The sequence below is a fragment of the Camelus ferus genome, chromosome X, assembly GCF_009834535.1.
Source record: "Camelus ferus isolate YT-003-E chromosome X, BCGSAC_Cfer_1.0, whole genome shotgun sequence".
Classification (NCBI taxonomy): domain Eukaryota; kingdom Metazoa; phylum Chordata; class Mammalia; order Artiodactyla; family Camelidae; genus Camelus; species Camelus ferus.
The window spans coordinates 92,333,605-92,405,693 of NC_045732.1; the positions used below are offsets into that span (position 1 = coordinate 92,333,605).

The following is a 72,089-nucleotide window of genomic DNA, read 5'->3' on the forward strand; positions in this document are numbered from 1 at the left end:
TCAAGGACAGAAGCCCCACATGGCTGAAGCCAAGAGAATGGGGGTGGCAGGATGTGGGCGGAGGTTGGAGTCAGTGACACTCAGACCCCTGGGACCTTGTGGGTCCCAGGAAGAATTCCAGAGAGCCACTGAAGGGTTTTAAGCAGGGAGGGTGGTGTGGTCAAATTTACCTTTTGAGAATCACTAATTTTCATTAAAATTTTTGAAATTGTGGTGAAAAATCTGACATAAAATTTACCACTGCTGGTTCTTTTTTTTTTTTTTTGCCCTTTTGAATGGTTGATTTTTAAATGCACGATTCAGTAGTGTGCAATAGGTCCCCAAAATGTTTTCATCTGCAAAACTGAAGCTCTGTCCCCATTAAACAACTTCCCATTCCCCCTCCCCCAGCCCGCCGGCAACCACCATTCTGCTTTCCATGTCTATAATCTGACAACTGTCAGTGTCTCTTATAAATCTAATTATGCAGTATTTGTGTTTTTATGCTTGGCTTACTTCACCTGGAAGAATGTCCTCAAAGTTTGTTCATATTGTACCATGTGTCAGAATTTCCTCATTTTGAAGGCTGAATAATATTCCACTGCATGCATATACTATACTTTGCTTCTCCGTTCATCTGTCAATGGACACTTGGGTTGCTTCTATGTTTTGGCTATTGTGACTGACAGGTGTGCAAATACCTGTTTAAGTCCATTTTCAATTCTTTTGGATCTATACCCAGAAGTGGCATTTTGAAATTTTGGAGGACCTTTGAGAATCACTTTTAGGAAGCAAATTCAGCAAGGCTGGTTTTATTGCCCTACAAAACAATAGAAAATACTACTGGATGGCTGCTAAAAGCTATTATCTTCTTGGACTACATTAATATAATTTACTAAGTACATACACACACACACATGAACTCCTCTAAAGTTAACAGAATTCAATGTGAACAATTAAATGTATATACATTTCATATTTCAGGAACACCTATCATATCCAGACTTATGTATTTAAGTGCTTTGAGGGACAATAGTTGTTAACCAAATATTGTTGAGCATTTGCTCTCTGTGAGGCATTGTGGGGAAACCCAAAATATGCCTAGCTTAGTTTGGGGGAACCCCCCACTCTCATGAAACTTCTGGTCCCAGAGTGGCAACAACACCCTTTGGTGTGCAGTGTGTTAAAATAGTTGTATAAAGGGAAAGTTCTAAGAGTTCATAGGAGGCAGTAGTCCTGGGGAAAGGCTTCCAGGTGGAGGTGACATTGGGTTTGATAGGGTTTGGGCGGGTGGAGTGGTAGGGGCTAGAGGTTCCAGGTGGATGGTACAGACCGAGCCAAAGAGAAGACTATCTGTGAGTTTAGGGGAGGGGAGGGCATGAGAAGGTCAAGAGTGGGAGATCCTGCAGGAGAGACTGAGAGCTTTAATGCCAGACTGAAGCATTGGCACTTTGGTGGTAAGTGGTGGTGAGGGGCCGGAGGGGTTTTGACTTAGGGAATGACATCAAAGCAGTGTGTTGGGAAGATAAGCCTGGGTGTGATGTGTGTAGGATGGACTGAAAGGGAGAGATATTGGCCGCTGACAAATTAGACAGAAAGGGGTTAAGAGGGCTACCCGAAGCTTGAGGTGATGAGGGTTTGAATTCAATGGTGGGGCATGGGAGGTGGGCAGCGGAAAGGCAGGGGGTGGGGGTGTGCTGGATGGAGGGGATTGTGAGTGACTTGACCTTGGCCCCTTTTCTGTGGATATCCCATCACACCTTTTCCCTTTCCCTCACTTCCCCTTCCTGGACGTCCTTCCTTCCCTTTCCTTTCTCCTTCCTTCTTCCTTTTTTTTTTTTGTTAAATATTATATATACATCTTATGATGACCAGTCTTACTCATTTTGGTTTCCTTCTGAACCTTGCATTGTGGCCTACACTTAGCAAGTGTTTGATTAACACATGTTGGCTTGTCGTTGGTGACTGATTAGAAGTGGGGCAGGAGCCAAAGATAACCAAGGGCTCAAGCCTGGGTGCTGGGAGAGAGGGGGATGCCAGGAGAAGCTGGTCAGGGTCAAAGCCAGGTTGAATCTGAGCTACTAGCAGGTTATCCAGCCGATTTGAAACCTTGGGATATAGCTAGAAGAGAGAGGAATCTTAAGGCACATCCTCACCTTCACCCTCAGTCCAGCTGGGGAGATAGTGGCTGTGTTTAAGAGCACAAATTTTGGTCTGGGATCATATTCTGGCCCGCCACTAGCTGAGTACCAAGTTAGGTAGTCTCCCTGAGCCTCAGTTTTTTTCACCTATGAAAGCAGTGTCAATTAGTAGTCTATCAAGTGGTTGTCAAGGCTAAAGGCGAGGTTAAATGTATTTGTACAACTGGGAAAAATGATAGCTACAGGTATTCATTATTATTACTATTATTAAGGGTAGGAGAAGGAGCATGAGTCATGTGACTCCATCCACAGCTTCCTGCTGCAGAGTGAATAAAAGGCAGCCTCCTGCCCCGGGCTCCTACGCGATCAGGTCCCTCCCTGCCTACCTCTCATCCAGCACCAACCTGCACTGTGCTCTGACTGGCTGTCTGCAAACTCAGCTTTGCTGCCTCAGGGCCTTTGCGTTTGCTCTTTCCTTTGCTTTGAATGTTTCTTTGCTAGATCTTGTGTGGCTAGCTTTTCTCGTGTCTGGGGGTTGGTGTATATACTGTGTAATCATCATTCAAATCAAAATCCAGCATCTTGTGGCTTCCTGAGATTTAAGTCTTAGCTCAAACATCACCTCCTCAAAGTGACCATCCCTGACCAAGTCTCCTTGCCGCACCCTCTGGCACGTCGCCCTGCTTTATTCTCTCCAGAGCACTTGTCATGACCTCCAGTTACCTGTGCACCGTTTATTCTTATGTCTACCCCCCCCACCGCCCCGACCTCCTAGTGAAAGCTCCGTGACAGCAGCCACTGGACCGTGTTGACTTAATATCCTCAGCATCTTGAACAGCACCCAGTGCACAGGAGACGCAATAAATTCTTGTTGAATGAATGGCTGATGTTTAAGATGCAAAAGGAGAGGTGATGGCGGTGGGGACAAGTCCGGGGAAGGTAGGAAGAGGGAAAGCTGGAGACATTTTGATATGCAGGGTAGGGCTCTGAGAGGGCTGCTTCGGCTGACCGCTTTGACATTTTCACAAAGTAACGGGTGCAGGCACCTGCTGAAAGCTGATGGCAGCAGAAGAGGGGTCTGGGCCTTGAGGCTGGTGGAGGGTTTTGGAATAATTATGCTAGCTGCCATTTATCTAGCATGGCTCCAAGCCCTTTAAACGTATTAGCTGATGTCATCTCATGACAATCCTATGAGGACAGGCATTCTTATTACTTCCATTTTAAAATGTGGAAACTGAGGTCCAGAGAGGTCAATTAACTTTTTCCCAAGGTCAGACATCTAGGACATGGCAGATCTGGGGTTTGAACCCTGGCAGTCTGTCTGTTGGAAACTGTGGGAAGCACCATTGCAATTTCCTGCCTCCCTGGTCCCTGAGGCATGGGTCTATGAAGGGACAGCACAAGATGAGGAGGAGGATTGTGTAATGAGTGGTACATAACAGGCCCTGCGGCAGTCTGTCAGCCAGCATGCTGTGCCAGGAAGCCCAGGAATGGGAGCAAAGAGAGTGAGTGGGACGGGGAGGGGGATGACTCCAGGTTAGGGAAGACAAAGACAGAGGCTGAGGCATTCTGAAGTGTGTGAGGAAGGGGGTTTCTGGGCAGAGAGAACAGCATATGCAAAGGCCCTGAGGTGGGGAAAAGCATAGCTCGCTGGGAGGAGTGAAAGTTCAGTGTCAGAGTATAGTGGCAGTGGGCGGGGAAGAGGGACTGGTCGGCATTTGAAGAGTCCAAGGCAGAGCCCAGGCGTTGGTATTTTATTAAGTACCCCACGTTATGCAGCCAGGGATAAAACTCACTGATTTAGTGTTTTTCTTTTTTTAATGGAGGCACCGGGGATTGAACCCAGGATTTCATGCATGCTAAGCATGCTCGCTACCACTTAGCTATACCCTCCCCCCAAGAAACAGTGATTATGACTGGTTTTCAGGTAATGCCGGTTTGGGGCCAACACGTTGAGAAACGCGCTCCAGATGATTCTAATCAGTACCAAGGCTGAGAAGCACTCATCTGAACTGAAGATGGGGCACAGGACCACGGCTTTGAAGTGTGAGCAAGGAACAGGCAAGGCCCTCGTCTCCTCCAAGGGAACCGGGCACGGGAGCAGCTTCCACAGCACAGAGGCAAGGCAGAGGCAGCACTGGTTGGGAAAGAATCAATTCAGGTGAGGAGCAGTGAAGGTGGCAACTGGAGGGGGGATTTATCTGTGGAGCAGGCAGAAAAAGGAGGACTAGGGCGTAGGAATGAGCAAAAGGAGGCTGACAGGGTTCTTGAGGCTCAAGGTTCGACTGCAGCCGGGTGTCACCTGCTGGTGTTGGCACCTCATTATTCATCCTTTAATTTACACTTCCCCCGCTACTCCCAAAATGATTTGTGGCCAAACTCTGAAATATAGAAGTATGGAAAGTGGTGCGACGGTGTCTGTGGTTGGGGGAAGGAGGGCGGTGGAGCAGGCTGAGCACGGGGTCTGATTTTACCTGACTGATGAGGTTGCTAACATCAGATGGGAGCCGTAAAGCCTTCGGCAGTGTGGCCAAGACCACGCCATACTGTATGGTGGACAGCAGGGTGTCAGGGGGCAGGGACAGGTTAACATCTACACGATGCGTCAGGTCCCATGCGCCCCACTTCGTTTCTTTCTCATTTAATAATGCAGGACCTGGGGAAGCCTGGATTTTCTTCTTGAATGCACTGGGAAGTCACTGAAGGGTTTTTAAGACGGCAGTGATGAGACTGACGTAGTTGTCATATACGATCAGCGCTATGCCCACTCCACTTTGTAGGCCAGGAGACTAGAGGTTAGCCAGTCCCAGATCACACACAAGGAGGCGGTGGCAGAACCTAGATCTAAAACCAGGCCTCTCTGACATAAGGCAGTTGTGGCAAAATGTTAACAGTTGGTGAGCTCAGGTTAAGGGTATAGGGTGTTTGCTGTATCTTTCTTTCAAAATTTTGTAATAAAAAGTTGGAAAAACAAACTAGGTCTAACGGCAAAGCTTAAGCTCTTTTCTCCACTGTGCCATGCCGTATCACTAACCCGAGTGACATTAAGTCACTCATTGTTCCCTCTGAGCCCAACTCTGTGCATCAGAACAATGGGATTGGATTAGAGCACCACTCCAGTTCTCTCCCTAACACTGTACGATGGTGTCGCTGTGGCGGTGTGTGGCTTCAGATGACTAGCCTACACCAAGAGCCAGGTCTCCAACTTGTCCTGCGGCCACGAAGGCCCTCAGGGTTGTCCTGTTACAGCAGCGGGGGACAGTTTCTAACCTCAAGGAAGGGGGCTGAGGCCGCTCTGTCACGCTGCCTGCTGCTGTGTAAACACGGTTGCCATCGGTCTCGTCCACTGCGGGGAATCAGGCGCAAAAGGAAATACCTTCCTCTGCCAAGGCTTTGGGTGGGGCTAGAAAAACGGCTCACGACAACACTGAATCAGCACATGCATCAGGGTCAAGCTCACAGTCAGAGGGAACTGGAAGAGGGCCCCGGATGGGAAGAACCCTCCAGCCGAGGCCTCATCCATCTCAAAGGGAAAGGGATTAGAACGCCCAAATTCAGACTAGAGGCCGGCAGGGGAGCAGAGGCACCATGCCGAAATGAGGGGTTTCCTCTTAAAGCGTTAGAGTTCAGATGAGAGCCCCCCAAATGTACTAAATTCACGGACTTTGTCACCCCAAGAGGTAATACAAATTCAAAACTGATTTTTCAAAAGTTGCAAAATGAATGACGTGAAAACATTCTTTGGGAGGCAAGGCTAGCATTGAGGCTGTGTTGGCAGGGGCGACTGGGTTCTCCCGAAATGTGTCCAGCAGAGTCTGTCAGATTTCTAGGGCTGCAGCGATCATGGATCTGACCCAGTGTGACATTTATGTGCATTAAGAATCAACATCTTTTCTCCTAACAGTGTTATTTTCTTGTCTGAATCCCCAGGGCTAAAATAAGGATCCTTGGCTGGCCTCCAAAAGCCTTGGGACTTGTTTATTAGCCTTTGAAAACATGTGGCTACTCCTCTCCAAGGGCAAAATACTGAAATTCTTCTGACAGTTCCCTGTGAGGCAGGACAAGACAGCATAGGCGGAGCTGTGGGGACCGCGGCAGTCAAGTGGGTCCCCGTTACACAAGCCCACTCCTAGGTTCTTCCTAGGATCAGTCACACTTTGAGTTTTCACACAACATATATTTATTCAGAAAAAAATCTGCAATAAATTATAATAAAAAAAAGATGACACGAAATACAGAATCCCACTAGCAGCTCTGCTTAGTGACCAAGACATTTTGGGGAAATATAACAAACAATTACAGAAAAAGAATCAGGAAACAGTGAAAGGGAGACTGACGCCACATCACCACATGGGGCTGAACCATTCTTCCCTAAAATGACAGATGCAGAGTCCTTCCCTACCAGTTGGAGCTGAACTCCTGCCTTCAGAGGAGCTATGAAATGGTACATCAGAGGTACTCAGGACTTAGAGGTTGGGGTGCTGGAGGAGGCATAGGAGGGAAGCAGATTTCATATGTCCACTCTATTTCTTGTCTCCCTCCCCTAGAGATTGTCTAAAACCCTCAACCCTCTGTACATCTCAGGACCAGAGCTGGAAAAGAGGTTGAGGCAGCAAACCAACCGAGTGCACCTGCCTTAAGAAGAGCGAGCTAGGGTGCTGCCCACAGCCCCCACTAAGCTCCCAGGTGGCAACAGACTGGAAAATGTGTCCAGGACAGGCATTTCCCTGTGTCTGTGTTACAGACTTGCCCAGCTTCTATCATCGGCCTCTCCTGTGATCCCTTTCCAGCCTAGTGGAGACGACAAAAGTGTTCTTCTCAGTCTGCCATTAACTAAGCTCAGCCTCCTGCCCCCGACGTATTACATCGGCAGCTATTTGGCACCAATAACTTGACTCCTACTTCCATAACTCCCAAACAGGAAAGGATTTGACCAGAATATCACAGGATACATATCTTTTCTTACCCCCAAAGAGCTCAATGCATAAGAGATGGGGGAATTGGAGAACTGGTTACTCAGTGGTGGTGTTTCCCTGGCTCTCTCCCTCGATGCTCTAGAAGAGTCAGGAGTCAATGCCCAAGACTGCATAGAGAGCCTATCCATGGGGCTCCTTGGATTTAATGTTAACATGTAAGAATGAGCCAACTCAGGGCGGTTTTGATGAAAGAAAACCAGGAGGAAGCCAACTGCATCAAGCAGTTTTGCAATCATTGGCTGGTGGCTGGTTTCCCAGCCAACAGAGATGAATTTTTAAAAAGAGGGCTGCCCCACAGGAGCTTGAGTAAATGACAAGCTCAGAGGGTTGTCTAGGGCGGGAGAGAAAGGTGCTTGGCTCGTCCCACTGCAGTCTCCTTTTCACTGCACTGGGTAGGGTGTCTGGGAGCCAAGGGGAGCTGGCTATAGAGCCCAGAGTGGGTCCTGATGAGGGAGGGGGTGACATCTGCCCCCTGGTACTTCCGGAGACCAGAGAGGGGGTTCTCAGGGTGACCCTCGTACCCTTGCTGGGGGAAGGAGCAGCATTTAGAGAGGCACACTTGAGGGACCGACTCCCTGTCTGACTGTGGTACAAGCGCCGCCCCGGAGGTGGAGTTCTAAGCGGGGGGTGGGTTCCCCAGACACCCAGGATTGGTTCTTGTGTAACATTTGAGTAAGAACAGAAAGGGATGGTAGGAAGCAGGACCTGTCAAACATGAATATTCTCACTCCTGCCATACTCATAGTGCTTCCACTCTGACTGTGAGCCTCTCACATCAATGGGATATCATCTCTAATAGTCCCGAATGTTCTGCTACCAAGTGTGGCCTAAGCCAAGAGAATATGGTTCCACCCATCGCAGATCCATAAAAGGCCAATGTTACAGAAATATACAGATGCCACTGTAGTAGCAACACACAAATCCATGTACCGACCACATACAGATGGTTAACTCACTGCTGGGGACACAAGGAGTCACTAGCCTCACCCAGACTCCCTTTGACATGATAGTATTAGCAAAGTAGCGTGCAAAGGGGTGATCGGAGCGGGGTGGGGCCAAAGTGCATCAGACGCAGGACTACAGACAAGTCTGAGCGACAGCAAGTAGTGCTTGTAGGCCTAGAACGGGGACAGCTCAGAATCTAGGCCTAGGGTGCTGAGGGCAGTCAGGACGGCTGGCCAGGAGGGCAACACACTCATCCCCAGATGTGTCAATACAGAGCTCTTCGCCTTAGAAAGAGAGAACACAAAAACACCAAAATATGGTAACTTTGGCTTGGCAATATAAGTCTAAAAGTATCTTGCTGTGTAGGGTACGGTTAAGGGAGGGATTAGGAAACTCTCTTCCTTTCGCACTAGAAACAACTTTTTCATGCCAACAGCCTCGAAATTCTGCAGCAGACCCTTCCTGTGGCATGACTTTTCCAACCACTATGGAATACTTGGTGCCCAAGATCTTCCGCCTCTAGAATCTCGGAGAGTAGTAAGAGACAAAGGCTTATTGTTAGTCTTCATCGCTCCCAAGCAGAAAACACAGCAGGAACTGGGTAGCACGCTGGCGGTCGCTTGGAGTCTGTCTTGCCATAAGGTTGGGTGGAGGCCTCAGGAGGAGACTAGTGAAGAGTGTAGCTAGACGGCCAGAGAAAGAAAAGGGGAAAACCCTTGGTCAGACACAACCTAAGCAAAGCCTGAGGGGTGGGGGTTGGGGGCCAGGGGATGCAGGCAGTGGGAGGGAGGTGACTACCACACACCAGGACATTAAGGAGGGAATACACTGGGTACCCCGTCCACCGCTGTCCTGACTAACACCCCTACGTGGCCATTCTTATGAAGTACCCTTACCAATCATGTTGGCGTTGACGTTGTTGTATTCAGAGAATTTTAAGAGTTCTCGAAGGAATGCCATCAAGTAACGAAAAACATTTCTATGGCACCCTGGAAGCTGGGAAATCACCTGTTTTTTTGAAAAAAGGGGGGTGGGCAGTGAGGAGAAGACGTGGAGGTAGGGAGTAAGAAGAACTCACAGCTGCCTTACAGGTAACTTATAATCCAACCAATCCAACCCTTCCAGGACCCCATTCATCTGTCACAACCCTCCTTTATTTGCTCCAGATCAACACAATATCTGTCAAATGATAACTTCCAAGGTGAGATTGTCATACCGTTTGGCCCCGTTCACTCAATGAGGAGGCCATGTGATTACCACACATTGACACACCCAGCCCACTTCACAAGCAGGTCGGTGTTAACCTGGTCTTTTCCCATCTTCCCAGACAGGTAGCTGTGGTATCTGCCAAGCAGCTGAATGGTTTTCTCTGCAATGTCATTGAGCACGATGGGGGCTCCTCCCGATACTCACTAGTCTGATTTGGAGGTATTCTCAGCTACTGTGCATCAAAGTCATTTCAAGATTAAAAACAAACAGCAAGGAGACAAAATGAAAGGCTCACGAGTGTCACCCACCCTTCCTGGCAACGTCAGCCAGAATTCCACGTACGATCAGCTTCACTGATCTCACCCCAGAGCAGAGGTAGCCACCCTACTCGAGGGGCCAACTGAACAAGGGTGGCAAATACAACAGGAAATAACACAACTAAAATGTAAGGGTCCCAGCTCTTAATGCTGGTGTCCTGCCATGAACAACAGATCCAGACCCACCCTACCACATGGCTGGCTGCCCATTCGGCTCTGTGAAATCAATGATTTTCTCTGTGAGGGAACCTGCCTCAAATCCATTCTCAGAGCAGCAAAACTCACCTGTCGGCAGATCCGGGGATCCTGAGCAGAGTCGAGGCATCGCTGATACAGCTCGTAACAGATGACGGGCTCTGGCAGGGCTTCCAGGAAAATGAGCAGTGCCTCAGCCACGGAGTGATTACTGCCAGCTGGATTGACTTCTGTCAAGGGAAAGAGGCTCCAGGAAAAAGGTCATGCTTAGACCCGATTTGCTCCCTTCCTCAAACTCCTTCAGGGACGGCTTCCTTCCTTTCATTCAGGGTACCCTGATCTGAATTGGGGTTGGCCATCTTTCTGGTCCAGGAATGCTGCAGCTGAGTTGTTATAGACTTGATCAAAACCTCTTGGGAGGTTTGGCCCAACTTGAGAGCCAAGGGACCGTGGCTTGTGGAATGACAGTTCACACTGGAAACTAGTCACCGATGTTTCCCGTCCTCCTCCCTGTCTTTAGGATGGTGCCAGTGCGGTGGGTCCTCTGTTCCATGCCCAGTAAACGTCGTTGTTACCCACCTCTGATTCCTTTCAGTAAGAGCCTGGTACAGAGAGAGGGGTCGAAGCTTCCTGAGGTGAACTGAGACACAACTGTATAGTCAATGACTACTTTATAATAAAAGACAGTTACGAAGAAAATAAAGATGGAAACATGAAAATCAAATGGAAGTGGGAAGAAGTTTGGGCAGGTACACATCCAGCTTCCTAAGCCTTTGTTGGAAAGGATACGGATTGTCTTGGGAATGCTGGTGTCCAGACAATCAATGATCTGCTGCAGCTCCTCCTGCATTCCAGGGGTTTGGAACAGGTCCTCCTACCAAAGAGGTCACAATGAATGGAAGAAGGCAAGATAATCAGCCCTCGGGTTCTGACGAGCACCCAGGGATCAGGAGGGCAGCGGGAAGCAGAGGGAAGGCTGGTATGCATAGTCTTGATGAGGAATGGAGCTGTGAGGGCACCTTTTCCCTTCATCATCTCATCCGTGTGAAACTGTTTCAAACTAGAAAATTATCTTCAAAGGTTTCAGCCTGTACCTGATTCGGCGGGGAACTGAACGGCTAGATCGGGAGACCCACTTCCAGCCTCCTGACAGGTAGCAGGCAGAGTTGTAACAGGAGAAGCACATTCAAACCCTGCTCTGCAGAACACTAGGGTGGGAGCAAATGGCATGTCCGCACCAAACCTCGCTTTCAAATTCTATTACTTCTCAGCAGGTAAGACAACATTATCCTTCAATTTAGCCCCAAGAAACTGTTCTTTTTTGGGGGGACTGGGTTGAGGGTAGCAGGTATTTTAGGTAGGATTTAAAAGTCAGGACTAAATTAAAGGAATGGGCTTGAAGTTTGCTTTGGACTTTGACATCTGCAATGCCCACATGACAGCTAAAGCAGGCAGCACGGGCCCAGGCGCTCAGCGGCGCAGCGAAGGTGTGTGTAGGCAGGAGACAGGTGTGCTCAGTTCGGGCCCCAGCTCCGCCACTATGCTTGTGCTGTGGTCTGAGATAAACCCCCTAGCTTGCACGCTGCAGCTCTCACATCTGTAAACAGGATGCTTCCACCTGCCCTGGCAAAGTGACAGTGAAGTAGCTTGGGAAAGTTAAAAGCACTCTATATACAGATGTAAGGTATTATCATTTCCCGCTGGACTCCCACCTCCCAAAGCTGCAGGGTGGGCAACTCCCACTCACCTGGTGACAAGCGTATCTGAATAAGTGATCGACCAGAAGCCAGATCTCCTTGGGGACCTTAAGAGGTCTCTCACTGGCACCTTCATCCAAGGGAACCATCTGCAGAAGGGATTTCTCCTAAGAGATGACAAGAGGTGAGATCAAAGGGGTCTCAGGAAAAACTTCTGTGTGTAATATAATCTCCAAATTCTGCTTAGGTGGGTACAATCTGATCTTCATCTCTTAGGATTTTTCGTTTTTTTCTCCCTGGGGACACTGTTGGTCAGAAGGCACTCTGACTGATTCCCACGGTTAAACGATCTCCTTTTCTAGATGCTTCACTTAACCGTTAAGCATTCCATTTGCGTTTATTACGTTTATCACGTGGATGCACAGTGTGCTGTAAATCCTTTCAAGGGTGACACAGAACCGGCAATACAGTCACGGTAGAGTCCACACATCGCCGGAGACTCACGGACCATTAAATTACAGTTGTGAGCACAGCACTTTGAGAGGGCAGCACCTAGTTAGGTTTCTGTTGACTTTTAACTTATTTCTCTTTCAGGTCTTACCTCAATCAGAGCTTTCACTGTTGATTTAAATGAGGTTCTCTGGTTCTCAGGAATTAAAGACAATTCTCCACATTAGACCTACACTCATGAATATTTCAGGCTTGGTAAAAAGGTCTAATTTTAAGGCACTAAAACTCACCAGCCTTAAGATCCGGAACTAGTTAAATGAATACAGCACACCAAGAGCCGGAAATACCATGAGAAGTCTCGGCTCTGAGCGCAGAAGTTACTCTTTAGAGTAATAGCTCAGCAGAGATTTCTTGGGGCTTTGACTCCCTTCACCTAACTTTCTGCTCTGTTAGATTCTCCTGAAAGAATCTCAGAGAAAAGCCCAGAAGTGATATAAATTACAGCAGTAACTAAATCTGAACTTGAAAATATCTGGGGAATAACCTCAATTATCTTATGTTTATATAGTCAAATATAAATGATATCAAAAAGATATGTGACGTAGGTTAAAGGACATCTGAAGGCAGCCTTCAGAAAATCCTGGTGACCAGTTTTTGGCATCTTCGTCCTCCTACACCTCCAGCTTAAGGTCATATAATTATGTATGTTCACTTAGGAAATGCTGTAAATTCTGTCCATAACCCTCAGCCATGTTACTTTGAGGGAAAGAAAAGAAGCATTTCACTACTTCCAGAGCCCGTGTTCACTAGAGCAGAGGGCTCTTCTTAACATTTTGTTCTTCAACAAGCATGGGTGACCTTTTAAAGCTGCCTTGCCTTTCTAAGGGAATAAGGAAGAGAAGGCAGCACGATAGTTGGTTACTATTTAAAATCTTCTTCGCATTAATTTTGCTTCCTTTCTCTCTTTCCATGGGATTCTATCACGTAATATTCACAGTCGCTAGAGCGCCCAGAACATCTATCAGTGGTTCATTCACTAACTTCTTTCTGGTTCCAAGTATGAAACCCAGGCATACACACGATACCTGAGCCAAAACACTGTCCACAGTGCACTCTGCTCACCTGCTGGACCAAATGCAACACATGTACAGATTCTTTAGCAGACACCTCCAAACTTACCACATATAAATTATTCAGCACTGATTCATGTACTTAAAAAAAGTCTGACATCCAATTAGCGCTTTTCCTGTACTGAGGCAACACACGGCACCGTTTAGGATGAAAAGACAGAACACGGCCTGCTATTAACAGAGAAGGGCTAGGAAGCAGAGCCGTCTCAATCCTCAGTGGTTTAAAAAGGTTAATAAAATGCCGGTAGGTTATATACACCATCCACTATGCATCTGCAAATTCGTGTGATATGAAATGTCATACTTGCGTCTCTGAAGTCTAGAGAAAGATTATGCACAAGAAATAATATTTTTAAGAAGTCCACAAATGATCCTGAACTCTAATATTCAAAGGGAAACCAGGCACACTTTGTCTTCTTGCAATGGGACACATTCAGTGCCCGATAAGCTCACACTGTAACGTCACTGCTAATAACTAAACACAAAAACAGGACGCCATCCCCTCCATCATAATGCATTAAACTCCACCAAATGGGGAGGTCATGTTAGAGACTGTGTGAAAGTGCTTTAAGAATGTTTTCCAACTGGATGGCTGTGTGTGGAGCCAGGCACCCTCCAGCCTGAAGATGGAGAGGCAGCAAAGCACCACAGGAGGAGGGTTTCATTGGTTCCTTCACTAGGTATCCAGGAGACCCGGGTTCCAGTCCCCTCTGCCCCATTCTCCCGATGTCAGGAGCAGTTTGACTTTAGCGAGTTTTTCAACTGTCCTGGGCCTAGTTGTCTCATCTGTTAGGATGGAGAAAATGAAGACGGGGGCTCTACCACATGACCCCTTATGATCTCATTGGGGTTCTAGTCTACACTCTATTTCTTGACCATATTTCTATATATTCTTTCAGTAATTAATTATTATTATCACTACTCCCAAATCACTCTGGTGTTTTTTTTTTTTTTGTGGTCTCTCTCTTTTTTTATTGAAGTATAGTCAGTTTACAATGTTGCATTTGAAATCACTCTTAATGCAACAGGAATTCACTTCTGGTTTTACTATCATTGGAAATGGAAAACAGCTGAGCCGTACTCGCCTTCATCTTCTGAGCTTTCACATCCATCAAAACAGCTCTTTAATCATTTCTCATTTCAAAAATACAAATCTGGAACCTTGAGTCCTATTGCTTTTACGTACTGGGTCTCAACGACTGGACTGGTGCAGGAGATATCTTTCCTGTACTTCAGACACACTTAAAGACAGCTGGCAGGACTTTGGGGGATTCTCACGGAGTCAGAGGTCTCTGATATGGGAAAGCCTAGGGGGAAATTCCAGGGACCATGGTTAAGTGTGAATCAAGCACAGGGAAACGCATACCTTTTCTAGGAAGCTGTCTTCTTCCTGAGAGCAGAGCAGGAAAAGAAAGTCATTGACAGATAGAAAATGATTAGAATTAATTTACAGAATTAGAAATAGATCAGTATTATTAGAATGCACTAGCTTACTAGATACATACACTTTAAACAGCTTTAAATTCTTCAAATAAGTCATGATTGTTGCAAATGGAACACACATATGCAAAGTTCTCTATTATGCATATTAAATTTTTATGCAGTTTATTGAGACTATCACTCGAGAAACACACATGTGCAGTCCTAAGATGTTTGTGTCATTTGGCAGCTGCCAGCTGACCCAGCCAAATGCCCACTGATGTTTCCTTTCCATGTGCTGCTTAGAGGCAGGCCCTGCGGCTACACAGCATGTGCCTCACTTGAGGGCCACTTCAATGGAAGAACATGGTTGTGAGCCTAACAGTGGCCATTTGGGAGGCAATGGTAGGCTTCTCTCCTGTCCACTGCCTCGCCTCTCACCTTAGCTAGCCTCCTAAGCACTATCCCACACTCCTTTCCATCTCCCTGATCCCACTCCCCTCCTCAAGGGTCCCTAGAGTCCCCAGAAATGGAGGTCTCTCTGAAATGCAAATTCATTTCATTTCAGACCTTTGTGAACCATAAGACTTATCATTATCCCTTACTGTGCTTTCCTATAGGGCGTAAGAGAAAAAAGAGAAGCAGGGCAGAGGGAACAAGGTACCTTTCTAATCGTCTCTGTCTTTTGTGTTATTATTACAGCGCAATGACAACAACAGAACAATAACAATTGCCACCACTTAGAGGGCATCTGCCCTGTAGCATTAACTGTGCAAATGGCTCCTACACAATGTCATTTAGGCTGCACATGTGAGTAAGGTGATATTAGTCCCATTGTACAGATGAGGAAACTGAGGCTCTGGGAGATGAAATTATTTGCCGGCAGTCACACTATTAGGTATTAAGCAGCAGAATCAGGATTAGAACTCTGGTCAGATTGATTCCCCAGTCATTACCACTATGCTCCCTTTTGATAACTCAAAAAGGATAAACTGCTTCCTGGACAGAGAGGCAGGGGAAAGCTGCGAGAATGTATTCTACTCCAGAGCAGGTAAAGACGGTTACAAGGCAGCATGATTAGTGGAAAGAGTACAGACGCTGCTGTCAGACAGTCCTGGGGACAAATCTTCATTCTACCTCTTATTACTTTCGTACGGACCTCAGGCAAGTTACTAAACTTCATAAAGCCTCAGTTTCTTCATCTCTAAAACAGGGATACTAACCTTTGCCCCACAGGGACAGGGAAGCAGCCTAAAACCCAGGGCAGGTGGGGCAGTGGTGGTGCAGGATGCCAGCAGCAGGCCTGAGTCTCTCAAAGCTCCCCACACCTCCCAACTGGCATCTCCCAATCTGCCGTGGGCCACCAAGAGCGTCAATATAAATCCTACGTCTCGGGCTGGTAGTAAAAGGAGAAATCCCGATCTCACCACCAGAGAAGTGCAGGAGGCTGGACGTGGGGAAGGATGTGTTCCCTCACATTCCAAGTAGTAATGCTGAATGCATTTCCCCTAAATAACTGTTACGTATGATGGGTAGGTTTTTTGGTATTATTAGATACATTATGAATTAAACATGCTTTTGTAGGTTCACCTAGACTTTTAAATACCACATATAAAATGAAATAAAAATAATCAGAGTAATGGTGATTCATAAAGTATACAATATTTATAGTACTGTAATCACTTTTTAATATGAAAGTTAATTCTAAGTGCCAAACATCTAATTTAACTCAGTTTTTTAAGATTTAGGACTACTTACTAACATGTCGAGAATCTGCCTGTCTGACCAACTTCTCTATTCCCCCTCCATGAATACTCGCCACATGATATGATGAGTAACACCAGGCAGAGTCCTTATACACTAACCTGTCAGACCAAGCCCTCGAAAAGGTTTCCTTTGAGCAGTGACCATCTACCAGTGCTAGGCACTGGGCCAAATGTCTTTGAGGGGTTGAGGGTGTATGAAAAATGAGGCTACATGGAAGGGAAAGACGTGGTCCTTGACTTGGGTTTCCAACTGAGTTGAGGTAAGGAGGCCCTGAATTTATGGCCTGGTAGTACTCCAATTCACCAATATGAGTTCTTGATAAATGGTTAAAACAAACAAACAAACAAAAACAGGGGCTCAAAGGAAGGAGAGATGGCTTTCAACTGGGGCTGTCAGGGGACTTTTCACAATGGAGACATGACCTAACTAGCCCTTAAAAGAGTCACAGGATTTTAAAGGGTAGAGATGGGGTGGGGATGTTACAAGTGGAAAAGGGCAGAAAGAAACAAAGGTGGAGAGAAGGCAAATCACAAGGTGAGACTAGGGAAAAGCTAGTCATCTGGTTCGTGGGGAGCATGGAGGGATATTGAGAAAAACAGCAGGAAATAAATCTAAAAAGGTACGCTGAAGTCAGACTTTGCGAGACCATGAATGACAGGTAAAGCAATTTGGAATGTCTTCAGCAGGCATGCGGGAGCCACATGTCTACCTTTAAGCAAGGAAGTGATAGGCCCCAAAGCTCTACTACAGAAAGATCAGTCTGAGAGCCCTGAAGAGGAAAAACAGAAGGCTAGGGAAATTGAGGTGAAGGGAACGGTTAAAAGGCTGCCGAGGTAGGTCAAGCAGGAGAGTAAGCACCTTCACTAATAATGGGAAAACAGCATCTTAAAAAAATGAATGGATACAAGAGAAAACTCTGAATGAAGAATTAAAAGGACTTTGACACTGGTGAAGGAAGGGGCAGCAGATTTACACTGAGAGTTACTTCTCTGGCCCCAGGCAGACAGTAGATGTAAATTATATTTATTTCAACACTAGGTTCAACTCTGAAAATAGAAATATCACTTAGCCCCCACTAATAAAGAGCATTCTCGTGAGGTTGCTACTAATCATTTAGTTCCACTGACTTCCCTACTCTCTGCAAAAGGCTACGTGTTCATCACATTACAAAAGGGCAAGAGTTCAGGATTCTCCAGCAGGGCAATCCTGGCACCTATGAATATGCTGCAAATCATTCTTCACATAACAGCCACCCTGCGAGTTCTCCCAGTAGTAAATGAAGCCAAAATAGTGTATAAAAGAATCATTTGGAGGCAGATTCAAATTTAAAAACAAAAAATAGAAAACTGAATAGATACTGAAGTTCTAGACCTTCCTAGAGGTCATTCATGTGAAATGTAAAAAGAAACAGAAACCATACACCTAACAGGGTAAGAAAATTGTGGTCAGATCAGTAAGACAAAGTAAACATCTAATGGAGGGAATGACTGGGGACAAATTACTCACCAAATTATTTCTGTTATTTCAAATTTTTGATATTGACCTCCTAATAAACATGCCCCCAAGCAAATATAGCTTGTTCCCTCATCCACCTGTCAACTTTTTTCATCTCTGTATTTACAAGCCAAACCTTTAACTAGATCTGGTGGGTCCGAGCCTGGTCACCTCTCCACTAGTCCAGTCTACATGCAAACCAGAATGTTCCTCCAACTGTGCCAACTTACAACCTCATACTATTCATCAAAGACTTCCGATGGTTCTAGATGCCCTCTGGCTCCAGGATAAACTCATCTGTTGACTTTAAGACTCTCTATCCCCTGCTCCCATCCTAGTTCTCCAGCTTCACACACCTTATCCTTCTCCTTTACTCTCCCCAGGGGAATCTTACACTTTTTCATATGTGGTCTTTTCACTTTCACCTTCTAACCTTTATTCATGATGTCCCCATGCCTGGAAGAGCCTGCTCACCCAGTATATTAATACATATTTCTTAAAAACTTGGACTTGACTTAAAATACTTCTATGAGAAACTCCAAATCACTTTCCTAGCCCACTTTATTCTTGTGTGCTGAACTTATTTCTAGTCATGTTAATGCTATATGCATCAAACATTCACTAAAGCCAAAACAGGCTGATTCTGAGATTAATTTTCACAGAGATTAGCTGATCAATCAATAAGCTTTTATAGCATATAAGGGCTTGAGTAAACAGCACAGGAAAGGAATCTATAGTTAATATAAATTATAAGCGCCAAAATTCTTATTCTAAATGACTTTCCAGAATATTGAGTTACCAAACACACTGGACATTAGCCAGTAAAGATGGTTAATGTTTAGATTATCTCTAACCAAACTCCTCATTAACCTTGATTTAGAATTTAGCCATATTGTACATACAAGTAAACTTTCATCACCAATAAATCACAAGAACCCACATAAACTCCATAATACTTCGTATACAATGTACAATGAATACATATTGATGATTATATGCTACTTGATATGCCAGTTAATAAACCAGAAAAATCTATCTTAAATTCTGGAAAAGAACAAAGATAATTACAAACAGATTCTCCTCTGTTTGCCACTTGTGCTAATCCCAACGGTTCTAGTCGTGGCAGTCACTGTCATTGAGCAGGGCAGGAAGAATGAAAAGGACTTATGCCAGTTACTTCACTCTGCACTTGGGAGGAAGAGCATGTAGCACAAGAATCTTCCTGAACCAGAACATGGACAGTCAACACAGGCACTGAACTCATTTCTGGTTTCATCCAAATTTTTCAGTAAATAATACAAAAGAGGACAATAGGTACCATTATGAACAGCATTGTCTCACGGGATCTGAAATATCATCTTGGGGCTTGTAATAAGCATGAACAAACAAACCTAAGAAAGCATTTGAGAAGGCCAAAATCAAGCCAAAAGAGAGTGGGAAGGTATTACAACCTGGGTACAGATAATCTTCAATCTCTTGTTTACTGCCCTGCACTAATGTGGATAATTTCCTCATCAATGAGATACAGGAATTTAATAATAACTAAGTGCAACGGGCTGTGAAAAGAATCAGAACTCTAAATCCTACAAAATAGAAGCTTTAACAGAATAAATGGTGACCACACACATACAATTTAAAAACAACTCAGCAATTCTGTAATGAAAAAATGATCAGGGGTCTACTTTTTTAAACTTTGAATCATTTGTATACAAAAAGAAGAAAAAGGGCTTCCTACAGAGCCACTAACTCCACTAAAATTTTTGGCTACTTCCTATTCATGGTCAAATGTGGCTGAATTACCTGATAATATTTTAAATAAAATAAAATAGTTTATGCTGGTTGAGCCTCCTTCCAGTCACTTTAGTTAATATGGGACAATTACAGTAAAGGGTAGTATAATGCTTCTGCCAACTCTTACCAAGAGGTTCCAGTTTATAGTAAACAAGGTGAGAGGAGGAATCACAAAAAGATAGGTTTAAAAAGTACCAAGAGGAAATAATCAGACAAATTTAGGAAATGGTGGATCCTTGACAGGACAATTGTCCTGGACTTTTTAAAACTCAATGTCATTAAAGGAAAAAAATGAGACAACTGTTCTCTAAAAGAGACTGCAGAGACCTCACCAAATGTACTGCATGAATCCAGATTGGATCTTGGCTTTAAAAAAGCTATAAAAGAAATGACTGGGATGACTGGTGAAATCTCAATACCGACGGACTAGTTTTCTTAGGTGTCAATAATGGCACTGTGCTTACATAGAAATGATACTTCTTCTTAAGAGAGGCAGGTCGAAGTGTTCACTGGTGGAGTGACACATCACCACTTAATTTCAAATGGCACAGCAAAAAAAAAAAGTATACGTTTGTATATGTGTGTAAGGCATGTGGGTGTTGACGTACTGTTCTCTCAATTCTTCTGCACATCTGCCATTTTCATAATGAAAGTCGGGAAACGGAAAGTTGGGAAATTATGCTTGGGATGGAGGGAAGGGGAAAACAACTTCATTTAGAAAATATTCTAAAAGGTGAAATAGTAAATTTAAAAGATTGGAATATGGTGGTAGAAGGAAAAATAAGTGTCATGAAAAATAACAGAATGTCAGGATATGAATTTCTGAAGAAATTGGTCCTCTCAACCAGAGGTAATATGCTCAGTCATAATTCCAAGAAAGAATGCTGGGACTGAACTCAAGGGTTTTAATCTGCCATCTGAGTCATCGCTAAAACAATTCCATGGCAACAGAACAGATCACACTCCGACAAGCCAGCAGCCTGCCTGCCGGTCTAGCCCTCCCCGCAAGATGACACCATCACCGCTCGGCTAGGCTGAAAGGACCAACGTCAATGCTAACGGGGATGATAACACAGGGCTGTCACGTCAGCTAAGTTTATTTGGTAAAAGGCCAAGAATATACTTTGATAGCCCAAAGGGGTCTGCACACAAAACCGATAATATTTTCTTTTAGAAGAAAGGTTCTTCATAGGATGAATTTATTACTAAATAAATTTACATTCCTGAAGATACGAAGCATTTCCTCCACAAGAACATTGATATTATAGCTTGGTGCTGGGGAAGGGAAATCCTCTTCCTTTCTTTTCTTAAGGGAGTCACATTAAACTTGTATCAAACTTCAATGCACATTATAATCATCTGGAATGCTGATAAAATGCAGATCCCCAGGTCTCACGACCTGGGATTCTGATTCTGTTGCCAGAGGTGAGTGGTGGAGGGGCCTGTGCTTGTGTAAGGACCCCTGGGGGTCCTGGGACAGGTACTCTGAGGTTCACTTATGGTCTAGGCTCCAAGAAGCAGCCAAGTTTGACTTGGATTAGGCAGGATGATGCTGTGAGGAGCTCTGGACTGGGAGTCAGAAAATCTGGGTGACAGATTCATAACTAACGTATTCCACTTTGGGCAAGTTATTTTCTCTGTGCCTCAGTTTTCTCATACGCTTAATGAGGATAACACCGCCCTGCTCCACTTCCTGGACCTCACCTACATGCTAATTTATACAAAAATGACTTGAAAGTATGAGGAGAGTAACAAGTAAGCATTATCTTTTTGAAAAGGGAGGCTGTAATCTAATTCAGTGAACTTCGTATTATTATATTATATTCCTGACAAGAGCCAATTACAGATTACCCTCTCCTCTTTCTTTTTAGGCTTAATCCAGTGAAAGGCGTGCTAGAGTAAAGTGACATTCTTATTCTTATTTATCACTTGCCATCCATCCCCTCCCCTAGCCCTGACAAAAGAGAAAGCACAGAGACAAGGAGGACGGCACTTAAGTACTGCGAAAATTCTGTCCTAAAGGAGATTCATGTCTTAGCATGCTCTTACCAAGTCTATGAGTTTGGTAACAGGAACTTCTCGGATTGGCCTTTTCATGCGGCACAAAGCCTCTAAGGATGTACCAAAACAACTTGGGAGGTAATTTCCACTGATGGTCAAGAAGTAATCTTTGCCTCGATCCAGGTGAAGGACAAGGATATCTTCAATCTTATCTTCCCCTGAGTTCAGGATGGTCACAGAGTCTTTGCTGACATACACATCAAGGGAGATGTCCACGGTCTCATCTGAAATGTAAGAGATGCCACATGGTACCAGAAACTTCCAGTGGAAAAGCAAAAAGGGGACGAGAACCCACAGAAGACGTGTCCTCTAAAAAAACCATCAAGTGATGAAGGAGAGATGGGATACCCCAAAGAGGGAGCCCCGATATAATAACAGTGAAGGTAAGAGACGTGTGGTTAGAAAACAAGAAGTTAAAGGGAGGGGATGGGAGATGGTACATCGCAAGCAGAGACAATGGTAAAGGGAACACTCACTTGGCTCCAAGTAGCCCTCAAAAGGTTCAGCCCGAAGCCATGGCTTGCAGTACTGGCTGTCATTAAGCTTAGGGATGAAAGAAAAATGGCAGGGAACCTGTCCATTGTTGCTGATCTGGAACTTCTCCTTTTGCAGTTGCCGAAACTTCACATTCTCAAACACAAACTGGGGAATAACAGACAGACACAACCATGCATCACTAGTAGGGGAGGTAAGTCAGTTGGATTATTCCATAGAGAATATGAATAAAGAATAAGGTCATTATCAACCAGGTGTACGCATTCACCAACGAGCCAGCTGTCCACCATCGCCTCTCACGTACTATAGACTCACGACGGCAGAGGAGGAGTTAGGCAGCTTTTGCTACTTCTCTAGGCTACTCTGCTCCTGGGATCCTAAGAGGATAACCCAACCTCGGGTCAGGGCATTCATCCCATGACCAAGTCCTGGTTCCTGAGACAGGAATTAACCAGCAACTCTGAAACATTAAATACGAGTGGCTAACATCTGAGGGCTTACTTTGTGCCAGGTGCTGTCTGAAGAGCTTCACAGGTACTGACTCGGGTAATCCTCCCAACCACCCCTGTATCCAGGAAAAGAAAGTGTGCCTCTGGAGGGTAAAACACCTGCCCGTGGTCACACATCTACTAGACGGCAGTGCTGGGACTGGGACAGAGGCAGTCTGCCTCGGGCTCACACAGCCCTCATCACTTCGCTGTGCCGCCTTCTCCTACTAACATGGTGTCTCCTGTGCTCACCACGATGGCCAGCAGACAGGTGGCCGCGTATTTCTGCTCACCTCCCTCCTGCTGAGTTCCAAGGAAGGAAGGAAGTCATTTTCCATTCTGTCCATGATGCGTACAATGTCTTCAAACACTTTCCGATACCTCCGTTCATCCACAACCTTCACCTGAAAGAAAACGAGCCCTCTTTTCAGTCTTACGTGCTCCAAGCTCATCTTTCTTTGAGATTACCTAACAGTTTAAAACCAGTCATTCTAGAAACGATTTCAAATAAACTGTGGTTCAAACAACATCCTCAAACACTTCCTGAAATCTCGTCCATCTACAAATTTTTACCTGAAAAAACCAAACAGATCCTTATTTTAGTCTTATGTACTCTCAATGTATATATTTCTAAGAGCCTAACCATTTTTAAAAGGTCATTAAAACAGACATAAATTAAACTAAGCATGACAGAATCACACACCTGAAGATAAAGATAAAGTTAACTGGTTAACTTTTTGGAAAAGTTAAATCTCTGTGCTAAGAAGCTTGGCAATAATAAATTTTGGGGAAGAATATTTTCTTGTTCCATTGTTACTTGGTGGTGGAGAAAATGTGACGATTGTGCTAAAAATTATTTCCTGCGCTGCACAAATTGACAGTGTCAAAACCTACCTATGACTGTTTCTAACAATGATCATAAAAGTTCTGAAACAGCAGAAAAAAATGAGTAATAGATTTAACTCTATTAGCTGTTACGTACACTGCCAAGAATCATAATATCAATGTTCAGGTTATATAATGATAAAGGTCTGCTAGTAAATAAACCCTACGGCCATTTTAGAAAACAGCTGATACAAAATGTCCCAGATTAGAGTAAAAGCATGACAACAGACAAACAAGCCAACCTGACTAACAGATCAAAAAAACCTCCCATCTGACACAGCATGCTCAGCTTCCTGATACAGCTATGTTTTTTTAACTATTAAAGCTTTATGCAAATCGATGCCCCAAATGAACATAATTAACATAGCATTTTCACTTATTAACATCCCAGTTTCTTTTGAGAATACAAAACTTCACAAAATCAACTTTAAGAAAAGACTGATGCATGCAGTAGAGGCTGGAAAGCCAGTGCAGAAAATAAGAACAGCAAAGCTGAGGCCAGCGCCTCACGGACTGGGGCGTTTTTCACATGTCTGTACCACAATGCTGCGGGAGCTGAGCGGCAAGCAACCCCGAGCATGTCCGGGTCCCTGCTGCAGTGTTAGCTTGGAAGGAATTTTGTACTTTTTAAAATACTTTCACAACACTTTGCAACTCTTTATTTCAAAAAGAATTTTACATAAGCCATCTTATTTTCACAACAACCTGTGAGAATACCAAAGCAAGGGTTATTCTTCTCATAGTGGAGAATATTGAGATACAAAAAGATTGACTAAGCTGCCCACGGCCACAGTTAAGAGCAGAGGTGATATGTGGACCTCTAGCATTGAAGACCTTTTCCAAAACACCAGGTACGCAACAGGACCAACTTGGGCAGGTCTTAAAAACAAAGAAGCCCCGGCCCACTCATCACAATCTGCAGGGGGTGGGGTCCACGCATCTGCATTTCTTAAAGCTCTTTCGGCAATTTTATGTCCACCAAAGTCTGAGGACCAATACAACAGATCCCACCCACAAGTGCAGTGGTGGGAACCCCATCTCAGCTCAATCTCAGCCAGCCCACAGCAAGTCTGAAGTTAACTGGTCACCAAGCACTTGGTCCCTTTTGTTAACAGTCACTGATGCAAATAGTGGTAAAAATATAACATGGTTCTTAAAGCCTCCAATCATAGCAAGCCCAACAGTCCAAAATTTGGAGTGGTTACCCAATAAAATCAAAGCTTTTCTCAGTGGGTTATCATGATCATAACCCTTAATGCACATTAAAAATAATAAAGGGGATGTCATACTAAGTGAAGTAAGCCAGAGAGAGAAAGGAAAATACCATATGATACCACTCATATAAGGAATCTAAAAAAATGACACAAATGAACTTATTTATAAAACAGAAGCAGACTCACAGACATAGAAAACGAACTTATGATTACCGGGGAGGAAGCAGGGAGTGGAAAGATAAACTGGGAGTTTGGGATTTGAAGATACTAACTACTATACATAAAATAGATAAACAGCAGTGTCCTACTGTATAGCACAGGGAACTACATTCAATCTCTTGTAGCAACCTATAATGAAAAAGAATATGGAAAAGAACATATACATATAATATATATATATTATATATAAAACTGAATCACTATGCTGTATGCCAGAAATTAACATAACATTGTAAACCAACTATAGGTCAATAAAAATATTTCAAGATGGACAAAAGTCATGATTGCCTCAATAAAATTTAGAGTCTATTCTAAGAGCAAGAACTAACTTTGTACATAAAGGAAATGCCCCAAAGTCATTCCCCTTTAAGACAGTAGTAGGATAAGACATAATGGTGATAACCTATCTCAGAAGCCAAGAAAATCAGCATATATACAGAGGAAAGAAATTTACCCTGCTATGCTCTTTGCATGTCTTACCTCATTAATCCTCATAAGTAGGTACCATTGTTATCCCCATTTTATAGAGAAGGAAACTGAGGGACAGGGAGATGTTACATACATTTTTCATGGTTACAGTTTAAAAGTGGTTGAGCTGGGACGCAAATTTAAGCAGTCTAGCTATAAAATCCATTCTGTCAAGCACTGCACTATATAGATTTTGACAGATTACATGACCACAGGTCTGGAAAACTTACAAGAAATAATCTGAATATACTAGCTTTTATAAATTGAATCAACAAGATCCCAAGATAAAACCTGCATACTAATAACACACAGTTAGAAAACACAACGTGAAAACAAAAACTTTACTCACAACAGAGACAAAAATTTAACTAACTGGCCATTAATACAGCCCAGGATGCAATCGAATAAAAGAAAATTTTCAAACCTGTGCTCCTGGAGGGGAAGACTTTACTATCTAGTTAAGTTAGTAGGACTAACAATATGCTCTTAAGGTAATAGATAATGCTGTATTCTGACCAGTCTGAGCCACTGCCGTACCTACCCCTCCACCTGGACCTCTCTTTTGGGGCTTCCCCTCCTTACTATCTATCTGGTAAGAAGCTACATCCTTGAAGATCTAGCCTAGAACTCTTCTTTACATATAATGACTTTAGAAGGCTAAGGTTACTCCCCAGCCGCTATGCAGCATGAGAAACGTCTAGTCAGTAAAAGGCCTAGAGTGTTAAGAGCCATATGGATAGCATTTAGGAGGGCCGAGGGCACTAACTTCTCAATGCTGCAAATGATTATTTGGTTACGGAAACATTTATGGCCCACTGAATTACTGATCTGTTCTGAGCCTAAATAATGCTCTCAGAATAGATACTTAATACACAAACCAATGAATGAATGAACAAACAAGTGTTTACCCCAATATGGAAGAGGGCGCTAACAGGCTTGTGGTCACTGGTTTTCAGTTCCATGTGACTCCGGTAATGAAGCTGATTGACATTAATTCCTCTCCAAAGAATTCGGTCACACCAGGCTGGAACCCGACATTTCCCACTGCAAATTAAAGAAAAGGAATTAGAAGGAGGCTATACCACACAAGAACGTGATGCCTACCACACTGGGTCTGACCAGAGTTAGGCCCTCTTGTTGTATGCTTCTCCTTCTCTAATGGCCCCAACTGTCATCTTCCCCACCACACCACAAGCTCCGTGAAGGGACTGTGCCTGCTTGTTCACCACTGAATTCCCATCCCCTAACACAGTATCTGGTGCAAAGCAGGTGCTCAGTGAATAGTTATCTAATGAATGAATAAATTCATTAAACCTTCTTAAAACACCCTCTGAAGGTCAGGATTATATTCAGAACACTTCTTCTTCATTTGCTTGATCAAATGCAATGACAGATAGACAATTAATAAAATCTAAAAACCCAATCTTTCATTCCTAAACTGGGCTTAATCACTGGAGATGGGTAATGGTAGAGATTTCTTTAAACCTGGACTTCTATGGACAAGTCTAGCTTCTTCTAATCGAGCTGAACTAACATCTAAGCATGCAAGTCTGAATATTTAACAGTCCATAAGAATACCAAGTGGAAGGGAGAAGCCTATTTATCACTCTATTAAAAAAGCAACACCTGTACACCTGATCCAGATGGTGACACTAAGTTCTTATCAGTAGCTGAATTCAGTTGACTCTCAAGTCAGGTGAGTGGAAGAAACAAGGCGAAGTGTACAAGATCTGTCAGAGTCACTTTTCACTTGCTGAGCATCTCCCTCAGAGGACAGGGATACAGACTCCTCCCCACCCCACCCTAGTTCTCTCTGAGGCTAAAGAAGCTTAATATGTCCAGGGATTCTCTTTTTCTCTCAGACTTCTGGGCTCAGTCAGCTAGGAAACCATAGGAAACAAAGAAATAGTAGGGAGAAGACCAGGAGTGTACTGTCAGGGGCACTTTACTAGGGGTGATCAGGAAGTCTCAGGGCCCCTTAGACAGTGGTTCTCAGCTTTCTTCAGCAGCCATGGAGGTCGAGCCCAGGCACCGCTGTTTTTAAAAGTTCCCCAAGAGATTCTAATGTGTACTCAGGACTGAGAACCGCTGTGCTGGAAGAATCCTTAATGGCGCTTTGTTTTCACCTCTGGTACCCTGAGATAGAGTTGAAAAACAGTTTGGGCAACTCTGCTGAGGTGATAAAAATAAGGCACTGCAGGTGGCCCAGAAAACTTCGACAGCCTGACAGAGCAGTTAATACTGCCCTGTGTTAAGCTCACCTGTGAGTACACACGAATTAAAAAGTCTTCTGTAATAGCACTGAGACATTATGTTTTTATATCTGCTTCTGGCGAGACCTAAACATTCCCCAGCTCTTCATCAACACAGACAGATGGAAATAAGATCAGGTCTTAACCTATCTCATGAGGAGCTTCTCATTATCTTACCTGGAATCCCATCGGTCTGTTTTAGAGTCATACTTATAAGTGGGGATAAACTTGATGTCCCCTTCCATGAAGTCTGCAAAAGCCTTTTTCTGTGTGCGCTGAATATTTAGCTAGAGATAGAAAAAAAGTATCACATAAGCAGGGTAACACCATCTTAATATAGGTGATAATCAGGTTGATCAGCCATTTCTAAGTATCTAGGTTCCATATCTTTTGCAACTGTCAGAGTACATACATAAAATTTCTGCGCCTTATGAAGTACATTTTGACATTCCCACAGCACTTAAACTTACCCACAGAAAGGATGCTTATTTGAGTACATTACTAACTTTTCATTGCTAACAGTGGTCAGAGTAAAATGAAAAAACAAAACCTGAATAATCATAAGTTCCCTGAAGTTAGCACAATTTTAATTTAAAAAAAAAGCACACAACTGTTGAATGGATAATTCCAAAAGCCAAATTCAGTGAATAGTTAGAAATCATTTTGAAAGTTACCCTCACTCAAATATTTTAGCAGTATTACATAAGATTCAGAACTTACTCCAACTGTACCCACTTTGGAGGCAGGACTGAGGAAGAAATGCAAAGAAGTTGGCCAGCCAACCTCAATGTGAAGGTACACACAGCCAAGAAGGGCTCACTGTAAAAACCATTCTACTGCAAAACTTCAGGATTTTGACTATGTCTGAAGATCAAAAGTCTCACATTAGGATTTAAAGATTCCAATCAAGTGGAGACATTTTCTTCCCTCAGTAAGAAGCATTCAGTTTTAGCAGCCAGTATCCATATGCTGAAGTAAAAATTCAAGTCATGTGCCAGGTTCCAAGGCAAATTTACAGAATACTAGGTTCCTGAATATCAAGTTTTATATAAATGTTACCAAATCAATGCTTCTCCCACAGGTTTTAACATCTATAAACCAGCTAACCCCAGCTTCTCAATCAGTTCCCATTAGACCACTGTGTGTGCTATTTTTCCCAGACAAACTTCTCTTCTGTGCTTCCCAAGCCCCACACAGGGCCTCCCTCTTTTACCTCCAAGCTGTTGCTAAGCCTGCCAAGTAATCATAGAGCAGCTTTCCCTGCTCCATCTGCCAAACCACATCAACATAGCTGAAGGCCCACTTCCTCCAGGAAGTGTTCTCCAATTAACCCCACCCGTTCTCCAACTCATTTATACAGATCTCCAAAATCTCTTCTTGATAAAGACTTAATGAAGAAACATTATATTTACTTTCATCACTAACGGTATCTCTTCTCCTCCCATCTGAGCGTGTAATAAAAGCACTGCCTACTTTGTGTGTATTCACTGCATCACCAGTCACAATGTTTTCCCCAGACAATGAGACCTTTCTGTCTACTTCTAGAGTAAGATACACCTCCCATGGGTCTACCTCATCCACCTAACAACTGTATCTGCTATCAAGGAAAGTACCTATAAAATAAAAATTTACTGACCTGGTCAAATTTCAAGAGTCTCTGAAGGTCATTCTTGTTAATAAGACTCTTCACTTCATTGGCATCAGGCATGCAAAGTCTATAGTTCAAATCTCCCAACCAGATGACAACACTGGGGATCAAGAAATATATGAATAGAAGCAGCAGTAATGAGCATAAAAGTCAACCAGAGGAGAATGGAGAGAAGAAAAATGGGCAGATTACCGATAAGCATTCGTTTATCACTATCTGACGAGGGGTTTAAGCTATAACTATCCTTTGGGGACAAGCACTGCCAACACCTGAAAGGGACTAGGGATTACAGACAGGCAGGAGGGCGGGCAGTCCACACATGGAAAACAAAGCCAGGGAAATACAGTGTATGTGTGGGGTTCAGAAGCCAAGGAGTTAACTGCCTGAGAGAAGCGTGTAGTTTGTTTGCTGGACTAGCTTCAAAATTTTGCCTGGCTGCTTGCCAGGTCTCTAGGGGAAGAGAATCTGAACGTTTGCGGCCTCTCCGAGCCCTGATGTTCCGCAGGCTCTCCAGTAAACTCTGCATGGTCTAAGTGACAGCTCGCTCAGGCAGGGCTCACTCGCAAATGTTGGTCCAGGGCTTTCTCCTGCAGCCGAGATGTTTATCCCTGCCCAGATCCACAGTCCGAGTCCCAGGCAGGATGGGGAAGGGCGTGCCACGGGAGCCTCGGGCCCCCAATCACAGCAACAGGCCTTTAGGTGTGCTGAGAGCCCCACAGAGGAGACCTGAAATTACCACAGCAAGATGGGTTGTCTTGTGAGCTGTCTCAAGTTCTAGATGGGTCTCTCTTTGCCAGTCTTAAATGCAACATGAAGTTTATGGAATCCTGGGGAAATAAATTTACGGAATTCCAGGGCAACTTTATGACCACTGATGTCAAGGCCTTGTTTGACCACTGTGAAACAGAATTCCGTATGATCCTAATTGTTGAGACAACATGGAAACAGGCCAACATCGCTACCTTTCCCTTCTCTTTCCTCAATTACTCCACTCTCTACTGATTCTAATACCCCTAAATTATCTTTTGTTTTCCTACTAATTCACATCTCAAACCACTTGTTCCAAATCTCATCACTCTCTCAGGGTTTCAATTACTAGTATTAATTTCCTTACAACTAATTATTTTCTACTAACAATCCATTCCTCAACTGATTTCTGTTTCTACCCTTATTAAGTCCCATTCTTCACTAATCTTTCATATTATCCATTGGTGTCTTTAAGTCTCCACCACCTCTACTCTTATTGATTCACAGCCAGTAAAAAGAATAATGTAGATCTATATTTACTGGCTTGGAAAGAGATTCACAATAAATAGGATAATACGGTCCTATATAATGAGTATGTGTGTGTTTGGATGTGCACGGAGAAAAGTCTAGAACAGCACTATTCAGAAGAAATATGATGCACATCACAAATTTAATTTTAAATTTTCTAGTAGCTGCATGTAAAGAAGTAAAAGAAACAAGCGAGAACAACAAATTTCATTTAACTCAGTATATCCAAACTACTGTCATTTCAACAAGTAATCAATATTTTAAAATTGAGACATTTTACAATTTGTCCCTACTAAAATCAGTGTATAGTTTTCGCTTACAGCACATCTCCATTTGGACTACCTACTTTCAAGTGCCCAACAGCCACCTATGGCTACTGGCTGTCATCCTGGACAGCACAGATCTAGAAGGAAACACACAGAATTGTTGATGATGGTTTTCTTTGGAGAGAGTGACTAGCTGGGGAGAGTAGAGATAAGAAATGAAGGAGTTTTACTTTTACTTTTTATTACATTTATGAACATTTCTATTTTATAATAAAAAATAATAAAAATTGACTCCAGTTGACAGACCTCCCCCATCATTACTCTATATGCCCACTAATGGAACTAACCTTTCCTCTGATAATAAATCTAATTTCTCAGACTCAATGCATCTGCTATTCCTCAACCCCACCCACCTCATCTTTGTGACCTCAACCCCTAAACAGTAATCTCTCACTTTTCACATTTCTATAGTTTCATATCACCTTTAATTTCTTCTCAGCCCCACTACTCAAAGGTAAAGGAGAGGGGGAGGGTATAGCTCGGTATGGTAGAGTGTGTGCTTACAATGCATTAGGTCCTGGGTTCAATCCCCAGTACCTCCATTAAAATAAATTATAAACAAATAAACCTAATTACCTCCCCCCACCAAAAAAAAATAAATAAAACCAACCAAACAAAGGCTAAAGGAGACTTAACCACTCACTCATGTTTCATGATGTTCAGCTGTGGGAGGGTCTGATTTGGGACCACAAAACTCATTCGTGCGCAAATGTCCTTATAATCTTGATTCCTTCTCTCAAAGTCCTCCACATGGGCAGCCAGATGGGAATTGACAATGCAAAAGGTAGTGTTGTGAAATACAAATCTCACAGCTACCCCACCTTTGTTTCCCTGTTAGCAAGAGTAATTATTCACAGTTAGTACAAAGACACAACTAGCACCTGAACTTCACATGGACATAAATCATAATCCAGCTCATTTTCAAAGTAACTCACCATCTTCCCCATGATTCCAGTTCCAACTGTTTCTGTAGCAACATCACGGATGTATCGCCACTGATCCTTTCTGGCAAATATCAGGAGCATCATCCCAACAAGGCGGACTAGTTGAACCTATGAGTTCCAGGGAGTTAGAAAAGGTTCTTGTTGATACTACTCTTTGCCACATAGCTAACTTCCCACAACTAATTTTCCACCAAGAAGATACAATCATGCCCTAATCTGAATTCAAATCCTCTAATTTCCCATTGGACTCCATAACGAGAAAACAGTATTTTTCTGGGAAAGCTCTAATCTGTCTCTGACCAGTAAAAAGTCTTCAGGGACAATGAGTACACTCAGCTCTAATCATTATTTTAATCACTTTTTAGGCTACCATGAGTAGGCAGCATTAAAAATTCAAATAATAAAGATAAAGCCTCTATCTCAGTGTGTTCCTTTTGTTTCTCCTTCCTAATTTCTAATTTACAATATCCTAAGGAATTAACATTTATAAAATAGCAATCCTTTTTACTTTGATTATTATTACTCTGTGAACTAGGACTAGAAATATGTCTAAAATCTGTATTAGGCAAGCACCTATATGAGAGGAATAACATTGTCAGGAGTCTTATTACCTACATCAGCTATAAGAGGATGTAGACGAAAATTATTTAGACAGACAACTCCTTTTAAAGGGATTAGTATGGTAGCCTTGTACTTAAAATAACTCTTCTGGTAGCCTCCATGTGCTTTCTAAAGTCCAACAAATTGGCCCACCTTGCTAAAGTCAACTCTACTCTTGACTTACAACCAAGTTTAGAGCTCATTTAAATTCCACAACACTTCTGTTCTTGCTCCAGTTCCAAAGCTTACCCTATGCACCCACATGCTTCAAACTGCTTTCCTGGAAAGCATCCAGTTCTGACCATGTCAGTGAGCAATTTCAATCTTCATCTCTTATTACACAAATCATTTACCTTATATGTAATCATTTTGACTTAATTATGGTTATGCGAACAATAAAATTTTTTTTTTCTCCAAAAAGCTACCTAAGCAATGAAACTATAGGATCAGGAAGCTTAGGGAAATTTTTTTCTATGAAATAGGAGTAAAAATGATTAGTGTGTCCTATTCTAGTATTACATATACATGGGGAAGAATTCAATTAAACCATTCTTTTGGAACAAGCTATAGATAACAGAATAACTTGCAGTGAATTCTATTTAGTCGTATACAAAAAAAAAGATAATTAAATTCAGCTTACTTTCTTATACTTGGCTTTGGAATGCAAACTCCTCTCCACAGCCAAGGACCACTCTTGTTCCTTCACAGATTCAAAGTAGAAAAAAGCTTCTGTGCTCAAGTCCAGCTCTTGGAATCTGAGAAAACAAGAGGATGTGATGTCTATACACATCCCATAATTATTTTTGACTACCTCCTGTTCCATTTTCTGGGCCATTAGGTGAAAAAAGGAATGGGAGAGAGATGAATTTTATGGAACTGCTCTGCTGAGTCAGGTGATCAGTAAGGACAAGTAGCTTTCTTTTCGAAAAACTCCCCCACAAGTATACACAGAGGCTATGTAAAATACAAACCAAAGAACACCTCCAAAAGGGATAATAGCAGACCTTTGCTTATCTATCCCAGCAATAGCCATTGTTGGAATTAACCTCGAGTCTCAGTTTCTGTGAAGAATATAGTTTTCTATGGATTTCAAGAGGATTAGATGCTTCGTTACATCATTTTAGGTCTGTTCCTTTCTGATCTCACAAATCTGACCCACAAGTTAACTCTCAGATAAAGTCTACAGTAGGTTTTTACACACAGTTAAAAAAAAAAAAAAGGAAGGCAAAATATCACGTAAACTAACACCAAACGTATAGCCAAAATGAAATTCCCGACATGTATTTTACCCAATGCAGTAGATATCAGGAGGATTCGGATCACAGTTCAGCCAAGGTTCTAACCCACTATCTGGAGACTGGCCATTCACGTTCCAAGTTCCAATAAAAAATCTAATAGATAATACCAAAACATAATTTAAAAACAAAGGTCAAGTGTGAACCAATGGAAGTTCTATACAAGGGTATGTTCACAATAAGCCAACATAATTTCTCAAACTGTTTTGCCACATACACATAAAAACCCCTTGCACATAGAAAGAAAAGGCAGGGGGCTTATTCTAAGTTTTACATCAGGTAAACCTACAGAAAGGAACCAAGTTTCTACTTTAAAAACACAAATTTAATTGCTCTACCACATTTCCTTTCAATGAAACTCCATCCAAATTTATACTTGAAGAGAGAGCTTGTGGATGGGAAAGAGGTATCTTCATGCTGTAAGGATACCTAATACGGATAACTGTTCCATAAGGAGCTGCAGTTAAATCCAAAAACTTACTTCCCAAAGGATTACAAAGACATCTGTGTAGGAAATTCTGCTGAGACAGATACAGTATTAAGGGGGAAAGCAGAAGGGAAAACTCATGACTGTCTTTACTGTTTACATACAAATATAAGCATCGTGGGGAATATGAAGAACTGGAGGTTTCAGCACAGGGATGTAGTTATGACTGAGTTAGAAGAAATGAGGCATAATGGGATAGCAGATGGGACTGGAATCTTGGACTAAAAGGGTGCATGCTGTTAGCAAATAACAAAGAACAGTGTTGCTGCTTTGTACATCAGGATACATACCACACACAGTGGGTCCAGAAAAGAGGATATCAACAAGCAAAGATGAAGTGAAAAATATAATAGAGGAAAGAATCCAAGACAGATCTCCTAATCAAGAGGATTGGGTGAAACTTCCTTTAGTTAACTTTCCAAAGCAGGTAGGTTAAGATCTAGTGGTAATGGTGTACTTTGCCAGCAAGCCGGCTAGATAAACACACTTGCTTATGGAATGTGCTAGGAGACAATTCCCTAGTACCTGTGAGCTTGTTTTGGTTCTCTAAGAGTAGACAGAAACATGAGTAGATGTGATATCATTAGTAATGAGAAAATCCAAGGGAAAATGTAGAATTTGCATTATCATGGATGTGTATATTATTGACCAGCATAGACAGGGGCCTGAAACAGCTCACCATTCCTTTTTACTATGCTTTCTTTTTTTAAATCGACATATAGTCAATTTACAATGTTGCATTAATTTCTGGTGTACAGCATAATGATTCAGTTGTACATACTATGCTTTGATTCTTAGTTAAGCTAATTAAATTAATACCTTAAATACCAAAAGACCACTTTCTGCTATACCTACTAACTTTTAGCCTCAGTAAGTAGAAAAGAGACTAACTTGAACGTCTGGATGTTGACATATTCTTTCTCTCGCTTTGCCAGGATATGTTTGATGAGACCCTCTCGTTGCCCAGACTGGGTGTTTGGTACAAAGAGCTTCCGCATGGTGTTGGTCACCTTGGGCTGTTCCTTGTTAGAAACTTCTTTTTCACGTGGAAGCCTAGCAAATAAATGAGGAATTCAAAAGTGAAATAGCCTTAAATAGAAAAGTCTCCCACGTGGGAAATATGTTTCAACACAGGACTTACATTCTATTCACGGAAGAGGGTGGAGGTGGAGGTTCCCGATGAACCCCTGTAGGCTGATTCTGCAAATTTGTTTTCTTGTCCACATTCATAGATGAAAAATTATCCTCAAATCCAAGAAGCCCTGAAGGACACAGAACCCAGAGTCAAAGGAGGGGGAAAAGACAACATTCAACTTATCTAGGTAGACAGGACTTTGCTTTGATCAGCAGTTTTGACTTGATCAATATTTGCTTAGCAGCGTTACCAAACAGAAAGGTATAAGGGTAGCAATAACTTAGACTGGGGGGAGAAGCACATCTCTCCCTGAAGCACTGACATATTAACTAGACCACAGTCAGTCACATTAATTTGGAAACTGAATAATAAGAGCTAGTATTTATAGAAGACTCAGCACAATCCCTGGTTCATAGTAAGGGATTATATATTATCTTACTTAATCTTCACGAAGACCCCACAAGGCAGGTACTATTAAAATGCTTCCTATGTTACAGAAAAAGAAACAAAAGCTCAGAGTTGTCAAGTAACTTGACCAAGGTCAGTAAGTCGGAGAACTAGGATTTCAATCAAGGTAGTCTCGCTCCGGAGTCTGCACCCCTCTGCCAAGCTGGCTCCTGAACAGCTAACGTGCCATTTAAAGGATCAGGAGTGAACATTAGTCAGTGGCCATAGACTTGATACAACCACTCCAGAGGAGAAGGTATCTGACATTGACATGAATCCACATTATTTTATCCATTCAGATAAAATCTATTGACTCTGCAAGGATCATAGCAATCAGGGAAAAAAAGAATCTTTTCAGTACCTGAAAAAACAGAAGATTTATCCTTAGTGTCTAATTTCTGGTACCAGCTGGATGAGTCCTTTTGCTCCGGAACAAGAAGTTGTGACTGAGCTGAAGAGATAAGGATCATGGTCAGAAATTGAGGTGCCCTTCATTGAATGGAATTTACCATAACCAAAGGCCGTTCACTCAGCACTCCTTAAGTGTAGGGGCTAGCACCATTCTTGAATACAAAGGAAGAAACTAAGAAAACGCAGGTAGCTCTGGGATCATCTGGGACCAGAGGAGGATTATAGTCTGCAGTAAACTGTCCAAGACATGGCGCTGAAGATTCTGGAAATTGACTCAGTGTTCTTAAAGCCGAAAAGACTTATTCCCTAACCTATCCCTGGGTTCATTCCTGAAGAAAAAAAAATTGCCTATCAAGGTTCAAGGGGTGAGGTACTTTGCTAATGGCCACTTGCCTCTGTATAGCATGTCCTGTTCAAATGGTAGAAAGAAAACTGCCAAGTCTTGAGTTACCTTCCTGAGCAGCAAGGACCTCTGAGAGGAACTTCAAGCAGTGTTCCTCATCGGGGATTTCAAAGCGGCGCTCTCTGGTCCAGTCCCCCTGAACCCGAATTTTGCAGCCACCTAAAAAGAATGGAAATCCACACACATATTCTATTCTGTAGCTATGTGGGACCATATTTTCAACTTACCAATTTAATAGGAGAAAGTCCAGATCACAAATATTCCAGACCTCTAATGTACGAAGCATGCCTGTAATATCACGGGATTTGGTGAGGTGGTGGTGGTGGGGTGATGCAGAGAGGGAAATCTAAGACACTGATGAACTGTGCAAATGAGCAGTCCAATATAGTGCTATGATGCATACAAAAATCATACTTTCTTACATTCTGATATATTGCTCAGATGTCAATGTAAGAACCTCCAAATTCTAGCAGAAGACTAATTCCTCAACCACCATCCTCCCCTCACCTAGTTGAAATTCATACCATTTCAAAATCTGAATTATGTAGTAAGAGTCTTGGAAGCGTGAAGGGAATAAAGGAACTAGGGTGGTTTGTTCCCAGGTACAGATTGTACCCAGGCAATTGAATTTACAAACTAATTAAAAAAGAAAAGAATAATGAGATTGGTTTGAATTATTCTGAAAAGAAGCATCTATCCCTCATTTACCTCAAGTGAAAAACGTATGTCTTGAATAAACTCACAAAAGCAATATATAATGACCTATGTCCAGGAGTGGTCTGGTTCAAGTATAGCCAATTGGAAAACTGTGTAATTAGAAGCCAAGTTATTTAGGACTTCAGCTTCTTCTGTATATAACATACAGTCTCCCCTTTTCTAATGCCCTATAGTTATCATCTGTATCAACTGTCTGGATATGGTGACCTAGGAAACCTACGTACTTGTTTATTTCTTATTTTAACTGATTTATTACATATATTGCTTTCTCACATGGCAACTTGCAGGCAAGAGGCAGGCTGCACATATGGGTTATCCAACACAACACTGCCGATGGTCTTCCGGGGTTGTCTGGGACTGAGGGGCTTCTCAGGATTCAGGATGTTCAAAGCTAAGATCGGGAAAGTCCCAGGCAAACCAGGATTGCAGGTCACTTTCTTGATAACAGTGACGTCAGACTTCAGAGACAGAAGGCATTTAATGACTCTAGAACTGGACTCTTTCACACTTGTAAATTAGAAATGAGAAAATAAAATGAAAACCCTAGTTTCTTGGGGTAGAAATCCACTTCTGAGCCTTTGGATCTTTTTTCCCTTTGCATTTCCTTATGTTTCTATCTTCACAGATTTAGTGATCAGAAAAAATGAGGTAAAAATAGAAAATGAGGGAAAAAGTGAAAAAGAACGCACCCAAGAGACCAGAGATAAGAAAATTAATGAGGGTACTGGTGCAAGATGGAGAAAAAAAAAGGGGGCATGAATAAGAACTGTCAATTAGCACAGCCTTGAATATACAGAGAAAACCTCCTTCAGGGCACAAGGAGTCCTCTCCTTCTCAGATAATTTATATTAAAAAGAGAAGAAAAGAGCAGTTTCTATCTGATAGAACAAGAACACATATCCTCTCTCTCCCACAATCCTTGAAAGATATACTTTAGCAAATATAAAAACTAAACTGACCCATTTAACAAACAGAAGATTCCAGAAATTGCTTACAAAGTAACACTAGATGCTCTCTCAGCATGTTTCATGGGAAAGAGGACAAATCAGCCCCGCAACCCAACCTTCTACTCTCCTCCCTTCTTCCAAGCCCCTCTGGCCTCTCTGTGATCAGCAAACACTCCTTTATCTTCAACTTCTCCCCTGAACACTCCCTGCATCTCTCAGTAGCTCTCAAGGATAGCTGCATTAGAATCTACCGGAGGCACTTTCAGAAAATACTGACATTTGGGCCCCCCATCCCATGCCGATAAAACAGAAGCTCTGGGGGTGAACCCCAGGCCCTGGTAGTTTTAAAAGCACTCCCTCAAGTGATTCTAGTGCATCCAGACTGAAAATCAGAGTCACCTGCAAACTGGCCGGCCCCTGAGAGCAGCGCTCCCTGAGTGACCCTCTGAAGTAGAGGCTATTTATAAGTCCCCCACACCCTATGTAATTTAAGACTGGTGTCCTTATTTCTCCTCATGGCCATCTTCAGACCATGCCCTCTTCTCCCTCAGAAAAAAATCCTTTCTCCTTTGAGGCTCACCCACTGGGCTTCCCTTCCTTTCTCCACGAGATCATGTACCATCCTCCCAGAAACTTCTGAATCCAGGATTCATTACCTGACTTATAAGACTTCCTTTCCTCTCAAACTCCTGGGTCCCTTCAAAATTAGCACCAGCCAACACTTTTGACTTCCTCATCCAACAACCCTGCCCCTCCATCTCAGCCACCTACCCTCCAGTCCCTGGACCTTTCTTTCATCATAGAAACACCACCACCTCTTAAATCTCTAATTCAAATGTCCCACTCTGAACTGTTACTCATTCTAGCTTCCTTGCTCCTATGGGAACCTCCAGCCCACTGATCCCTCCGCTTTTTCAGTATCCATTTGCTCCCTCCTGTTTTCACTTCCATTTTTTAAATCAAACAGATGTCATCATTAAATTCTGTTGCAAAAACCCAGAACTGCCTCACCGCTCTGTTCTTCCACAACACCTACCTGGCTAACTTCCAACCCTTACAAATCCAACTAACTGCCTTTTCTGTATTTATGTCTGAGCAACAAGAGGGATTAAACACACACACACACACACACACACACACACACACACACACACACACACACACACACCATTATGAATTGATTGCTAACCTCAACTGGGCCCTCTATGATAGGAAGCGATCTAAGTTTCCATAGTCAACTAGTCTCCTGCTACTATCTGGAACAACTATTCACATCTTCTCCTCAATCTTTCTTTTTTTTAATTTTTGGGAGTCCTTGATTTTTAAAATTTTTTATTTATTTACATATTTATGTATTTATTTATTCATTCATTTTTTAATGGAGGTACTAGGGACTGAACCCAGGACCTCGTGCATGCTAAGCATGCGCTCTACCACCGAGCTATACCCACTGCTTCCATATTTTTCCTCAATCTCTGGATCCCCCTCTTCTCAAGCTCTCTCCTTCCAAGCAGACTGCTTTACCTCATACTGCAGAGAAAACGGAAGCTACACATGGAAACCTACCTGTATTTGTACGCATCTTCTCCTTTCCCCTCTGACACAAGGAGGAAAAGTTCTCTTGATCAAAGGCCACCTTCTCCTTGAATTATAACCCCTCTGATTTTCTCAGGAATCCTAACTTCACAATCATTCCCTAGACACCATCCCCGAATATCTTTAGCCTCTCCCTCACACAGGCTCCCTCCCAACAGCATTAAAATAAACCATGTTCTAAATCCTCCTCATTTAAAAAACAAAAAAAGTTCCTGAACCCCATATCTCCCTCTAACTTGTCCATCTCTATATTCTCCTCCACAGTCAAGCTTTAAAAAGCATACAGTTGCTATTTGCTCCCCTCCCGTCTCTCTCCTTAATCCACCCCAATATGACTGTGGCTCCCATCGCCCTTCTGAAATTGCTTTGTTAAGGTCTCCAATAATCTCCATGTCGCTAAATCCAATCGATACTCTTCAGTCATCTTATCAGACCTATCAGCAGAAATCAACAGTTGACCACTCCTTGAAATAATCTCTTCCAAAGGCTTCCATGACACCATAGTCATCTAGTTTGTCTCTCTGTCTTTGGTCACACATTTTTAGTGCCCTTTGAGGTACCTCCTCCTCTATCTGAACTTTAAAAAGTAGAGTTCCTTAGAGTTCAATCCTGAACCTTTTTCTCACTCTGTATCAGCACTGTCCGCAGGACTTTCTGTGATGATGGACATGTTCTCTAACCTCACTGTCCAATATGGTAACTAATGACCACATGTGGCTGATGAGTACTTGAAATGTGACTAGGGCAAATGAGAAACTGATTTTCTAATTTTGTTCTAATTAATTTAAATAGGCACATGTGACTGTATCTGATAGCACAACTCTATATGTAATCACTTCGTCTCTCATAGTTTCAAATACCATTTATGTGCTAGTGACCCTGACCTTACTTCTGAGCTTCAGACGCATACATTCAGCTGCCAATTTATCATCTACACTAGAATGTCTCAAAGAAATCTCAAACTAAACACAGGCAAAAATTGAATTCATGACCACTCCTAAGGAAAACTCATTCCTCCTGCAATGTTCTTATTTCTGCAAATGATACCATCATCCACATTCATGCCAGAAACCTGGGATTCATCCTTGACATGTCTCTTCAACTCAGCCCCTATACCCACACTAACTTCTGTTGATTTAACTTCCAAAAACACTTATCAGATCTGTCCACTTCTCTCCATTTCTACTGACACCATACTCTCCAGCTTGAACTGCTAAAACAGCCTCCTAACTGGCTGCCATGCAAATGATGACACCCTGGCATAAAATCCTTCATATTCTTCCAATTTTTTAAATTAAAAAATCCAGATTCCTTATCATGGCTTACAAGATCCTATTAGGTTTGGTCCTAGCCTGTCCTACCTTGGCGCCTAAGCCTTATTTCAGGCACCCTGGCCCTCTTTAACTTCAAACAAAGTGTCAAGCTACTTCCCAATTTGGGGTCTTTACACATGTGGTTCCTTTTACCTGGAATACTCTTCTCTCTCCCATTTTCACCTGTCTCTTACTTATCCCCTCTGGTCTCAGTTTAAATGTCACTTCTTCAAAGAGGCATTCTCTAAGCACCCTGCCTAATTTAGTTAGCACTCTTATACACTCTCTGTATTTCTCCTTGATAACATTTATCAAAACAGCCATTATGTGACTGTATCTTATCAGTTTAAAGTCTGTTTCCTGCACTAAGTTTCATGAAGTACCATGACCATATTGTTTTCTGCTATATCCCTAGAGCACAATGCCTGGCACATGAAAGGTATTCATATTTTTATGGAATGCATTAATGGATTATAGGCATCTATGTGATACTAGTACCAAATAGCACAGAAGCAAGAACCAAAGCAGGAGCAGCAACCTTATCTATGTTGTTCTCTACCGATTGTGCAGCACTTAGAGCAGTGCCTGGCAAGTAGAAGGCACTCAACAAACATCTGTTGAATAATGAATCAAAGAGGGTTTAACATTAGGAAACTAGTATAATATAGTCCATCAACAGGTCAAATAAGGAAGACCAATATAACCATCTCTATAAATAATGAAAAGACATTTGATAAAATTCATATACAGTCACGATTTTACAAACCACACAAACTTGAAATAAATGCAGTTACCTAGTATGGTTTTAAAAACTCAATCAAATAAACAGGCAATAATGTCCTCAATAGTGAAGCACCACTTGAGACATTCTCACTGAAATCAGGAGCTAACCATAAATCATTATCATTATTTAACACAGGTCTCAAAATTCTTGTTGGTGTAATGAGACATGAAGCCAAACTAATAGTTACAGCTGCTAGAAAGGACACAAAAGCATTACCTGCAGATAACCAGGACTGTCTATCAAAACCAAAAAAACAAAATAAACAGCCCCCTCAAATCAAAAATAAATTTCTGTGAAGTGGCTGGATAAAAGATAAATATCTAAAACTCAACAGCCTGCTCTGTATACTAGTGATAAGAAATTAGGAGATAAGAGAAAAAAGGTTCCACTGACAATAGCAGCAAACAAATAAAATCCACCATAAAATACTTAACTCATAAATGTATGATATATATGAAGAAACTACAAAATGTTACTGAGAGATATAAAGAGAACCTGAACAGGTAGAGATATACCATGTACCTGGACAGTGAGTTAATTTTATAAAGGAGTAAATTTAATAAAACTTGGCACACATCTATGGTGCTATATTAGCCATTAAAATTATGTTTTTAAGTAATTTTAAATTACATGAGAAAAGGTCACAATATAATGTTAAATGAAAATGCAGGATTAAAACCACATATGAGGATTCTAATTATGTAAAAACATAAATAAAAGACTGGAAGGAGATATATAAAAATGTTCATTATAGTGGTGATCACTAGGTTGCAGGAGCATAATTTTAATTTGATACTTTGAACTTTTCTGAATTTTCCAAATTGTACATAATGAAGATGTATTACCTCTATAATTGAAAAAAAAATTTTTAATGTTTAATACCAACATCCAGACAGCAGGAAAATACATAGTTACATTAAAATCAGGCCTTCCTAACAAACCCAAGGTCTCCCTCCGGCAACATACTGTGTGTTCTGAAGGTTTATATATGAAGTCCAAGGATCAAGAGAAAATCTGGTTTCACTGCAAATATTAATAAACAGGTAGAAATAACAAAGGATTTTATTCAAGTGGTTACTTAACTACTTCCCATCTATGATTCAGTAACTTGAACTGCGGATAGAGTAACACATGGCTAACTTCTATGCAGGAGAGGCCAACAAAACGAATGCCATAAATTAGGTGCTTATAAGATAAAAAGGCACAGCTCAGTTTACTTTTCAGCTTTGGATCAAATACCTATCTCTACACCAAGAACAGGACATTTAGGTATCTTATTTCAGCAGCAACATCAGTCACTGCTGAACTGCTTTTGCTCAAATTTTGCTTTTTTAGTGTTATTTTTGCCTTCTCCTTTTAAAGCATAATAAGACATAGATATTATGCTATTTGCTTTCTTGGATATCTGCAGTAAAAGCCAGAAGCTGGGTTTACTTAGCCTTTCAGTAAACAGCCCTTAAGACTTCCAAAATACGTGACCAAAGGAAAAAAAAATTAAACCCAAACCAGAAAAAGCCTGTTTAAACTGTTCAATACTAAATAATGGTGCCAAGGCCAGGGACTGTGTCTAAGCAAAACTATGTATAAACCCACAGCCCCAAGCTGAGGGTCAAGCCCCATTCATCCAAGGTCTCAACCATGAGATAAGGCAACTCATTTGATTTAGATTCATGTGATCACTTACTGTTTTCCATAGCAACCACAGAGTAGTCATGGTAGCATTAAAGTGCCCATTTTCTCCTCCCCATGTGAACATAGTACAATTAGATGATAAATGGAGAACAACTTGCACAGAGAATCAGTGATGATTTGCTTCAAACATATAAAAATAAGATGGAAAGAGTGAGAAGGAAGACCACATTCTCTCTGATAAAGAATGCCTTGAGGGGAGGGAAGGATATAGCTCAAGTGGTAGAGCCCATGTTCAGCATGCAAGAGGTCCTGAGTTCAATCCCCAGTACCTCTTCCAAGCAGAAATCAATGAATAAACCGAATTACCTTCTCCTCAGAAAAAACCAAGCAATACAAGAATGCCTTGAGAGGATGAGACTTAAACAAAAGGCCAAAATTATTTTAAGAAAAAAAATATCCCTGGTAAAAGAGGGACTCTGTAGCCTCCCAAAATAATATAACAAATAAAGGAAAACATTATGATTTAACATGTAAAAATAAAAAGTGGGTGGGGGAAAAAAAGCTTAAAACATAACAGCAGTTTAAAAAAAAAACACTCATAAACCTTATGTGCTTTAAATATTTTCCAGCCCTTCCTACAATATTCAATTCCACAGCAATGACTTAACTGAGAGCAACAATACTGGTAGCTCAAAGAAGTTCAGCATTAGAAAAGCAGATGATCAGATTTTCAACTTTTTAAAGATTCTTACCAGCCACCTGTTTTTTTCTTAAGCTTAGGCTAAATATTTTTGGAAGGCAGTGCTAATATGTATGGCTCCCTTAAGAAAATGGAGAATACAGGATAAGATGATAAGATAAAAGATATGTAAAAAGGGTATCTTAAATACAGTGGGTATTCAAGTAAGTATATGTTGAATGAAAATCAACTCCATTCAGAAAGATACTCACTGTTTGAAGCTATGTCAATCAAAAGAGTTTCTTCCGCTTCTGAAGGAAAAGAAAAAAGAACAGGATCAGGGGAGAAAAACCTGTTCATTACAACCAAAAGAAGTAGACAGCTAACTAAATAACTGCCTATCTCAACCACCACTCTTAGATTTTAGAACACATTAAAAAATCCTTTGTTTTTTTGTTTACCATTTTTTAAAAAGGTTTTTAATAGCACTAGGTTCTAAAGATTGTGAGCAATTCAACTAAAAGAAAAAAGAACTGAACAAGTAACCAAATGGAATGCCTCAAAGCAAATCAAGCAATGACGACAGCAGGGAATATAACATGCTAATCCAAGGGAAGGTGAGTTTAATTCCCCTCAACTATAACATACTAATTTAAAATAATCTGACTCTGTCATTTAGATAATTTTTATAAAAAGCCAACAAAGTGACCCCAAAGGCCTAGAGGCCTTTCTGAACTGAAATGTAGTCTCTGAAAATTCCCCAGTGATCTCATTTCTTCCACCGCTGCCCCATACAGAAGCAGAGAAAACTTGAAGTTCTTTCTCTTCAGGCTACCATTAACATCCGTGGGTCCAAGGCTTACCACACCCAACAAGGAAGTATAAAATGGGGCAAAGGACAGCCTGCAAGTTCAGAGTTCTCCTTCCTCTCCATGGCTCGCCCGGATTTCCCTCCTAACCTTTAGTGTCTAGGCCCAACCCATCTCTTCCTCTCTGACTTTCCAGGATTTGGCCAACAGCACCTGCTAGACCCTTTCGGCTATTTAAACTCTGGGTACTGACCCCTTAGGATTAGTTTGGATGTACCTTGGCCAGATGGAGCAGTCTCAGCCTTTTCTAGCTGCTTCACAAGCCTGGATTGTATATTTGGCTCCATCATTCAGGCACAACAGAAGTAACTGGTAAGGAACTAGGTTGTCTAATAACAGAGAACAGTCTCAATGCTCTCACTAGCATGATGAATGAAGCAAGCGACAATAGTGCATCAGGACATAGGTATTATATGTCCACCACTGCTCTTCAGTAACTTTAATTCTTTAAAATCTAAGCACTTACAGACTTTTCAAAATAGATGTACAGGTCAGGAAACAAAAAGGATGTGAAAACTCGAGGAGGTCACTGTTCCTTTTGTTGTGAGGAACTACTGTGTGCACGCACACATATTTTCCTAGATTCCAATCTAACCATCTCCCACCTATTTCTTATTAAAAACAATACTAAGAGAAACAGGGTAAAAGAAACTCTAGAAGCAATACAAAAAGATACAGATTTGATAGGATACTAAAGCCATGTTCTTTGGCTTTTCTCCTCCTTAAAGAGCTGAGGAGGTAACAAAGGGCACTACACCATGAAAAGTGAGGTCAGCACAGTGACTTACTACCACATGCAGGTGACCCGTTCAGTATGTCTCTCTCACACAGGGCAGGTTAAATGGCTAAATAAAAGACTTCATTCTTCTATACAATGTGGATGTTATTTTTGTGGGATTTTTGATTCTTAATACACGCTCTCTTAAAAAGTCATGCTCACTTAGTATTTCTACTTACAGGAATAAATCCTAAGGAAATAAGAGACGTGCAGGAAGTTTTATTACTTATTTATCCTAATGAAAAATAACCCAAATGTCAAATACAGGGAATAATTATGTTATAGACCATTAAATGGAATAGTATACAGTATTAACAGCATGGAAAAAGCATACATAACGTGATGGCATGTGGAACAGACAAAAAACTATATACAGTATGAGTCCCACTCACCCTGAAAGTTACATGTGTAGAAAGAAGAGAAATGTTAGATATTTATCTCCAAAGAATGTGAATTTACTCATTTTCTTTATACTTTTCTGTTCTTACCAAACTTTTTACAGTATACATATGTTACTTTCATGATCATAAAAGTTGAATATAGTTTAAGAAAAGAATTCACACAAGGTAGGATTCGAGTTTTCTGAGAAGCTACGGCTGATACAGAATGTCTATTTGATGAAGCCAACAGACCTCCCAGAAACATAATGCATTTTTTTCTCTAATCATCAATTTCCTTTCTGGAGCAGTGTGAGATGACAGAAGCAACACCTCCCACACAAACCTCCCAATTTTTGAGTCTCTTTGTAGCAGATGAAACAACAGATTTTCTGTTCTCTTTCCCCAAATTTGAGGGCAGGAAGCCAAATATTTCCTCCCCAGAGTCGATTTGCTTATGAGTCACCAATGTCAAGGTTTGAGAATCAGCACAATTAAGTGTAAGGTATTACAATGTTTTAACTTCAAATAGTGTGGGGGGAAAGTGCTGAATGCGTGTGAATCCAAGTGACCTTGATAACTTTACAATGAGCAGTGTCACTTAAACCCAAGAATGTGATTTAAATCCACATACAGGTCCATCAGCAATAAAGGACTACCTACATAGATAACAGACTACATACATCTCTAACCCCAGCCAGGGGTGTAGGTGAGAATATGTATCTTTCAATATAGTCCTTCAGCACTTTTAGACGAAGCATTTATCATCTTTTCAATGGTAGATAAGTAATGTTATCTTTCTACATAAAGAGTAATACATTTCATTTTATGTGCAGTGACAAATTTCAATATATATTACACAATGCAATAATGACCAAGGGAAAACATTATAAAGCTAGCTAAGCAATTAAAGTTAGTACCTTGAACACATCTAAAGTGGCTATTTATAGGAATGATATCTTGAACATGCTGTTCCTTCTTGTGCAACCGGATTATTAGCCTAGGAAACAGAAGAATGCATCAACGAAGAGCTACTGAAAAACTCAAACATTTAACAATAAAATATATTGCTGTCCTGTTATACAAATCTAGTCTGTATTTATTAGACTTGCTGTATCTTGTTCCCTGGATCTGAGCATCATGATAGCTACATATTGCTCTAGGTCTAAAAGGATATTAGTGGTGATCAATATCTGAATGCCCACACTGTTCCATGCTATCAAGGACATAAAATAGTCTGTCTTAAAAACAGTTTACCATTTTAAGAGCGTGAATTACAGTGCACACACCTTCAGAGCATGCATACCAGAGGGAGGAACTAATAGCCAGGTGTGAAGTCCACCAGGGCAAGGACTATGGCTGTCTTTCCACCACAGTATTTCCAACACCAAGTACTGTGCCTGGCACATCGCAGTCATTCAAGTTCGTTGAATAAATGAATTAGAAATTTCATTAATTAGCTTTCGGATTATATTCCCATGGTTTTTACCAAAGAATGATTCTATCTCTTCAAACAAGTATATAGGTTCATGGAGAAGTAAGAGAAGTTGCCCAGCCAGCTGGATCAGTCAAAATAATCCCAGTGACCAATAAGGCGTAGATATCACAACCAGATTGCCTTCATATTCCTTGTGTTTTAACCCTGATTTCCAATTTCATGTTGGTATTTCTAAGTAAACATGACTGAACTCGGCCCCCCAGTACCAAATGGCAAGACTTCTATATTCCTATGTGCTCCTGAAATACTAATTTTCTTTCTTTAACATTTTTTATTGATTTATAATCATTTTACAGTGTTGTGTCAAATTCCAGTGTAGAGCACAATTTTTCAGTTATACATGAACATACATATATTCATTGTCATATTTTTTTTCTCTGTGAGCTACCGTAAGATCTTGTGTATATTTCCCTGTGCTTTACAGTATAATCTTGCTTATCTATTCTACAAATTTAAAATCCCGTCTATCCCTTCCCTGAAATACTAATTTTCATTTACTACTTGTCCTTAGTGGCCCAGAATCAAGGTATAACCTACTCGTAAATGGCCATTCTGAACATCTCCTACCTTTCCCCAAGTCATTCGTCAGGTGGGTCTTTTTGCCAGGAACACACTTCTCTTCTTCCCGAGACCTAGCTCAAATATTACTTCCTCTGTGAAGCCCCTCCCGATACCCCCAAGCAGAACTAGGGGCCTCATGCCCTTTGCTTGCCCCTCAAATAGAGCACTTAACACACTCCATTATAGTTACATTTATTTCCCTCACTGATTTGACCTCCTTGAAAGCAAAGACTTTATCCTATACAGTTGTGTCTCCTAATAGATGCTCAATAAATATTGGTTGAATAAACAAACTTCAGCTATAAACAGAGATGAATTTCTAAATGTACTTGTTCAAATTCTGATGTTAAAAATGTAATTGTTTTGAAGGGTTTGAGTTCTATTTTGTTGTCTTTTGGGGGCTTGTTGTTTTAGCTTTTTGAATTTCCTTTCAAGGAGATAACATGGGGAAAGGAACTGCTTAGACAAAACTAAGGGAAATAAACGTATTAATGCTGTCTTTCTGCTCTGATCCGGCTTGCCTACTGTGCAGGGGTTTATACTGTAAGGTGACTAGAGGAATAAAGGGCAGGCCCTTTTCAGCCTGCAAAGTTCATGAGTCGAGCAGAGTCCTATAAATCCAGATGGAGACCAGAAACTAGACAAGGCTGACAAAGCAAGGGTCAAAGAGGAAGAGCTTATTTTCAGTCAAATGAACACAAACCAATATAATCTCCAAGTAACATAGACTAGAAATGGTGTTAAACATTAGCAGGAAAGCTTCAACTGGACTTCACTGTGATTGTTAAAAACCATCACAAAACAGACAACACGGACAGACCTTGAGGGTATTACATTAAGTGAAATAAGTCAGACAAAGACAAATGATCTCACTTATGGGTGAAATCTAAAAACAAAAACCAAAAAAACTGAATTCACAGAGAACAGATTGGTAGTTGTCAGAGGCAGGGGGTGAGAAGTGGGTCAAATGGTTAAGGGGGTCAAAAGGTATAAACATCCAGCTATGAAACACATGTCATGGGGATGTAAAGTAGAGCATGATGACTATAGTTAATAATAGTGTATTGTGTATTTGAAAGTTGCTAAGAGAGCAAATCTTAAAAGTTCTCATCACAGGAAAAAAACTGTTAACTATGTGTGGTGATGAATGTTAACAAGACGAACTGTGGTGATCATTTTACAATATATACAAATATCAAATCATTATGTTGTTCACCTGAAACTAATATACTGTTATATCTCAATTTAAAAAAAGAAGTGCAAACTTTCCCCAAAAATCCATCACCAAACAAAGACAAACTGGGAATTTAAGTCAATTTCACAAATATTTAACATCTACTATGTGTTAGTCACTAAATAAATTATAGCAAGAGAGTAGAGCTAGAAATAAATATAAAAATTCTACTTAGGTATAATCATTCCTAACAACACAGAAAGATGAAAAATAATAGGTACATGGCAAAACAACAGAAATCAGAATTTGGTAGCTGGAAACAGAAAAGAGTAACAAATTGTTAATGCAGATTCAGCACCATCCCTAGGAAATACTTTGATTTGTTCAAGGAAGGTTAAAGATGAAACAATAGGTTGCCTCATAATCCATTTGCCTTGAAAATATGAGTGTCAGTGTTTGATTCATTGCGTGCCAAAAAATTTAGTCTCTAAAGTAAATTTCTCCTACTGTTGATAGCAGGAACTACAGGACTAAAGATTACAATCGGCTCCAAGTTCTAGGATAAAAAAGGCCCAAAGTAAAAATAAAAGTTCTGGACACCCAAGTCAGAGAAGACACCCACAGGACAAGAACTTAAGGACAATGGATGAGATGACTGTATTAGATGTCTCCAATATATAATTTCAAAAGAGACTTCTCAGTGTAATTCTGAGATATATTACAGGGATTCAAATTTCAGCTATGCTACTTCCCAACTGTGAACAAGTGACTTAACCTCTCTGCGCCTCAATTTCTCTATCTGGAAAAGGGGAATGATGATGATAATACTACGAATTCGCAGTAACCTTCACATGAAGGTTAAATGAACTAATTCATGAAAGTGCTCAGATGAGTACCCGGCGCATACCAAGCCACTGAGTGTTAGCTGTGCGATGCTCATAGCTTATATACAACTGGAACACAGAATTTGATTTCTCTACAGGGAAGACACAAATAGTCAGGAGAGCTACCACTGCAAGTTTAAAAATTCTTCTAAAACAAGAGACCAGATAGAATGAGGCATTTATCTCAAGGCCAGCTGCTCACTCCCTTATCAGCTGAACAGAGTTCCAAACCTACTGAACCAAGGGACCAGATCCTGGGCTGTGGTCATGTCAACAATGTAGCTATTTTATTTAACCTTCCTAATTTTGTTTTTAAGAAGAGGAAACCGATTTGTCCAAGGCTGGTATCTTCCCACCCTATTCTTGCCTTTGAAAGTGGCAGTTGTGTTTCACTTTCCAATTCACTTTTCTGTTGAATTTACTTTTTATTAAACTCGTCTTTCGGGGTTTGCTGAAATCTGGGAAAAATAAAATGAATTTTTCACATCAGCAGAACTGACCAAGGAGGACCTAGGGAAGAGCTACTTCATAGAACCAGCTGACGTCCAGTTAGAGTGGCACCAGGAGTCTCAGAAAAGGGCAGGCTAGGCCAGTGGGAATTTCTTCTATGTAAATTGGACAGCATAGATACAGACTGAGTCTGGACAATCTAAAACCAGGACTGAGAAAAACTCTACTTTTAGGCAGAATCCAATGTTGGGAGATGGCAGGTTTTAAGTGATCAACAATTTTTAAAGTCTGATGTCAAGAAACCAGTGAACTAAGGGAGGTGGCATGGGCACACAGGGACAGGGACTTGTGATATGTGATGGTCACCAGGGATTCTCTTAAGATGAGGGATTAGTGGCAAGGGAGTGAGATCAGCAGCTGTAGTGATGGCTTCTCAAAAATCTTTTGATCAGTCAACAGGCTTTACTGAGCTCCTATGTGCAAGGCAGAATGGAAGGTAACCCAAGCGTCGTCTACATTTCTACGCATTTCATTACTTTTTCTAACAGTCAAGTCAATAAGGGAGGCAGTTACTGGCCTACACAAAATCATTACTGAATTAATGAATATGCCTTCAAGCAAATGGAATAAGGGGGTGGGGAGACTGGAGGAACCAGTTGAATGAGGTTAAGAAAAGGCACTTCTGTAAGGTTAACAATGAAGCGTTTCTATGGTACTTTTACTTTATGTAAACCACTTTCACATTTATTAGTCTCCCAGTTAAAACTCCAAAGGCTATAAGGTAAGGCAGTTACTGTTTTTATTTAACTGATGAGGACACTAAGGCCCAGAGAGCTTTATTGCAAGATTACACAACACATGTCAGTTGCAGGGGCAGGAACCAAGAACCCAGGCTTCCTGCTTCCCCGCCCATTGAGTCCTTCCACTGAGCCACACGGCCAGAAGCAATCAATCTACCAGCTTGGAAGTTGGGGACAAAGCCCGCTGGTTAGAGCACTGGCACTTCACACCTGAGCCCGAACCTGTTGCCTGCGAGGCCTCAGTGGGAGGAGGATGGGTGGCTGGTCGCGGTTTGGGGTTGGGAGGTAATGGCAGGCTCCCCTCCTCTGTGGGTATCAGGTGGTTACTTACTCATATTGCCCGTTCCTCTGGACTAGGGTCAGGGCGCAGGGCTCCCGGAGAGGACCCTTCATCTCCATACCCTCGATAGTATGCGGGCGCCAGTCAAGGGTCTCCTCTAGAAGCGCGGCCACGGAGTGGACTCGCGGTGCGGGGTGTAGGGAGGCCCCCGCCACTCTGCCCACCCTCCGTCCCCGGCGTCCGAGGCATCAGCTCCCGCGTCGGCCCCCCTCCCCCGCTCGGCTCGGCCTAGAGGCCTTACCGCCCCCACCCCGCCCCTCCGCCGCGCTCCGCAGTCCCGCGGACCCCCGCCCCCTCCCTGCGCGGCCTCCCCTCCCCCTTCTCTCAGGCGGATACGGCAAGGGGCTGGGCTCCGACCGGGAGCCGCGGCTCCATCCCGGCGGCTTCCAGGCTCAGCGGGGCTGCGGACTGCGGGCGGATCCGACGACACTGCCTCCCGCGTCCTCACACCCCCTCGCCTCGGCTGCGCGTCTTTCGGGTAACGGCTCCGTGCCGGGCGCCGGGCGCCGGGAGCCGGAGCCGGAGCCGGGAGCCGAGAGCCGAGAGCCGGGAGCCGGGAACCGGGAGCCTGACCCGAGAGAGAGCGGCGCCTCCCGCCCCCGCCAGTTTTCCAGGCCGCCGCAGATTCCGCCCCCTGCGGCCAACCTGCGGAACTGCAGGAAGAGACCCGACGGACCGGGGGCGTCACCACCACGTCCAGCAAGTAATACGTTTTCAGTGCGGCCTGTGACACCAGAATTGTTCTGGGGACTTTGAAGATTGCCATGTAAACAAAGCAGTCATACCTATGCGGGAACTCAAAGGTGTTGGGGCTAGTAGGACCCACGTCATCCATTCAAAAATCCTTAGTATGGTTAATCGAATGCACCGTGCTGGCTACCTCTCCGATGTGCCCCCCCCCCCCCTCCTTCCATCCCGTAAATTGGAAAAATCCCCAAAGCTCAAGCCTTTGCTCTTTCTTTGGCCCTCTCAAGGTCACCTCTAAGCAAGCAAAGGCCATATATATCCCTGGCCCAGATCCCTTGCCTAATATAACCCATTGTTACCCCAGCACTGAATGACAAGACTAACTCATCGTTATTTCATACAGCGACCCAGGCTTGAAACTTCAAAGCCATATGCTTCCTTCCTCTCTTCTAATTTCTCTGTATCCAATCAGCCAACATGTCTTGTTAATATCTTCTTTGGAATGACTTTTAGATTCCTTGTTTTCTCGCCATTTGCACTGCCATCACTTTACTGTAAGCCCTTGTGATATCTCCTTTGACCATTTTACTCTCTTGACAGTCATAAGAATATTCTTCCCAGAGTAATGTTTCAATTGTGTTTCATTTGCTCAAGAATCTACAATGGACTATATATCAAGACAGATTTTAAAGCTATAGTAATTAAGACAGTGTGGTATGCAGGTAAACAAACCAATAGAACCAAACTGATCCATATGTGTATGGAAAGTTGGTTTGCAGCATATGTGACATTTCAAAATCAGTGGGGGAAAATGGATTATCTACTAAATGGTGCTGGGACTATTGATAATCCATGTGGAAAATTATACAATTAGATCCCTACCTCACACCATAGAGAAAAAAATAATTTCAGGTGGATTAAAGATGTAAGTGTGAAAAGCAAATCTTGACAATTTTCAGAAGAAAATAGCAGAATATCATTATGACTTTGGAATAGGGAATGAGAATGATTACTTAAGACACTAAAAAGCAAAAACAATAAGGGAATTGATTGACACAATTAACTACATTAAATTTCAAAATACATGCACTTCAAGACAACTTAAACAAGTTGAAAGACAAGCCACAGACTGCTAGAAGTTATTTTCAATGCATATAACTGACAAGGGCTAATTTGAGGTTCTACACATCTAATTGTCATCACCTTTGTGATTTCCTCTCCCACCACTCTTTCCAACCCACTCTGCTTAATCCACTGCTTGTTGCTATTCCTATGACTTTCCAGGCACACTCTTGCCTCAGGGCCTTTGCACATGCTGCTCACTCTGCCTGCACTCTCACCTCCTTCAGGTCTTTGCTCAAATGACACTTTCTCAGTGAGTTCTTCCTAGACAATTTTCTTAAAATTGCAGTTCAACAATCTCCTTTCCCACTCCCATACACACATGCTCCCTATCCCTCCTCCCTGCTAATTTTTCTCCAGAGGATTTATCACTTGCCATTATTCTATCTATTTTACTTATTGATTTTGTTTCTTGTTTACCATCCCCCACTAGAATGTAAGTTCTATGAGGGCAGGGATTTTTGTCTGTTTGGTTCATTCCTGCATTCCCAGTGCCTAGAACCATTCCTGGAACAGAGTAGATGCTGGAAAAATATTGATTAAGTGAATGAATGAATGAATTCATATCCAGAATGTATAAGAACCCCTACAAATCAGTGAGAAAAAAAAGAAGCCTAGTAGAAAAACTGACAAAATATATAAATAAGCAATTCATAGTCAAAGAAACTCAGATGGCCCATAAAGACATGAAAGGATGCTTTACTTCATTACTATTCATGGAAATTGAAAATTAAAACCATGGGATACTATTACACATGGTTTGACAAACACTTAAAAATTCAGACAACACCAAGTGTTGTTGAGAATGTAGAACAGATAGAACTCTGATCACTGCTAGGAAGAGCAATTTGACATTGTATAATAAAGTTGTATAGGTAATACCCAGAAATTCCATTTCTAGCTACAGACCAGGGCAAAATTCTAACCTTTGTGCACGAGGACACATGTAAAAGAATGTTCATTGCAGCATTATTGTTACTCTAAAAAAATGGAAGCAAATTAAATGTCCATCAGTAGGTGAATGAATAAATAAATCATGGTGTTCATGAAGTTGAATACTATTTTGAAATTACAATGAATAACTCAAGTTATATGTATAAACAGAGTTAAAACTCAAAATATAATGTTGAGCTTAAAGAGAAAATTATAAAACATGCACAGTAGACCCTTTAAATAAAGTCTGAAAATATTATATGTTGCTTATGGCTACATAGATATAATAGTAATAATATATAAAACCTGAAAGAGCACGATCATCACCAAATCCAAGAGGACTGAGACTGGGGAAGGTCGTACAGGGAGTATCAATTCCATCTGTAATATTTATTTCTTTAAACACAATTGAAAGTTGATGTGGCCAGATTTGATAGATCTGAGTGGAGGGTACAGATATTGGTAATGTCATTCCATGTACTTTCCTGCATTTGAAAATGTTTGCAATCAATGAAAATGAAAAATAAATAATATGGGAAAAAATAAAGAAAAATAAAGATAAAGAAAGAAAGAAAAACAAAGAAATAATAAGAGCCACATCAAATGCTGAAAACAGGACAAGGAAAATGAGGATTGAGAGACTTTCTCTGGATGTGTCAGGAGCCCACTGGAGACCACAAAATCCATGGTTTCAATAAATGGTATAAGTAGGAACAAGATTACAGGGAATTGAGGTGAGATTGTATACTGAGGACATGGAGACGAGAGACCATGTTTTGAAGAAGTTTGGAAATAAAAAGGAGCGAAATACAATTTTAATTACATTAGTTAGAAGGATTAAACAGAAATGTATGACAAAACCTGAAGCCACTTTAAAGCAAAGAAGGAGTCAAGGAAGAGGAGGACATTTAAGACACTATAAGAGGGAGGCAGAAAGGTTGCAAGAAAAATCCATTGGTGATTGGGAAAGACAAGGATCCAAGACGCAGATAGAGGAATCAACCTTAGAGAAGAGGAGAGATATTTCTTCCTCCAAGGCTACAGTTTCCCCAGCACCTAGAACAGCGCCCAGCAGATAGTGATGGACTCAAATATTTGTTGCAAAGAATAAGAGGTTATGAAGAAATGGAACTATATTAAGGTGAGGACACTAAAAACTGTGGTTTCTCACAAGGGAGATGATGATTTTTTTTTAAAGTAGTAAGTGCATATTTTATTACCAATGACAACAATAATAATCCTGGCACCTAAGATTGAACACTCATGTGACAGACACACTCCTCATGGCTTCAAGTACATATTTTCATTTATTCTCACTAAATCCCCGTAAAGTAGTAATATGATTGTTACCATTTTAACGATGAGAAAACAGACTCAGAGAGGTTTAGCAACTTGCCCATTAGCTAGTAAATGGCAGAATCAGGATTCAAACTCAGGTTTCTCTGACTCCAGTGCCCAAATTTTTAAATAAGACATTATGCCATTCATTCAATATTAACCATCGTAACAGTAAGTATTTTAGTTAGAACCCACTAGGCGCCAGGCACTATGGTAACTGCTCTACCTGAATGATCACATTTTATCTGATGAAATTTCTGATGAAATTGAAGTTGAGAGGAGAGGGTTTGGGGACTTGAATAAGGCAGAGGAGAGGGGAATAGGCACTGTTGGAGAGTGGTAGAGATTCCAGAAAAGTTAATAAAGGGTTTTAGAGCAACAGAGAGCGCTCAGTTGGAGGCAGATGGTGTGGATTTCCGTAGTGGTCCACATCAGCATGGGTCTGTAACTTTCTCTGGCAATACTTGGCAGATGGAAATCAGGAGTAGGGAAACTATCCCAAGAAGGTGCAGTAGGCTTGGGAATTAGTATAGCAGGCAGAGCAGAAGGTCATGGGGTGAGGGAGTCTGAAGTGGTGTTTAGGATGTATACTGACCCAGAGTCAAAGTTGGGTAAAGATATGTATCCACTCAGCCTAGGGCCAGCAGAGGGGGATGAAGGCAAGCTTGACTAATTTCATCATTTCCCTGGGCCTGATCTGATCTTGCAGCGAATTTTTGTATCTCTTTTTTCAGGATCTCTTCCAGGATCATGCTTACTTACATGCTTCTGTATGTGTTAAGTAATTTTTTGTAAGTTGGCTACAATCATTATTTTATCCACCACTGCCTTCTGACTTACTTATGGTTGCTAATGATACTATGATTTAACTAGTTATCAAGTTTGAAACTTCAGATTTATCTGTGAACCCTGCTTCTCCTTCATGTCTGATATCGCATAACTCAAGTTTTGTCAATTCTATAGTAAATTCCTTAATGTCTAGCTCTGGTAATTCTCACTTATCCTCATCAGATGGCATTTTGCCTAACTGAATAAAGGTCTTATGCCTTATGCTTGTATTTACACATAAGACATCCAAAGGAGAGAGTTAAATGGTCCTTGAACAAAATTCAAATAAATGAAATTCTAGCTTTGAGAAAACACAAGTCTCACCACTCACCATCACCACAACCCCCTCTCCGCCACACACACACACACACACACACACACACACTCACACACGTAAATGGGTGCTCAGTGCCTGTCTTTTATTCGTTAAACAACTATAACTAAGTGCTTAGGACTTACAGGCTTTCTGGAGATGAAATTTAAAAAGTGAGCTCTTAGAAACATACTATGAAACACGAAAAGAAAATGGAAAATTAAAAAATAATAATTTAATTAAAAGGCCACAAAATATAACTTTATATCAAGCTCATTAATTATTAAATTTCACTTTCATTAAAAAAAATCCATTGTCTTCTAAGACAATTTTTTAGGTTGGATCTTCTCACTTCCCAAGAATTTCTAAGTATGCATAATGATTATGGAGAAATCACAGCCATTATAAGTGAAATTAGTTATGCACAGACCAATAATTTCAAGAGCAAAATTACAAAAGCCCTTTCAAAAATTTATAGCAAAAATATAAATTTTTAATGCAGGATGGGGGTGCATTTTAATACGTTTCATACGCTGCTGGCTGAAGTCTTCACAAGCAAGAGAGCGTAGGGCCTGCAAAGGCAAAAGCAGGCCTGGCTAACATAGATGAGGCTGGGGAGGAAGATTTCGCGTAGGTGAGTCAGCAGCCAGTGGCTGGAAGGCAGGCTGAGCAGAGGCATAAATGATTCATTGAGTTTTAAATCACCACTAGTTGAAAAGCCTCGCTTTTATTCTACACAAATCCAACATAGATAGTGCCTTCCATGCAGAGCTGCATAAAGAAGAGCTCATTTGTACTTGTATATTTCCATTTCTACTTTTCATTCCTTATAGAATTTGGGGTGGGAAAGGCTCATTTGAAGGGGACAGGCAGAGCAGGGGAGCTGGTCTCCTTTGGCACCTGAGGCCCTAAAGGCCCTCCTTCTCCCCCTACGTCTCACCTTCCCTTCGCTGCTTTATTCCAGTCCTGGCTAGTTTCTTAATTCCCTTCACCCTCCACCTCCATTTCATTCTCCTTGACCAAGCTCCCCTTTCTGCTTCACAAATCCCATAGCCAGGTCTGGCATCACCCAGGCTTACTTTCCCTCATAAATTGGAGTTCAAATTTATTAAAAAGGATTCTGTACTGAACAAACCTTTTCAGAGTTACCTCCTAAGACTACTCTTCACAAACCTTATGCCAGACCCAGCATTTCCCTTAAGAACTGAACAAGTGCAGTGGTTAGTAGCAAGCAGGCGGGCATGCTCATGACCCAGATACTCCTTTGATCGTCCAGCTGAATACTTCTAACTTGCTATCTTGGTCTTGACCTTTATAGAGTGTTAAGTTATTTTTACTGGTCACAAGCTGTTTAACATATAACCATAAAGAATCAAAGAGATGCTGATGTTGAAATACAGACTCGTAAAAATGATTAAAATTCTACAAATTCTCAAAGAGATACTCATCAGACCCATAAGCTGCATTTATCTGATCAAAATTCTTACACAGCACATAGCTATTTCTCTGGTACTTTGAAAACCCTAAAAGAGAAAATAGAGTTATGGCTGAAGTCAAGTCAGTTTTTCACTTAGCAGGAATCAAAATTATCCACATTTGCCAAGTGAAACCATCTCTCTAATATCATCGTTTAGAAGTTAAACACAAATATTATTAAAGTAAACAAGCCAATATTTTTGAAAGCACAAAATTCAAGAATTCCAGTCAGGTCTTGAAAGCAGTTGTCTATTTGCGGCATTTCATCTACACTGTGATGGATCTAATGGGTTGATCTATAAAGATTAACCAAGTGCTCTTCTACCCTCAAACCTGTGACCTTTCGAGGCAGGACGTGACACACGAGGCTGGTCTCAAGGCCAACGCAGATGTCGCAAATGAAGGACAGAACATACTCTTGGTTTTTAGGTTACTGTTTTATGTCGCAGTCCAGGGTGTAAGACAGAAATATTTGGGAAGAATACTTGCTGGGTAAGACATGTTATGTCCCTCACCCCATCCCTCCATCCTAAGATAAGAGCCTCAGAGCTGAGAAGGAGGCGAGTAGAAAAAGAAATCTTAGAAGCTGGAATCTTGTGGTTATAACAAGGGGAAGCAGCACTGGGTGGCAGGAGGGACCGGGGCCATTAGAGGCCTGATGTGGAGTTGGCTGCCTTAACGGATGGCAGCAGGGATGGGTGACAGGGTGACTGGACATCTCAGGGAAGGCCAGTGAAGAATATATCAAGAGCCTAAGAAGTGAACACCTCCTCCCCACCACTGCTATTTCAGTCTTACATAAACTCTGGAGTTCAAAATCAACGTGATGGTCAAGAAGGAGGGAGAAGGGGAAACTCCTAAATCTGATTGAGTTTAAACATGGAATACACACACACACAACTTTGACTTGACTGAATTTACATGGATAAGTCTAGATTGTTTTCTGCTCTCGGGAAGAATGGTGCCAGTAAAGAGAAATTAAGTCCAGATATAGGCAGTGTAAACTCCACCACCTTGTCTGTCTTGCTACGGCTGTATACTGAGCACCGAGCACCCAGGACCTAGCACCATAGTTATTTGATAGGAGTCTGTGGAACAGACAGGTAGCCCTTATAAAAACCAATGCGTGATTTAGAATTTTCCTAAGGATGTTAAGCAGCAAAACACGTTGGGAAATGCTGCTGTAATCAACTTGACTAATTTCTTGATCACATACTACTCATTCTTACACCCATCTTAGTATTGCTGTCTTCCCCCAACCCCCACCCCAACCTCCTCTGCAGCTGTACCTGCTGCAACCCTCCCTGTTCTTCATTGCTCACCTCAAATAGTCCTCCCTCTTTGAAGCTTTTCTCCAGTTACCTCTCAGCTGGAAAAGAATGCTCCCTCTTCTGAACAACAGCCTTTCTCTCTGTGTACCTTTTATAGAACTTCTTGGAATTTCTCAAGGTCTGTTTTGTATCTTTTTGTTACAGAATAAACAAGCACACAATGAGCTAGCACAGGCTGAGCTCTGCATGAGGTCTGATCATTCTTATCTCTACTCCTCCACCATCTCCCCAGTGCTTTACAGTTACACTTTTTAAAGTAAACGTTTACAAAGTATTTATTTATATATTCCTATAATATATCTACTTTTCCTTCTTCTAAGGTTCATAAAACATATATGTCCAGTTTGTCAAATTATTACAAAGTGAATGCCCATGTAACCTCTATCCAGGTCAAGAAATCAAACACTGCTAGCATTTTGGAAGACACCCCCAAACCAGGTGCCTCTCTCTCTGACCACCCCTTTTTCCCCCACCCAGAATTAAACCAGGGTTGGTATAGAGCTAGCATACTCTCATGAGGTATAAAGCTCCTGTCTGATTGGATTTGAATCATACCAGTCATTAAAGATTTTGAAGATCATCTCTGGATATAACTACTATCTTGCCTTCTGTGGTAATCATTTATTTGCTTTTCTTTAGAGTTTTGTCAATTATGAATGCAGCCACAGATATTTTTGCCTGTTTTTGAACTTTCTATGGATGGCATCATACAATATGTACTCTTTTATATCTTGCTTATTTCACTCAGTATTATGTCATGCATGTAGATATATAAAGCCACAATTTTCACTGATGTATAATATTCCACCACATGAATATGTCACATTCATTCTCCTGTTGATGGACATTTGGGTGGTTTCCAGTATTCGGTGATTACAAACAAAAGCTGCTGTCAATGTTCTCATACATAGATTTTGGTGTACATAAAGAATGATTTTCTCTAGGGTAGATTATCTTAGTGGAATTATTGGATCAAAGATGTCACCAGTTGGACTCTCCAGAAGCAAAAGCTGAGATGGGATGTTGAGTGCGAGATGTTTATTAGGACCAACATCTGCAAAAGAAAGGCAGGGGAAGAAGGATTGGGCAGAGGGAGAAGACGGGCTGTGATCCAAGTCTGATAAAGCTTGAACCAACTTGGTGTGGAGCTTTGGAACAAGTAGTGCCCATCAGTGTGTTCTGCGTCAGGCCTCGCTCATTTACACGGCTGCATTGCTCATTCATCTTCGGGAGAGCATGACCTTGGGCAAAGCAAATCTCTGCAGCTAAAGCAGACCTTCAAGGAGCTGGCAGCTGTAGGCTATCTGTTGATGGCATTCCCCATATCTACGCAGAATGTCTTTCCTTGAAGGGGAATCTGGGTGGCACATCTCCGTTTCTCTCTCCATTTCACAATAGGGTACATGTGTGTTCAGCTCTGGCAAAGAACGCCAAACTGATTTCCAAAGTCCTTGTACAATTTGCACCCTCAGCTGTATGACACGAGAGTTCCCACTGCTCCTCATCCTCACCAACTCTTGGTATCGTTCATCTTTTCAAAGTCGCAGCCATTCTAGTGGAGGTATTGCAGAATCTCACTGTGGTTTTCATTTGCATTGCCCTGATTGCTATCGAGCTTAAACACTTACTCACATATTTATTGCTTTGTTATGTCTCTTTTTTCCACTTGTGTTTGCTTTGTCTTCCTGGGATAGTTAGTCTCAGGTAGGGCTCAGCAAACACAGCTTGATGCTCATTTTTGTATGACCCTTGACCTAACAATGGCTTTTATATTTTTTAATTGTTGAAAAAGTCGAAAAAGAGATAATATGTCATTACATGAAATTTGAACGTCAGTGTCCATACAGAAAATTTTATTAGAAGCTGACCATGCTCATGATTTACCTGTTGTCTATGATGCTTTCATGCTGCAGCAGCAGAGTTTAGTTATTGCAATAAAGACCTTACGGCCCACAAAGCCTGAAATATTTACTCTCTGGCCCTTTACAGAAGAAGCTGGCTGATCCCTGTTCTAGGTCACTGGTTCTAAAGTGTGGTCCCGGGACCAGTGGCATAAGCATCACCTGGAGATTTGTTAGAAAGGCAAATTCCTAGCCACACCCCAAACCTATCCATTCTGAAACTTTGGGAGTGGGTCCCACATCTGTGTTTTTAACAAGCCCTCCAGGTGATGCTCGTGTGTTAAAGTTTGAGACCACTGGTCTAGGCTCAGGACAAGGACCTAGTCCATTTTCTTTGCAAGTCATCAGAGTTCCTATTTTATTAAAGAAGGCATCTTTTAATTTTTTTTAATGGAGGTACTGGGGATTGAACCCAGGACCTTGTGCATGTGCTCTGCCACTGAGCTGTTACTCTCCTCCCTACAGGTCTTGATATATTATTCTACACATAGTGGGTAAGCTGTAAATGTTAATGGACTAAATGCTCCAATCAAAAGACATAGAGTGGCAGACTGGATAATAAAGCAAGAACCTTCAATATGCTGCATACAAGAGACCCACTTTAGGGAGAAGGACACATATAGATCAAGAGTGAAAGGATGGAAAAGGATATTCCATGCAAAAGGAAAAGCCAAAAAAGCAGGTGTAGCAGTACTGATTTCAGACAAAATAGACTTTAAAACAAAGGCCATAAAGAAAGATAAAGAAGGACATTTTATAATGATTAAAGGAGTAATACAAGATGAGGCTATTACACTCATTAATATATACGCACCCAATATAGGAGCACCTAAGTACATAAAACAGTTACTAACAGAGATAAAGGAGGAAACTGATGGGAATACAATCATTCTCGGAGATTTTAACACTGCATTAACATCACTAGACAGATCTTCCAGACAGAAAATAAATAAGGCAACAGAGAAATTAAATGATATAATAGAAAAATTAGATTTGGTGCATATTTTCAGAGCATTACACCCCCCCAAAATAGGATAAACATTCTTTTCAAGTGCACATGGAACATTCTCTAGGATTGATCATGTACTTGGGCACAAAAGAAGCCTCAACAATTTTAAGAAGATAGAAGTTATCTCAAGCATCTTTACTGACCACAATGCCATGAAACTAGAAATCAACAACAGAGAAATGAAGGAGAAAAAAAGGAAAGCATGGAGATTAAACAACATGCTATTAAAAAACCAATGGGTCAATGATGATATCAAAGTTGAAATTCAAAAATACCTTGAGACAAATGAAAATGAAAACACAACCACACAAAATTTATGGGAAGCAGCAAAGGCAGTGCTAAGAGGGAAGTTTATAGCGATATAGGCCTTCCTCAAAAAAGAAGAACAATCTCAAATAAACAATCTAACCCACCAGCTAAAAGAATTTAGAAAAAGAAGAACAAAAAACCCCAAATGGCAGCAGAAGGAAGGAAATTATAAAGATCAGGGAGGAAATAAATAAAATAGAGATTAAAAAAAAAAGCATAGAAAAAATCAATCAAACCAAAAGTTGGTTTTTTGAAAAAGTAAATAAAATTGACAAACCTCTGGCCAAACTCACAAAGCAGAAAACAGAGAGAGCACAAATTAGCAAAATAAGAAAGGAAAATGGAGAAATTAAAACAAGTAACATAGAAATACAGAATATCATACGAGGATATTATGAAAAACTATATGGAACCAAACTGGATAACCTAGAGGAGATGGACAAGTTTCTGGAAACATACAGTCCACCAAGACTGAATCAAGAAGAAACTGACCACTTGAACAAACCGATCACTAGAAATGAAATCGAAATAGCAATAAAAAACCTCCCTACAAATAAAAGTCCAGGACCAGATCGCTTCACCGGGGAATTCTACAAAACATACAAAGAAGAACTCACACCAGTCCTTCTCAAACTCTTCCAGAAGATTAATTTTTTTAACAGAGGTACTGGGGATTGAACCCAGGACCTTGTGCGTGCACTCTACCACTGACTATTACCCTCCTCCCTATTGGTCTTGATATATTATTCTACACGTAGTGAGTAAGCTGTAAAAGAGCCTTAAAAAGTGTTCTATAAATATATTATTATGCATGAGAAATCTGTTCAAAATGGACACCTAGGGCAAAATTAAAGGAAGCAAAGTGGGAGAAACCGGAGGGCAACTTAACACCTGAAGGGTACGTGTGGAAGGTGGAGGACACACTGTCACTGGGGAGCCAGCCCCTGATCCCGTTCCCTCCACCTCACATCATGTAGCCTTTAAGCAAAGAAGTATCAGACATGGTCCCTGTCCTCAAGGAGGTCACAGTCTAAGTAGCGAAGTGTCCTGACCTTCTTCTTCCTCATTTACTGCCTTTCTTCATAACTTACCTTTGAGGAAGTGTAATTGCACCAAACTGCTGACCCCAGTAAATGATAACGAACAGAGAAAATCACTTGGCAAACAACAGTTCTGCCTTACTTCCACTTTAGTTTAGGACCGACTTTCGGACTAACTTTCTCATATCCTGGCTTCTTCCTTGGCTCAAAGCATCACCTTGCTTTTTTCTTTTTGTTAATTATCATCCATTGAGTGCATATTGCATGCCAAGACCATGCTAAATGTTTTACATATGTATACTTTTACATTAAGTCCTCATAAAGCCACTTTGGGTTAGGTATTATTTTATCCATTTTACAGCTGCAAATCTGAAGCTTAGAGAGGTTAAACAATTTGGTAGAATTCGAACTCCAAGCCTTTCCGATTCTAGAGCCCAAGCTGGTAATAATTGTGCTATTCTCCCTCTAATAATATTCACCATTTGCTTTTAGCAAACCCAATTCACATTACTTAACATGTGTTTTATGTTTCAGGGCACGCATGGGTGTGTAGAATTTCAGGGAGGGAAGTATTTAAAAAATCTGGCTGTATCTTTTTCCTGAGCTAGGGTTTGAGTGATAAATTTTAAAAGTAAAAAATCCTTTCACGTGCAACTTAAAATGATAATGTCAAAAAAAAACAAACACAACCAGTTCCTTAACCAGGTAACATTATTGTAAACAGCACAGTGATTTATACTTCTTCCATTACATTACACATCACTGCATTGTCTCTTCAGTGTGAAACTATTCTTTTCACTTTTTTGACTTACCCTATCTACTGGCTCCTATTCTTTCTATTAGGTATTTTTCAACTTGTCCAGTTTTGAGCAATATTTTTTGATTCATCTGTGAAAATGTTATTTTTTCCTGTATTTTTTATTGAAGTGTAGTTGATTTACAATATTGGGTTAGCTTCAGGTATACAGCAAAATGATTCAGTTATATATATATATATATATTTTGAAACATTATTTATCTATAAGAATGAACACCTTCATCAAGGAAAATTAGGAGTAGAAAAGCAAAAATAAGAAAAAAGTCACCCATAATCTTACCACGTTGCTGTAACTGCTGTTAACATTTACAGTATAATCTTCCAGACTTTCTCCTTTGTGGAAATCTATTTATATAAATAGTTCCTTCCTTCTTTCTTTCCTTTCCTTCTTTTTTTGCAAAAATGAGATGACTCTATTTTCTTGCTTGCCTTTTTTCACTTAACAATCTATTAGAAGCATGTTTCCATGTCATCAGATACATATATACATAATCATTCATACTGACTGCATAGTATTCCATTATGAACGTACTATACAATATTCTCCAAACACTTCTTCTTGGACATCTAAGTTGTTAGGTTTTCCCCCTCCCTGCATTCAAATTGTCCTGGGTCCATTACTGTTCCAAGACTTGACTTTGGGTACATGCAAGAATCCCAAATTATTCTCCAACTTCTACCTTACAACAACTTCTATGTGGAGCTGAAGAAATTATCTGGCTGTCCATAGTACCAGAGCCTTAAGAGTGACAATTTCTTCTCATAAACTCAGGGGGCACACCATGGAGACAATTGGCAGAAATATTTTTCAGTCATCTTCTCAATATGATTTCCACAGTCCAGGAGGAAGCCTTGTGAAGTAGAGATTACTTAATAAAGGTGAAGTGGAAAGATGAAGTTTGGAGCCAGACAATCTGGGATTTGACTCTGGCTTCTGTCACTCACTAGCTGTGAGACCTTAGATGAGTTATGTAGCCTCTTTAAGTTTATGTTTTCTGATCTGTAACACAGGGATAATAATATTTATTTCATAAAATTACTGGGAGGATTAGCAATGTCATATGGAAAGAATCTAGCACAGTGTCTGATACAATAGTGAGTGCTCAAGAATTGGGAGATGTGTACTAGCTATTACCACTACCTTTTCCTTAATATACAGAGTACTGAGGAAATGTCCCATTTTCAAAAATGTCACTATCATCAATGTCTTTAACAAGAATGGTGCAGAAGCTCACTGATATGAACAGAATGGTTACTACAGTGGTAAGCAAGATACTGTCCCCAGAATCTTTTGTGCCAGTTTCTGAAGAACATTGATTAGTGGGATCACAATGTGTTTTTTTTTGTCATACTGTGGTTTCAGTGATAAATTTCAGATACAGGATAAGAGAAGGAACACCAAGCCCTTGACCTTGCCTTTGTGGAACTTTATAAACGTATTTAATACTGTCACTGGACACGCGTTCTGGTAGCTATTCAACAAGTTTGGCTATGTGAAAATGTGACTATTGGATAACTTCTACAATGATCATAATCAGACAAAATGGACAGATTCTTCTGTACAGTAGGATTCATTTTGAGATTCCCAAATACGACCTAAAGGTTCTCTAAATAAAATAAAATAAAAATTTGCTTTGTTCTCCAATCTCAATGGAGCAGAGCAATTCAAGATCATTTCAAATGAAAAGACATAATAGGGGAAAGTCATAGCAGACAGAGCAAGATGTTGTGTAGGATCAGAAAGGAGGTGACTTGTAGAACAAAGTCTACAGATCATGAATTTTAGGCCGATTTGCAAATAAGAATAGCACATGCTCTGTAAATAGCAGCTGTTGCCACAAGCCAAAGGGCAATATTTACATGAATCCTGTGGCAAGGTCTATGGACCAAGCATTGACCTCTCCAGCCAAACTTATACTCGGTAGCACTTTGAGCCGTGTTATCTTGAAAAGGAAGGATTACATTATACATACAGGGACAATTGCCAATGTACAGATATGTTTTGTCCCCCAAATTAATTTCTAAATTCTTTTTTGGGAACTTGGAACACATGTTCCCAGAGAAAAGGTGTTATGACAGGATGTGAGTTTCCCAGATTTCCTCACAAAAGTGCACGTAGCTAACGATGTAACTGAAATATCATACATTGGCAATGAGAAATACAATCGAATAAAGGACCCTTGCAAGCAGGAACACATACATACACAACAGATATTTCTTAAGCCTTTCTCCTGTGAAGCCCCAGGCAATGAAAGGTGATTTCTATCCTCCCATAGCTGCAGTTTGGTGATAAAGAACTCTTCCATTGCCCTTGTCTGGAAGGGTCTTTCTCAAGTCAGGTAGGTGGTTGCATGTATTACAGCATCCTTCTCTTTCAAGTGCTTCTCAAACTTTCCCACCACACAACCCTTAGTGACCAAGGGCATTGGACAGTTAGTGGGGAAGGGGTAGGGTATCCAACTAGAAGTCTCAAGCTTTTATTTTGAGGCACTTCAAATTCAGCAGTTCAGTCCTTAATACATCTGCGCATTTTAGTAGAAAAATCGTGTTTCAAATGACCTGTTAAGTGGCTTAGGTCCATCCCACTTTTGGACTAAAGTCGATGCTTCAGAAATAAGAACTATTTTTAATACTTATACTCCAAATATTCATTTGATAGTACACATGTGTACTTCAGGGTGAGAAACATGAGCACGGAGTGGGGGGCAAAATCTAAAGTAAATGAGACGAACATAATGAAAGTAAATTCAGAGTAAAGCTAGCACCACCAGCCTCTTCTTTCCTCTCAGTGACACACTCCTTCAATCACCTGTGTCTTGCTCTTGGCTTCTTTTTCTCTGTTCAAAATCAGTCCCTGAACAGGATCTCACACTCCTTCACTCTAAGGTGTAAATGACCAATACTAGCTAAAATGTCACAAGGTTTTTGTGTATTAAGGAGTCACAGCTTTAAAACAAAAAGGAATTTAGGGTATTATCCCTAGGAAAAAGGGATATATTGGGGGCAGGGGCAACTGTGTGCCTTTCTGCTATTTGCAGAAATCACACTTGATTTCAAATTGGTAATTTAGGAAGATGTGTTGAGGGAAATTAATCATGATTTCTTTACACTTTGGAAAATATTTGCTTCATTTCGGAAATTGTAGGGTTTGTGATTGTTGTTTGGTATACTGTTTTCTATACATTTTTCTATCTTTTGTCCCTAATATCTGAAATTTAGAAACTAAGATGTAAATCTTCCCTTTATTCGTCAAAATAAATGGTGGGGAGAAATAGGAGAATAGTATTTAATAATTGACATTTGCATACTTTTTACAAAATGCTTTTATATCCATGATCTTGCATTTTATTGGTGTTGAACTACTACTAAATAACAACAGGGATACGAAGAGAACACCAAAAATCACAATAACTCAATCCAGCTACTATTATTAAGGCACCTACCACGAGTTGCCACAGGTTCTGTGGGGACCTTGATCTTGCCCCCCAGGAGTTTAAAAATTCAGTGGTGAGAGCAAAAGAAGGGCTACTGCACACTGGCCATCGAGAGGTATGAGTTCAAAATAGAGCGACTATACCTAAAGCCCCGAGTCACGCTTTGCCTTGTAAGTGAATGTTCGCAGCTGCCATCAGGAGATTCAAGGAGTGCTTCTGCTTCTGCAGAATTTACGAAGGTGGGAAGTGCACCACCAATCCCCGTTTGGGGACCTGGGAAAGGGCAGTCCCCAAAGGGGTTCTGGGCTTTGCAAATGGTGATACAGACCTTCTACAGTAGAGCTATTAAGCAGAGGAAAAGTTCTTTGTGCAAGAAGGGGAGAGCGCCCCGAGGTACAAAGAGCAGATTTAAGGGGAAGAGGATTCCTTCTGCACACATCTGCGAGGGGAGCTCAGGCTGACTGGTGGGGGCGTGTGGGAAAGGAGATTTTCTGGGGGCCGCGGGCTGCGGGTTCCCGCCTCCACCCCTGTCCGAGCCCCACGCTCAGGCAACAGTTGGTCGTGCGGGGCCGGCCCGGGCTCCGGGTGGGGAGGGGGAGTCTCGCGATCGTTGAGGGGGGGGTGGAGGAAGGGGGGAGGGTGACGGGGGGAGGCCATGACGTAGGGTGGGTGGACGGAAGTGGGGCAGGGTTGAGGGTTATTTAAAGAAGGGGGGGCCGAGCGAAGGGGTTGGAAGCGAGTGATTCCCCACCCCTGCTCCATCTAGCTCTTTCCAGTGCAGCCACTGCCGCCGCCCAGGAGCCCTCGTCCCCTTGCTCGTCCCCCTCCTCGTTCCCGCTCCCACGCCATGGAGCCGGACACCGCCGCAGTGGCAGCCACCGTGGCAGCCTCTGATGCGACCGCCACGATCGTGGTCGTAGAGGACGAGCAGCCGGGGCCGTCCACCTCTAAGGAGGAGGGAGCGGCCGCCGCGGCCACCGCGGCCACCGAAGCCACCGTGGCCACGGAGAAGGGCGAGAAGAAGAAGGAGGTAAATAGGAAGGGGGTGTGTGTGCAGTGGACAAATCCCGTACCGCCCCTCCAAGGGGCCCAAACCCTGACCTTTGGGCGCCGACATGTACCCACGAAGCTCGGCGGGGCTGGGGGCTGGGGGAGGCGGGCGCGCGGGGTGGGGGCGGCGGAACAGTCTAGCATTCGCTCCCCTCCCCCTTTCCTTCTCGCCGCCTGGAGGGCGGGGGCGGGGCTGGGGCGCGGGCGCGGCGCGGGGTGGCGGGTGCCCGTTATCCCGGGGCTTGGGGGCTGGGGCGCCCCTGGACAGCCCCCGGCCCCCTTCGCGTTCCCGGAACTGGGGTAACGGGGTGGGGGATGGGGCCGTGCAGGAAAAAGCCTCCGCCTCTCCCTCTCTTCTCGCTCGCTGCCTCTCCCCCCCCCTCCCTTCCCGTCGGCCTCTGCCTGGGAAATCAGGGCCCTTCAATCCCACACTCATGCAAAAAGGGTTTTACTGTTTTTCTTTTTTTTTTTTTTTCAGTCTGAATTTCCAGGTGCCGGTGGTTGGGAGGTGGAGGACGATAGGAGAGACTTTGATTTCTCTGACTGGTAGTGTCGGCCCTTTGGGTGGCAGGGGAAAAAAAAAAATCATCCCTTGTTCGTTTGGTCCCCGCCTGCTGAGTGAGGCGGGGGGGGGGTGTCACCCCGAGAAAATGAGCTCTCGGCGTTGTACCCCCGCCTCCCCAAATCCACACCCCAACTGAGGAACAGTGGACGGTGGTTTAGGAAAATTTCCAACGTGTGCACCCTCACCCTCTCCTGCCCCGCCCCCGACGGTATAGTGTTTCACTCCAGGGCCACCCAAATGGTCCCCCAATCCGGCCCCAAGCCTTCCAGGCTTCCGCCTCCCTTTCCTAGTGGGCGCTGCTGGCTCCTGGACACACGCAGGGTGTTTTTTTTTTTTTTTAATTTTTTTTAACCCAGCGTCGCCAGGATGAACTGGTGTTAACGTACTAAGGGGACCGCTCTGACACCTATTAAAGCCAGATCCAGAAAAATATGTATTATCTCCATAAGGTATATTTCATATGGACCGAGATGTGCAAATAAAACTATGAAATGCGTTGAAAAATTGAGATTAAAAAAATAGGATGGGGCATAAGGATTTTTCATGTATAATAAAACTGTGGAGCTGATCATTTATGGCTGGATTTTTTTCCCGTTTACGAGTAGACATATCGCAATTAAAAAAACGGTAGGTAATTAAAATTATGCTTTAGAGATCTCAAGTGGCTTTGTCTGAATCATTATATGATCCTATACGACCAAACGAAAAGCTTTTGAGGGAAATTAACACCTTTTGCCGTGAATTAGAGTAATTTTAAATTCAGCAGTTGCTTAAGTGACATATTTTACTGTTACAAGGCTGACTAAACAGAAAGACAATTGTAGTGCTAAGTGAAAACCATAGAAAACAAACGCGTTTAAGATCTGTGTGGTACTTGGATCCATAAGACAATATGGATGATTAAAGCTGGGCCAAATACCACATATCAATATAAATCAACGTTGGGAAATTGAGGAATGTGTCTAGGTGCCTTTTATTCCCTAGACTGGGCAGATGTAAGTGCTCAGCCGTCTTTTGTATGGCAGTAAAGATTGTCAGATATCCAGGGTGTATACATTTTTTGAATTGTGAAGAGATTGCGAATCAATTAAAAAAAAACCTTGTATAATAAGCACTGAGTTGATGCATATATATTCATGTACTCTGTGGCCTCATCAGAAATTGCCCTAATAGTACCTCATTTGTCTGCTCAGGAAATGAGGTGCTGCCCGGCAGGAACTTTCTGGATATCTGAAGTTTACTACTTTCGTCACTGCATCTTCTTTATTTTTAATTTTTTCTTAGAAATCTGAGTAGTACCAAAACATCTACTTGAGTGCTTTCATTTGTACCTTTCTGCCAAACAAAGTAATCCAGTACCCCTCATCTAAATATTTGTGCACTGCCTTGACCGCTTAAACAGTGTACTAAAAGTACAGATTAACCTTTTCCTCCTGTCCATCAGTGACTGTACTCTGACAGTGGCACATAGGCATTTGAGATCTAGGAGGGTGTTTCCCGTCAATTAAATAATCACCTCCCAGACATTTCCAGTCTTGTGCTGATTTTTCCATAATTTTTCAGCCTCCTCCCTCAATTCTCAAGCTATCACTTTTTAAACACTTCATCTACTTTAATCAGAGAGAATTGGTTTACGATATAGGACATAGGTATGACAAAACCTTTTCATTGAAAACAACTGTAAAATACAAAAATACAAGTGAACACAGCAGGGAGAGGGAAATAATTTCACCTGAACACCAAGAAGAAGGGATGTCGCTGCTGTGGAGCTGAAGTTTTAGTCCTGGCCTGCTGTCATCTCTTCTTGCTCTTGACAGTGTGCCTTCTTCTAGTGGTCTTTCCTGTGTCACTTGCTGCTGCCTTTATTTTATTCTCTGTAGAGTGGGAAGCCATACTATCAAACTTGCTGGAACTGTATATCAAATAAAAGAAAATAGACTGAATGAGAGCATTTTCATGGTGCTTGAAGTAGGT

The 72,089-nt window shown here is 41.8% G+C and overlaps 2 protein-coding genes across 10 annotated transcripts in view; one reads left to right on the forward strand and one right to left on the reverse strand.

Annotated features, from left to right (window-relative positions):
- Positions 1–6,279: 6,279 nt before the first annotated feature.
- Positions 6,280–52,557, reverse strand: OCRL (OCRL inositol polyphosphate-5-phosphatase). 3 transcript variants are annotated; one of them, XM_032474374.1, is made up of 24 exons: positions 52,299–52,557; positions 51,954–52,024; positions 47,176–47,255; positions 44,504–44,542; positions 36,612–36,722; positions 36,111–36,200; positions 35,309–35,429; positions 35,059–35,220; positions 33,675–33,776; positions 33,026–33,140; positions 31,777–31,893; positions 31,485–31,672; positions 29,229–29,340; positions 27,770–27,879; positions 26,249–26,384; positions 22,848–22,958; positions 22,048–22,213; positions 21,560–21,795; positions 14,406–14,429; positions 11,510–11,626; positions 10,552–10,636; positions 9,853–9,980; positions 8,938–9,049; positions 6,280–8,724 (listed from the first exon to the last, which is right to left on the reverse strand). In XM_032474374.1, exons 1-24 carry the CDS (start codon positions 52,335–52,337, stop codon positions 8,600–8,602), a joined length of 2,697 nt encoding a protein of 898 aa, XP_032330265.1. In that variant the 5' UTR covers positions 52,338–52,557; the 3' UTR covers positions 6,280–8,599. The 3 variants fall into 3 exon arrangements, with proteins under 3 accessions (XP_032330265.1, XP_032330264.1, XP_032330266.1); XM_032474373.1 differs by having other exon boundaries at positions 51,954–52,033; XM_032474375.1 differs by lacking the exon at positions 14,406–14,429 and having other exon boundaries at positions 51,954–52,033.
- A 16,630-nt stretch (positions 52,558–69,187) lies between these two features.
- The window catches only part of SMARCA1 (SWI/SNF related, matrix associated, actin dependent regulator of chromatin, subfamily a, member 1), a 60,884-nt gene continuing 57,982 nt past the window's right edge, over positions 69,188–72,089 (forward strand). For all 7 annotated transcript variants that reach the window (XM_032474633.1, XM_032474635.1, XM_032474630.1 and 4 more), the window contains exon 1: positions 69,188–69,530. In XM_032474633.1, the coding sequence (XP_032330524.1) occupies positions 69,348–69,530 (183 nt within the window). In that variant the 5' untranslated portion in view covers positions 69,188–69,347. The remainder of the gene's footprint in view (positions 69,531–72,089) is intronic.

What these genes read in the sequence shown, in the direction of transcription:
- OCRL (XM_032474373.1), bottom strand. Translation starts at nt 52,337, where the DNA reads ATGGAGCCGCGGCTCCCGGTCGGAGCCCAGCCCCTTGCC. An exon ending in GATTGACATAGCTTCAAACA is followed by an intron (nt 36,723 to 44,503) that starts GTGAGTATCTTT and finishes CATTCTTTTTAG; the next exon opens with GTGGCTGCAAAATTCGGGTT. An exon ending in TTACCAAACTCATAGACTTG is followed by an intron (nt 14,430 to 21,559) that starts GTAAGAGCATGC and finishes CTCTGCTCTCAG; the next exon opens with GAAGAAGACAGCTTCCTAGA.